This window comes from Orycteropus afer, unplaced genomic scaffold (genome assembly GCF_000298275.1).
Source record: "Orycteropus afer afer isolate SDZICR_OR568_19922 unplaced genomic scaffold, OryAfe1.0 scaffold00085, whole genome shotgun sequence".
NCBI lineage: Eukaryota > Metazoa > Chordata > Mammalia > Tubulidentata > Orycteropodidae > Orycteropus > Orycteropus afer.
The window spans coordinates 10,461,564-10,533,210 of NW_006921672.1; the positions used below are offsets into that span (position 1 = coordinate 10,461,564).

Genomic DNA, 71,647 nt, shown 5'->3' on the forward strand with positions numbered 1-71,647 from the left:
TGGGAAGGTTAAATGTGATGTTGTAGGGCACTTTAGAACAGTGCCTGACACAAGGCAGCTGCTCAGCAGCTGACAGATGCTGAGAAATTTTAAGTAAATTGCTTGGAGTGCTCTCTTCTCACCCCTAGTTAAGCAGGGGCAAATTTTTTTTGGGAAAAAAAAAAACCCCTCAAGATCATGTAACAGAAGTAAACATAGTTTGAATGAGTGCAAGACCTTTCTCTGTCCATTTTCATTCAACAAACCTCTTATACTCATCCCACCTTCTCCTTAAAGTAACTTTTTATTGTGATTTGGGTGAAAGTTTACAGAGCAAACTGGTTTTCCGTTCAGCAGTCCACACACAGTGTTGTTTTGTGACACTGACGCAGCCCCCACGATGGAGCAGCGCTCTCCCACCTCCTCCCTGCGTTTGCCATTTCCATTAGTCCTCCTTTCCTCGCCCTTTCTGCCTTCTGTGCTTCATCCTTGGCCAAACACTATCCTTTCGATCCATATGGTTGATTGTTCTAAAGATTACATGTCTCCCGGGTATTAGTGTTCACCTTATAGGCCTGCTTTTTATTTGGCTGAAAATTGAGCCACGGGGGGTGAGTTCAGTCTCTGGCTTGACTCACTATCCCTTCTAATGATGACCCTGCCTCATGCTTGAAAAAAGCATCAGGCAAAAACTTCATCTTTCCACCACCCTATCCGCTCCATCTCTGCCTTACCATTTATAACACGGATTCTAGCCCCTCTCTGGGTTTCAAGGATTTTGCTCCTGCCATTACCCCCTAACCATGTAGCATCAGAGTCAGTGTCTCTTCTTCCACTAATATTTCCATCAGCAAACGAGCATGCTCCAGTATCTCCTATCTCAGAGGGTGAGAAAAAGATATACCCCTGTTACTGACTATATCCTCCAAAATAGTGTGTTGTAAATCTTAACCTCTATGCTTGTGGTTAAAATCCCATCTGGGAAGCAGTAAATGCTGTAACATACATAATCCTGCAATGATAATAATAATAATTTGTGATATTTACACAGATAAATATGTATGCTAATAGGTAAGAGGTCAAATGGCCTGTGTAAGTAAAGGTATCGTATGTATTACTGCATACATATTGTAAACTCTGGCTGTATATGCTATATAAAATAGGATACATAGAAACTACTTAGACATTGGGACTGAACTACTGGACCTGAAGGCTTAGGACCACAGTTTCAGGGGACATCTAGGTCAACTGGCAAAACACAGTTCATAAAGATAATGGTCTACATCCTAGTTGGGTGAGTAGCATCTAGTGTCTTAAAAGCCTGAGAACAACCATCTAAGAAGAAGCAACTACTGTTCTCTTCCTGGCTGAAGCAAAGGAGAATGAAGAAAATCAGACTCAAGGATGCAATTAGTCCAAAGTACTAATGGCCCACACGAATCACAAAATCCTCTAACCTGAGACCAGAAGAAGCAGAGGATGCTCGGCTATCACTACCATCTACATGGACCAGACTGACTAAAAGAGAAGATCCCAGTTAGATTGGGTAAAAAATGCAGAACAAAATTCAAAAAAAAAGGACCAGACTTACTTGTCTTAAAGAGATGGGAGGAACCCGAGACGGTTGCCCTAAGATAACCATTTAACTTGAAACTGAAGATACTCCTGGATGTCACCTCTCAGCCAAATAACAGACAGGCCTATAAAATAAACATTAACACCTGTGAAGAATGTGCTCCTTTAGATGTGCTTCTTAGAACCACAGGAGACCAAAAGGGCAGCATGTGCCCCAAACCAAAGATGAGAAAGCTGGGAGGGACGGGAAACCAGATGAATGGGAGAACCCATGGAGGAACTGATGTGAACTTTCACCTAAAATTTAAAAAATAAAAGAATCATCCCCCCCACAAACCATTTGGGAGTGGGTTGTCTTTGTTATGGTAATAAGGCTTGATTACTACAGGGTGTGTTTTGATTCAATCTCTCACAAAATATAAAAGGAGCACATTAAGGAAGCAGAGATGGGGGAAGAGAGATGCCAAGGCACATGCAGATCGCCCAGGAGCAGAAGCTCAAGGGGACAAAGACCTTCCTCCAAAGCTGACAGAGACAAAGGCTTCCCTTAGGGCCGCACCCTGGATTTGGACTCTTAGCTTCCTAAACTGTGAGAAAATACATTTCTGTTGGTTAAAGCCATCCATTTGTGATATTTCTGTTATAGCACCACCAGAGAACTGACTACTCCCCTTGACTCTGCCCCAAACATTTCCAACTGTGTTCAATTGTTCTGATCCCCTAATAGGAAGATTTAATTTAAATGACTCTTGTCAAGACCAAGGACCTACATTATCGCCAAATTCAATGATTACTTATGGTTTGACAGGATTGAGCACCTTCTCCTTGACACCCTTCCTTTCTAGGCTTCCATGAGCTCAGTCTCCTCAACTGGCTCCTCTTCAACTGTATGACATTCTGGAGAACCCCAGGGTTGTCTTGCTCACCCCTTCCCCCCAGTACCTTCTCTTCCTTATCTACAATCTCTTCCAAAATAATTTCATCCAGACCCATGGCTTTAATTACCAACTGTATGCTAATTTTTTCCCAACCTGTATCTATAGCTTCCAGTGCTCTTACATTCAATTGTCTACTCAGACATCTTGATCAAAACCAAACTTCTGATCTTTACTGTCAAACCTCCTCTTATAGTCTCCCACATGTTAGTAATAACTCCATCTTTTCAAATGCTTAGGTCAAAAAACTAGCAGTCTTTTTTTCCCCATTAACATTCCACAGTGAATCCATCAGGAAATTTGACTCCTGCTACCTTCAATGGTTAAGTACTCAGCTGCTACCTGAAAGGTTGGCAGTTCAAACCCACCCAGCAGCTCCTAGGGAGAAAGATCTAGCAATCTGTCTCTGTTCTGGGGCAACTGCACTGACACATGGGGTCGTTATGAATCAGAAATGACTTGATGGCACCCAACAACAACAACAGTTTTAAAATATAGGAGTCCCTGGGTGACACAAACGGTTAAACACTCAACAATTAGCTGAGAGGTTGGCAGTTTAAACCCACCAAGAGATGCCTCAGAAGACAGTCCTGGTGAACAGCTTCCAAGGGGTCACAGCTTTGAAAATCCTACGAAGCATTTCTATTCTGCAACACACGGGGTGGGGTCACCATGAGTCAAAATCAACTCAATGACAACTAACAGCAACACCTTCAAAATACATCCAGAACTGGAGCACATCTCATTACCTTTACTTCTTCCTCCTCAATCCAAGCCACCACCGTCTCTCACCCATATCACTGCAAGAGCTTCCTAGACTTTCTGTTTCTGCCCTCGGAACATAGCAGAAGTTCTCAAATTAGATCATAGCATTCCCCTGCTCAAAACCTTCCCATCTCAGAGTGAAGACTCAAGTCTTTTCCTAGGCCAACAAGGTTCTATAGGATCTAGATCTATCCCTATTACCGCCCTGAAGTCTGTCCTGCTCCTCTCACCCTCCACCTCTTTGCTCCAGCCACACTGGTCCCCTGCTATTCTGACATCCAGACAAGCTCCAACCCCAGGGCCTTTGCACCTGCATTCTCTAGCTGAAACACTCCCGCCTCCTTCAGTTCTTTGTAAAATGTTTTTTCGAAGAGGCATTCCCTATCCACTCCTCCCCACCCAGCACTTTCTGTATGCCCCGACCATGCTTTATTTCTCATCATAGCTGTAACTATCATCCCACGTATTATATGTTTTACATATTTATTGTTTATTTGCCAATGTAAGTGCTATGAGCAAAGGGACTTTTGTCTGTTTTGCTCACCACTGATTCCCCAGCACCTTAGGACCTAACATCTGATGTGAGGACTACTATGTACTTTTTAAGTACAGTCATGTGTCACTTAATGCTCACCATATGTTCTGTGAAATAGGACATTACGTGATGTGGACATTGTGCAAACACCATATTGCAGTCTGGTCCTGCTTTTTCTTTAAGCATCTCAAACAAGCTTCATGCCTTAGCAGTGATCATCAATGCACTGAGAGGGATTTGCTTTTGTCGTTTGGTTCTAATTCCATGTCATTAGCAATTTCTGATACAAAGCTCTCTCTCATTTCATTAACCTTGTAGCTTTCAGTGGAGTTGATCCTTTAACAGCGTGGAGAATTTTTTCTGTTTTTGAGGATCGTGCTTGAGTGCGACATGCCTAAAAGCATAAGCAATAGCGTTCACCGACTTGCCAACTTTGTGTTGTTTAATAACTTTTTGTATCACTTCCGTATCAGTACTTCTTCTTTGCCTCTTACTGGTGCTATCATTAGCACTACCTTTGCTGCGTTTGGAAGCCAAGACACACTTCATAGTAATTATTTTTGAGAGAGATCCGTGATAGGCAAGATTGGAGGCCACTGCCTATGAGCTGAAGTCTACACTGTTATCCAATAAACTTTAGACAAAAAGTACAGTACATACATAAGCCAGTAACACAAGCATTTATTATAACCATCAAGACAAATGTCTTACAGGTTATATGTGTACTGTACCATTATATGCCTGGCAGCGCAATCATTACACATACAGGAGACACAAGACACACATGTTGAATGCTGGAAGCTGTTGCATTGGCGATGTCTCTTCTCTGACTGGGATTTCTGAACTCTCTCATAACTTTATGGGACCACAGAAGTATATGCCATTAGATGCTGGTAGAAGGATGTTGTTATGTGGTGCAAAGCTGTATTTATTAAGAAAAAAAAAAACTAACCAGTAATATACTACTGCCAAAACGGACTCCTCCTCATCTCTGTATGTAAATGTCATTCCCTAGGTTCCTAACCAGTCTCCAGCATCCATTTTCCTTCTAATCTTTTTTTCTTCAGTATCCATTCTTGTTCCCTACAATCTGTTTTCCACAGCAGTGGAATAACCTTTTAAAATCTTTAAATCCAACCTTTTTTTTTTTTTTTTTTCTTTTAACCCAATTTCCCACCAAACCAAAAAAAACAAACCCACTACCATCAAGTCGATTCCAACTCATAGTAACCCTCAATGGGTTTCCAATGCTGCAAATCTTTAGGGGAGTGGACTTTCTCATTTAGCAGCTGGTGGGTTTGAACCAATCTTCTGCTTAGCAGCCAAATGCCTTAGCCACTACACCATCAGAGCTCTTTCAGATTCCCATCACTCACCATAAAATCCAAACTCCTTATTCAGATACTTTTCATACCATTTACCCATCACCCACTAGATCCAACCTGACTTGCTTTCCCCACCTCCCTTCTCCAACCCAAACTAGATCAATGCATCCAGATTTGTGCTATCTGGCTGGAATGTTCTGTCCCCATCTCTGCACGGCCAGTTCTTTCTAGCCATTCAAAGGTCGGTTTAAATGTCACCTCCTCAGAGGGGTCTTGTCTCTACCCAATCACTATCCTGTCACCGTTTTTAATGTCAGCACAGTACGGTTACGTGTGGACTTTCTTTTTCATTGCCTTTGTTCATCTGCCTAGAATCTGAACTCCATCAGTGCAGGGCGCCTTGCCAGAGCCGGCCGCTACATTCTCAGTGCCCAGCAGAGTGGCTGACCCATACACAGTAGGCGCTCAATGAGTATTAAAGGAATGCATTTGCTCAGCGCCTGCTCGGCCCATCCACAGACACTGCCCTCCCCACCTTTTCCTGCCCCGTTCCAGATGCTGTACAATCCGATCCAACCAGCATTTTCACCTCCAGGCACCGCGCCCTCCGCAACCCGACCTCCCTCGCCTACCTGTCGGCTAACTCTAACACCTCGTGCACACTGCCGGTGCTGACGCGGATCCTCCCGGTGTACATGTACTCGATAACAGCTTCCACCGTGTCAGGCTCGGGCCCGGGCTCCGAGCTCCACTTGCGCATCTCCACTCGGCCCGAGCGGGACTCGGAAAACTGGCCCGAGAGTAAGGGCGTGAAGTACTCGGTGGCGGCGGCCAGCACCGAGCGGTGAGCCCGGAACTCGCGGCCTCCAGCACCGCCGAAGCACAAGGTAATGTCGCAGAAGAGGCCTTGGCGTCGCTGCTCATTCTGTCTCCAGGACAGCTCCGAGCAGTGAGAGCTGCACTCGAAGTCCTCGGCCTCCGGGCCGGGATCTCCCCCGCTCGCCTCCATTGCAGATATTCCAGGCCCAGGCCCGAAGTCCACCGTGCCGCTGCCTCTGACTTCGGCTGCCAGCCCTGCCGAGCCGGCGGCAGCCGTCTCCATGCTTTCCATCTCGAGCACCTGAAGAGATGCAGCCGCGGCCGCTGCAGCCGCAGCTGCTACCGCTGCCGCCGCCATCTTAACGCCGCCGCGCCCGACTCCGCAGTCTCAGAACGATCGGGCAGTTCTGATGCTACACAGAGGGATTCTGGGATTATAGTGGGCGCGGGGCGGAGCATGCGCGCCGCTCCCTTTCCCAAAATTCGATCCGCGTTTGATACCGTTTGAACTTAATCCTCTCCCAGTTATGATTACAGGCTGTCCCTGCGTTACTAACGTCCTATTTACGTATAGTTTACGTATGGTTTCTTAGTTACAAACCACCCTACGTAAAGCTTACTATATTAAGTATTTAGGGTATGTCCAATGCTTCCCAACAACAAACAGGACGCTACTTTGGGATCCCACCAGCCACTCCTCGGAAGGAAGGTTGGGCAATCCTACTTCCGTAGTGATACTGCCTCGGAAACCCAAAAAGGGGTCGCTATGAGTCGGGGTCGACTCGACGGCACATAACAACAACAACAACAACTTTGGGATACGCAACAAAACACTACACACTGCACTCCACTCCCCAAAATTTCCCTAGGTTCCCACCCCAGGTCTCAATGGGAGGATGGATTTTTTTTCCTCACTTTAGTAAACAGCATGCACTACAATCATTTTTTGGGGAGCTCTGGTAGCATAGTGCCTAAGGCACTTGACTGCTAACCAGAAGGTTGGTGCTTCAAACCCACCAGCCACTCCTGGGAAGGAAGATGGGGCAGTCTACTTCCGTAGTGATACTACCTCGGAAACCCAAGGAGGGGTCGCTATGAGTCGTCGGACTGGATGGCAGGTAACAACATCATTTTGTATGCAAAAGCCTTCTTAAACACATCAACCGTTGTTACCATCGTGGGTGGTAATATAGGATTTGATTCCAAATTATTTAAAATAGCTTTGCAGTAGTGCTAAAAGGACATTGGGGCAGCATCTTCTGACCTCCTCTGATCTCAAGAGGGGAAATGAGTCACCATCAATAGCCCAAGCCTTACTCCTAAGAGGCCCGTGGTATCATCCAGCAGCCTTTCCACTAATTCTGCACCAGCCTTCCCTCCCAGGGCACTCACTACCTCTGCTGCGTGGGATAATTTGTTGCAATGGCCATACAGAACTTACAGACAAAACTCACAATTACCGGGTTTATTAGGGAGGTTGTTGTTGTTGTTGCTATGTGCCGTCGAGTCGGCCCCGACTCATAGCGACCCCTCCTTGGGTTTCCGAGGCAGTATCACTACGGAAGTAGGATTGCCCAACCTTCCTTCCAAGGAGTGGCTGGTGGGTTTGAACCACCAGCCTTCTGGTTAGCAGTCAAGTGCTTTAGCCACTATGCTACCAGAGCTTCTATTAGGGAGGTAGCAGGTTATAATTCAGGTTCTAGAACCTGCTCAGCCACAATTCTTCCATCGGGACAGTCTTCTCTCAGCTATGCCCTCTGGCACACCTCTCTGGCCCTTGGCTTCTTGGCCTGACCTCTGCCCTGCTCCTTCAAGTGTTACAAAGCTCTTTTAGCTCTGCTGATAGGTAGACCTACGTGCACCCCACTCCGCTAGCAAGCCTCCTGTCCAAGAACACACAGCTTTTCTCACTCCATGGACCGGAAAGCCCACTACCCTGTCTCCTGCCTCTGGGCTCCACTGTTGCAGTCTCTCACCACCATCTCTCACCAGGGTGTCTCTCTCTCAGCCAAGGTCTAGCGGGTTTGCGAGTCCAAAGACACGCTCCACTTCATCTCCAACTCTTCTCTCTTGATGGCAGTGAGATCTCCCTTCTGCCTCTCAAAAAAACTCACTGCCATCAAGTCAATTCCAACTCATAGTGATCCCCTTTGGGTTTCCGAGACAGTAAATCTTTACCGAAGTAGACTGCCCAGTCTTCTTTCTGCAGAGTGGCTGGTGAGTTTGAAACGTCAACCTTCTGGTTACAAGTCAAATGCCTTAGGCACTAGACCACCAGAGTGCCTCATTCTGCCTCTAGGAAGGCTCATTTTAAGTCTGGCAGACTGACAAAACTAACCAATCCCAACATCAACATTCTACACGTCCCACTGGGCGTGGTCCCACCCAGTGACCTGGTGGGAGTAACCAAGACTATGGCAAGGAAAGCCATACCAAGTAATTGACTGCACAAGTAAACTACTGAAATAAAGTCTTTGGATTGAGCTCCAGCTAAGTGGATGTTACTGTCTCTGAACCAATTTATCTTTAAAAAATGGAGATCCTATCTACCTTGGAATATCTGTATGGGGATTAAATGAGATGATGCTCATGAAGTGTTTGGCACGCTAGATCAATAGCCACCAGAGCTTCCTAAAAGTTATTGTAAAACCTGCTAAAGCCAGAACTACTTAAGGTGGCAACCTGTCAGAACAAAAACTCAAATATTTTCCATTAATAGAAAGCAATTGAATAGTGGCGAGACTGCACCCTCTCAAACATGGAAAACTCCAAGACCCAGAAAAATAAGGCAGTCCCATTGGGTTCCGGCTCTCACAGTTTTCACCGTACTTGTTAAAAAGATGACTAAAGGCCACTTAAGAGTTTTAAGCACAAGAGAGACTCAATCAAATGTTTTAAAAAATGTCGCTAGTGGCTGTGTGGAGAATAGAATGCATGTAAGGGGAGAAAAGTGGAAACAGGGGCACCAGTTAGAAGACCAGATAGAACTAGATGACAGAGATTTAGTACAGGATTTAGCAACCAGATAGAGAAGTAAAGGATGACTCCTAAACTTCTAGCTTGAAGAGCTGGGTAAGCTTTGGTTCCAATTCACTGAAAAAGAGGGAGGTGCAGGTTTGGGGAAGATGATGTGTTTTGATCTTTTTTTTTTGAGGAAGTAGGATGAGCATTTTAAAACTACATATAGTGAACTATTAGAAGCTCTGGTAGTGTAGTCCCTAACTTGACTGTTAACCAGAAGGCTGGCGGTTCAAACCCACCAGCCACTCCTTGGAAGGAGGTTGGTTAATCTACTTCTATAGTGATACTGCCTCAGAAACCCAAGGGGGGTGTCTCTATGAATCGGGTCTGACTCAACGGCATGTAACAACAACACAGTGAACTATTAGGAGCTCTGGTGGCGTAGTGCCTAAGGCATTTGACTGGTAACTAGAAAGCTGATGGTCAAAATCCACCAGCCACTCCTTGGAAGAAGACTGGGCAATTTACTTCCATAGAGATACAGCCTCAGAAACCCAAGGAGGGGTCACTATGAGACAGAACCGACTTGATGGCAGTGAGTTTGGTGTTTTTTTTTTTTTTTTTTAATAGTGGACTATTAGGATGCACAGTTAAAAGACAGATAAAAGGGTATATATAGATGACACACAAGACATTAGCACACCTTCATTGTTACTATAGTTTATTCAACGAAACTATGATAATACAGAGAGGAGACTGAGTTGGCAGCTGTTCAGAATCTTTGTGAAATAACAGATGCAAACTGGCTAGAGAAGAGTCCTTGCACCCATACTTGAGTAACCAGATAGACAAGTCAGCTGCATAAATACAGAGAAGATAAGTCATTTCACAGCTTTCCATTTTAAACATATGTATGTTACAACTTTACATTTTAAATAGTACTCCACATATCTCAATGGCTAAGGATGCAAAGGTCTCCTTTGACATAAGCAGACTTGGGTCTGCAACATGGAATGTTTCAGTGGGATACTGAATAAACCTCTGACACATACATACAAAAAGATCCTAAAAAAAAAAAAAAAGTCAGATTAACACAATGCTCTTCATGTTAAAGGAGGAAGAAAAGGAAGTGGAAAAACAAGGTATTAGGGGTGCCTTACATGTAGTATCTTGAGGTCTTAAAAGTTTCAACTCCTTTCTCTAAGGGAAAAAAAAAAAATTTAACTAATAGAAAAAATGAAGCAAATATGCCCTACAACGAGGAAGAACACTATCCTGACAGTGCTTAGATGCTTCCACATAATAAATACAGCAGGTAGCAGAGCAAATGTCACAAGTATTGGCTTAATTCTTATTTCTATGCTTATAAAAAAAATATCAAGCTTCTCTGTGTGGCCTGAACGGAGCTGGCTGTGGGAGTTGTGTCTCCGGTGCTGTTTACATTCTGGGCCCACCCTCTAGCAGGCTCCAGTGCCAGCTGCCTGCAACTCTCTCCCGGAGGAGGAGGGCTTGCCTTCATTCTACTGCAGGAGTCCTGGCTCAGTTACATGCTCATGTGTTCCGGAAGAACATACGAAATATCATCCCATGGATGACGGTACAGCCCCTGCTTCAGCCTCTTCTGATCAAGGTAGTGTCCTAAAATGGACGAAATGTATCTTTTAGAGTTTGCAAAAGTCTGGCCAGGAGGAGAGGGTACAGAGGGGATATCGTTCGAATACAAAAAAGGTAGGTACAAAGAAAAAGGGAAGTAAAATCCAGACCAATTCAATAGGTAAATCAGACAGCCTGGGTAGTAGGGAACTGTTAGATTTAATTCCATTTTCCTGGGCTAGCAATTGAATTCATTTCTAAGAACAAAGATAAAGATAAGGGGAAGTTAAAGAAAGAAAGGGAAGATTAAGAACAAAGATGAAGCAGAGATGACTGAAACTCACTACGTGGACAAGCGGTGGACAAGCGGTGTAGCTGAAAACTGTGGGGCAAAAGCAATCCCTTACAGCAACAATGAACTCACCGATGAAGCCCATACTCCTTCCGAGCACAAAGATGCCATTGAGGGCTCCAATGTCAATATACTCATCAGCTTCCTCCCTGCAACACAGGCAACTGGTAGTGTTATGTTGGTCACATGACTGCCCTCTTCCTTCTGCCCAGGAATGAGAGCTCTCTGGTTTCAAAGTAGAAGGGAGAGGTGCTCTGGGTGGTGGGGTTAGAGGCAGTTTTTGTTTTCTTCTTTACACCTCTGTGTTTTCTAAATCCTCTATAATGAACATGCATAACACGCGGCACTTTTATAGTCAGAGGGGAACATCAACAACAAATCAATAATCGTTACAAAGGAGAAAAGGGCCATGAGGCTCACCGAGTGAAGGACCCACAGTTTCTGAGCATGTCTACAAATGCAACTCCAATAAAACCATCCACGTTCAGGATAAGATTTGGTTTCTGGGAAGGCAAAAAATTCAAAGCATTTATTATTATTTGTCATTTTGGTCTTTGTAGTTTTCCCCTAGTGCTACTATTAATATAGAAGCTGACTGCCATTTAAAACTTTAAAGCATCAAAACCTTCCAGTTCATTAAAAACCACTGTCTTCCTCAGTCCTGAATTCTCAGTGTCTAGCAAAGAGCCCAATACCTAGCTGACATTCAGTGTATGTCTACTGAATTTAGATATGAAACAGAAATAATATCTTCCAGAAAACTAGGCTTGATTTTCAGCTGCACAAACAAAATACAACCTGACTCTCATTCCCCACCAAAAAAATTCACTCAAAATTATAATCAGAGAATTTTTTTCTTTTTTACCTTCGAGGTGGTAATCTTCTCTACTTCAAGTGCGTAATCGAGCAGAGGGGTGGCGGGGAAGTGCTGTTTCACGTAATCTTTGAGGATCTGCACTCTCATGTCTGGGTTGTTTATCTACAAATTAACCCAAAGTTACACAAGGATCCAGCAGAACACTGCTGTTAAGGGACATGTTCATGCTTGTACCACAGGCTGACAGAACCGTACGCACTGCATACAGAGATGTTTCAGGAACTGGACCTGGCCTATGTGTATGGTTCCATGTGGCATACGTTATGACACTGCTGGGAATTAAGGGTTTTTAAGTTCTTGCGTATCTCACTTGGGCTTCAAAACAACCTTTGTAGAGTCTTTATTCTTTTACAAATAAGGAACTGAGACTTAGGGATGTGAAGTGACTGAACCTCAGATGTGTGGTGTTAGATGGTAGAGGCTGGGACTTGCCTAGCTCTGTAGCCTAGCCAAGCTATAACAAAATTCTACACTAAGCAAGTATATGTTAAGAGTGGGGTGGTAAAGTGCCCCTGAAATTTTAGGAAAAAATCAGGGCCTTCAAAGAATGGAGATTAGCCATCTGCCAAGAGACCCACACGAAGCAATGATATCAGTGGGGGAGTGGCATGACTTAGCTACACCTCAAATCCCAATACCACAGTGACTTCCTCACTCATCAAAGAGGCAGACTAGGTCTGTCCCCAAGAAAAGGAAGGAACCCCCGCCCCTCCAAAGACTGAGTGTGACAAAGAAGGTCTAACATGATCTTGGAAAGAGGCCTGCGCTATGGACTGGAGAGATGTTGTCTGCTCAGAAGCTAGGGATGGCAGAGCAAGGTCCAGCAAACCCCGGATGGAATGATCCACAGAACCAACCACCTTCATTGGCCCTGATCCAGTCCTTGCTCACCAGTGTCTAACTTGAACTGGACAAGTGTTTGGATTCCTGGAAGGCAGTGTCCTATACCAGATGCATGATGGGAACTCCTGCCATGGGGAAGGGATAACCCTTACCTGTCTGTTCATGCAGGATCCTCTTGTGTTAATTTGAGTCATACTCCCTGCCTATACCATCAAGGGGGCCGACTAGGTGAAGTTTCTGCAACTCCAGGGCCAAGGACCCTGGGGCAAAAGGACCTACCAAGAAGCTGCCCCATAAGGCCTTGAAGAGCTGCCAGCTACCTCTTCTCTTTCACTTCACTTTCTAAACTCAACCCACTACCATGGTACACAGAGGACTAACTGTCCTGTGTGAGACCGTATTGTTGTTGTTGTTGTTATGTGCCATCGAGTCGGACCCGACTCATAGCGACCCCTCCGAGGCAGTATCTTCCTTGCCCCATCTTCCTTCCGAGGAGTGGCTGGTGGGTTTGAACCACCAGCCTTCTGGTTAGCTGTCAAGTGCCTTAGGTACTATGCTACCAGAGCTCCCGAGACTGTATTAACTGTTTAAAATATTTACAGTCTTTCCCCACTGGTCTCTCCCAATCGGGCCTGCCCTGCATAATTAAACTTCCTACCCCAGTGATGTCAGATTTAACCATATGATTTGCTTTGGCTAATGAAATGTGAGTGTCAGTGCACTGGGAGACTTCCAAGCAGAAGCTGTAACAGCCCTTGCTGGGTTCTGCCACTGCAGTTTCCCTTCTGATATAAGACCAGTATATCCCAGATAGAGGCTGCTTCTTTAGTGGGGGTCCTTGAATAAAGATGACTAAACCTTTGCCTGGATTGAACTCACTCCCGTGGCTTTCAGCCAAACAACAGACAGGCATATAGGGTAAGGTAAACATCTACACCAGGCAGGTGTACCTTATAACAATTAACCATGGGAGATCAGAAGGGCAGCATTTGCACAGGGGGGTAGCTCAGAGGGCAGGAACATAGGAAAGAAGTACCCAGGGAAAGGGTAACCACAGGGTAGTGTGAAGAGGGCTGTTACATCATGGGGATTGTAATCAATGTCATGAATCAAAATGTGTATGAACTGTTATATAGAAAATGAATTTGTAACACAGGGTAACCTGTATTATGACGTGGAAAAAAAAAGCTACATCTGTTAACACATCCAAAGCTTCACACTCTGGAGTCAAGGGCATTAGGTGTTCCCAAACTAAACTGATGCTGTCTCATCATCACCCACCCAGTCTTCCAGGCTCACCCCTTAGAAAAAGCAATAGCTTACCGATTTCACTCGGTGACCAATGCCCATAATCAGTTTTCCTTCCTTCTTCATCTTGTTCACAAACTCCATGGGGATAATGCCACTGTCAAAGGCTTTACTGAACATCTTGGCTGCTGCGTCCAAGGCACCCCCAAACCGGTCCCCCTGTAGGAGAAACCACCCTGTGCTGCCCTGAGCTGCAACAGTCTCCTGTAGCCTCGCAGACCAATCTGGTTTGCTCTGAACAGCTCCTGGCCCAGGCTTTTGCACTCAGGGGCTCCTCCTAGGACTCGGCTGCAGCCAAGCGGCCTGATGCCAAAGCCCAATGTCACCGTTCACCTCCCAGGGTGACAGTACTTACGATGGTAAGCAGCCCTGAGGTGAGGCTGGAGACCAGGTCCTTCCCAGCCCGAGCACAGATGATGGTGTTGTGAGCCCCAGACACGGCTGGCCCATGATCAGCTGTCACCATCAGGCACATTTCAATGAACTGGCAAGAGTACTTGGGCAACCTAGAGGGGGTGAGTAAAGGCATAAGGAAAGAAGAATCGGAACAGAGGAGAGCTGTTGAACAGGATGTATGCTGATCAAAGACATGTCCTTGCTTTCCTCATTTCCCTGAACAAGTCCTTTGCAGTCAAGAACAGCAAGTCAAGTCTAACACCATCATGTAACTCCAGGGCAAAACATCCTGACACTTGGGCAGCTCTGGTGCTATCAAACACTTTAAACCTTAGTGCTAGCAATCAGGACTTGGAATCTCTTCTTTAGGCAATTTTAGCCTGAGGCTATGCTCGGTATGCTAGACAAAGAGGAAGTGATACCTCTATCACTGTCACAGTTGGGGGCCCAGGCCTGCTTATACAGTGGTCAACCTCCCAACTAACGACCAAGAAACCAAGAACAAAGTCTAAAGAAGTGGGAAGGAAAGAGCAGACGAGGGAAACCTGCTCAGGTGTTAAAACCCATGAACTTTCCCCAGAAAGGGCCCAAAGCAGGATAAAGACCTATCTCTCCTCAAGGGAGGGCATGACACGAACCAAAACCTGGCCTCCTGGCCTCCTGCCCAGTGCCACCTAAGCCATGGCCCCATGGAGCACGTACTCACTGCCCCCCTTGCCCAGTTGTCAGCTCCAGGCTCAGCTAGTTTTGGAAGTTGCAGAGAAAATCAATTTTCTCTAACATTCAGGCTGATAAGAGACACAAGTTTACAAAGAGAATACAATATGAGGTACCTCAACTATACCTAGGAGCTCTGGTGCCATAATACCTAAGGCATTTGACTGCTAACCAGAAGGCTGGCAGGTCAAACCCACCAGCCACTCCTCAGAAGGAAGACTGGGCAATCTACTTCTATAGAGATACCACCTCAGAAACCCAAGGAGGGGTCGCAATGAGTTGTACTGACTCAATGGCAGCTTGAGGTGAACTATGGCTGTTAAGCAACTCGGCCAGGCCTACTCTTTAAGTTACAAGATCTCCCTTACTTACCCTACCTTTTTCTCTAAAGGCCTACATTTACTGATGGTCCCTGAAAGTCCCCAAGGGAAAGGGGCTGCTCCAAGATCCCTGAGGAGGTCATTGCTTTCCACTCCTCCAAGAGAATAGCCTATGTGTTCCTCCTCTGACCTTTCAACTGATCTGTGGCCACAACAAGTGACTTTGGATATAATCCCCAAGCTTACCCAGCCCACCCTGTGGGGGAAAATCACTGAGTTGCAGGGCCCTATCATCTTCTGTTCTACATGCCTCACCTTCTCTGGAACCAGAGGAGGCCAAGGACCCCGCCAATGCCCATCTCTTCCTTGAAGACCTCAGTGATGGGCATGCCTGCATAGATGAGCTCCTGCCCTCTTTCATCGCAGATGCTGGTCATGAACGAGGCAGGTTTGCGGATCAAGCCCAGCTCCTGAGCAGAGATGGGGCAGAGGGAAGGAAGCAGGGCTCTGGTGACCACAGAGTTCTCCAGGACTATCCCACTGTCTGTTCTCAGAATCACGGTGTCCAGAATGTCTTCAATTCCAGAGGTCACACACAGAACAATCTCAGACAAACTCCTCCCAAGACAGAAGTACAAAAAGCCTTTTTATCAGATTATTTAGGGCACAGAAAACAGGGAGGCCATGCCCACGGCACCCACTCAGCACCAGCACTATTTCTGTCCTTACTGAGCATTTAGCATTTACTGTGCCAGGCAGTATGCTAAGCAATTAACATACACGGGTTCATTCGAGCCCCACAGGGAGGATCTCATTTTCATGTTATAGTCAATGAGGCTTGGAGAAGCCAAGTAACCAGCCCAAGGTCTTATGGCTAAGAAATCTAAGAGTCTGTTTCTGAATCTAAATAGAAATCTTTTAACTCTTTTAAACTGCCAACTGCCCAACAAATGTAATGAGGCACGTGGCTGTGGAAAAGTGGGAGTCCCTCGATGCGTCCTCCACCCAAGATGGAGTAAGGGAAACAGGTCGAGAAGGCGGCAGTGATCTGAGCTCCTGAACTTGCTGTTTCCTGGGCAGCATCAGCCAACTCTGTCCAGCCCCAATGGGTTCAACTACCCCAATGGGCTTTCAAAAAATGTTTGTAAGTGATATTTTAATGACAAAGTAGCCTAAATATGTCCTCTTCTTTCAAAATTTAAAGTATTACAGATACAGCTATGTCTTCTTTGACCTCCACACCAATCTTGAGCTGCTCCCTTAGTGTTAGTTTAGTGAACAACTTTCCGGGCCTTCCTTTCCCCACTGTGATCTGCATATGTACACAGATACACAGAGAGTACACAATGCTGTTTTTTTGTGTGCATTTCTCATAATCTTATGACAGACTGTCCCATGATGTGCTTTGTTCACTCAGTGAATCTGGCCTCTGTAAATGCTGGTGCCCGTAACTCTAGCAGGTACAGTATCCACCACAGGGATGCTGTCGTTAGGTGCCACCAGGTGGATTCTGACCCAGCAATCCCCTGTGGCAGGCTGGGACGGCTCTGTCGGGTCGCTGAGGCTGAAATCTTTAGAGGAGCAGGCTGCCGGGTCTCTCTCCCACGGAACTGCTGAGAGGGCTGAGTGCCAACTTTACAGTCAGCAGCCGAGTGCTTAACTGTTGTGCCATCGGGGCTTCTTATGCCACAGTTTAGCCTCTTTATATATAGCCAGTAACTAAAAAAAACATTCTTAGACATGTTTCTTTATTTACATGCACAAGCATTTCCCTGGTGAAGCTTTCCAGACATGGAATTACTGGGCCATAGGTATGAGAGGACTTTTTAATTTGATACAGTAACCAACTGCCTCTCCTCAAGGTCATGCCAACTGCCATGCCCACCAACAAAGAATGAACACACCTGCTTCCTCACACCCTAACAAACACAACACGTTACCAAAGAATTTTCTTTATCTTTGCTGACCTGTTAGGGGAAAATTGGTATCATAACTTTTACTGTGGTCCCTTTTATGAGTGGGATTGAGCATTTTTTCATGCTGGAAGACCATTTCCTACTCATTTTTCTAATGGTTACTGGTCTCTTTTTATTGATTGCTTAGAGTCCTTGTACATTAAGAAAATTCATTCATCACGTATCATGTGGCTTGTGGTCATTTAGGCAGAGTGCCTCTCTCCTTCACTCCTGAAGTCCCTCAACATGTGCTTAGCAACTCTAGGACACTTGCTTCCATTTCCAGGTCAGGTGACCCCACTGTGGAGGACTTATGGCTGCTGCCGATCCTCATGGGTGCTACGTTTGTTTTACCCACTGGTTAGAATGGGTCACCTCACAAGCTGACTCCAGCACCCAAGGAGGGGCTGGAATTCAAGAGTCAATGCCCAAGGCTTCTTCTGATGGCCCTGGAGAGGACTCTCTTGGCCCCGCCATCTCCCCTGCCCACACTGTTAGGAAAGAACAAGGCACCTACCCTGGCCCAGGAGTAGTCCATTGGCACCGTTGGGGGCGGCACCTCCTGAGCAGGTATAATGACTCCTTTGGCCACAAGATCCTCATACACAGACCTGGGAGGCAGGGGAGGGGCAGAAGACAAGATATCCACAGATTTGATTATTCTGGACTCTTCTAAGTATCCTAAGAACACTCCTCTGGTTCCCGATGTCCTAGCTGTCTTTACCTCTGCACTGTCCAGTCAGATTCCCAAGAATGCAATGAAAAGGGTAGTGGCCAATGTGTCCCCACCTGCCTTTTCTAAGGGGGCTATTTAGAAAACTGATCCTGGAAGCCAAAGAAGGATAAAAGGGATACAGCCCTGGCAGACTTAAAAGGCAGAAGCAGGGAGAAACAATAGGACAGCCAATAAACTCTGCCATCAACCGATTTGAGGGGATATCCTCTAAACATTTCTATGCTCATCTCTCTTTTGGGGCCACCAACTCTCAGCCATGTAGGCAGGCTTAGAAACTGGACACATTTTAACACAAGCCTGAATGGCTTGTAACTAGGCAAGAAAGAGCTGTTGTCTTTACAAAACAAATCAAAAGCCAAAGAGAAAAAATAAAAAAGGATCTGGGACCATCCATATAGCTGTGCTTGACACCTGAGAGGGACCAGGAATATCAGACGCCACTGGCTCAGAGAGGCTGCTGTCCTTGGGAGGAATTGCTAAGTGGAGGGAGAAGCTGGCATCTTCTGCAAGGTCCACTTACTGGATGATTTCTCCAAGTTCATCAAAGCTCCGGGGCACAAACACTCCTGCCTCCTTCAAAGCCTGGTTCTTGGCTACCGCAGTTTCAGAAGCCTGATTGGCACAAGCTCCAGCATGGCCAAACTGTACCTGGAAGGCAAAGGAGAGCAGCTTAATGGGGCCTGTTGATCCCAAGAGAGAGAAGAGAGAGAATGCAAATATCCTTGGAAACATCAACAAAGATTACAGGTCTGCATTGTGCTTTACATAAATCACTTTGTTGAAGCCTCAAGCAAGCTGACAAAATAGTGATTCCTATTGCACAGATGAGAGAAGACCAAGGCACAGAAGTTCGAGAGCTTACTCAAGGACACACAATAGTGGGTTGGAGCCAGCATACAAAGCCTGGCAGCCCAACCTCAGAACCACCTTAATACAGAGCCACAGTCAGCCTCCCCAGGGACAGTGGTCTGGGGTTGGGGAACAGAGGCTGGTTCTGAGCAATATGGGAGAAGTGAGGTTGCAAACTGGCAGCCTGAGGCGCAGGTAAACTCACAGACATGATCTGATAGTTCCACAGACTTTTTAGAAAACATTCACTCGTACTAAAAAAAAAACAAAAAACAAAAAACAAAAAAACCACTCTAGGGATGTATTCTTCAGATACTGCTCTCACAAGTATAAAGTGCTGTATTTTCAAAGATATTCACTGTAGTATCATTTTTAATATAAATACACTGAAAGTAAGTTTGTTGTTGTTGTTGCTGTTATGTGCTGTGGAGTAGGACCCGACTCATAGCAACCCCTCCATGGGTTTCAGAGGTGCTATCACTACGCAAGTAGGTTAACCAACCTTCCTTTTGAGGAGTGGCTGATGGGTCTGAACTGCCAGACTTCTGGTTAGCAGTCAAGAGCCTTAAGGCACTAAGCTAAAAGTAAGGTACTATAACTAAATCATAGCGTGATACTTCCATCAATGAAAGACTTGTGGTAAATAAAAAACAATAAGGCAAAAAGTAAATCAATAAAAGTAAAAGCAAAAGCAGACTTTCTGTAAAAATACAAATTCTTAGTTTTTAAAAAAGTCAGAAGATTTTGCACTGCTAGGCCTATAGTGAAGAAGCCCTGGTGGTGCAGTGCTTAAGTGCTCAGCAGCTAACCAAAAAGGTCAGTGGTTGGAACCCATCGGCTGCTCCAAGGGAGAAAAGATCTGGTGATCTTGTTCCTATAAAGATTACAGCCTGAGAAACCCTATGGGGCAGCTCTACTCTGTCCCATGGGGTCACTAAGAACCAGAATCGACATGAAGGCCCACAACAACAGGCCCACGTTCCCACATTGCAACAAATGCCTGGAGCCAAGCAGTGACTGCCCCTGCCACCTAAGCAGGAACTGAAGTAAGATATTTAATCTGATGGAACATTGGGATTGACTGGCTATAAAGAATGAGCCAGAGGGAAGAGCTAAATGGTAGCTATGTCTTTAACCACGAATGGAGAAAATAAAAAGACCTAATGAAACATCAAGGAGCTCTCGTGACATAGTATGTGGCTAGGGTAAGGGTAAGGCATGTGGCTGCTAACCAGAAGGTTAGCAGTTCAAACCCACCAGCTGCTCTCCACAGGGAGGAAGATGAGGCAATCTACTTATATAGAGATATACAGCCTTAGAAACCCCATGGTGGTTGTTATGAGTCAGAATCAACTTGATGGCAGTGGGTTTGGTTTTTCGGTTTGAATGAAACATCAGGTACAAAACTCTGAAAAACAGAGACTCACAGTGGGAGGTGAGTAATCATAACGATAACTAAGCCATTCACGAAAACCAAACCAAACCTATTGCTACTGAGTTGATTCCTACTCATGGTGACCCTATAGGACAAGGGAGAACTGCCCCATAGGTTTCCAAGGCTGTAAATCTTAACAGATAGAGACTGCCACCTCTTTTTACTGCAACAGTTGGCGGATTAGAACTGCCGACCTTTCTGTTTGTAGCCAAGCACTTTAATCCCTGTGCCACTGGAGGTCCTAAAATGCACCACTTTTCTAAGTACTTTATTCATTTAATCTTTCCAGTAACTATAGTTTTTTCCTATAAATAAGGAATTGGAAGCACAGAGCGGTAAAGTTACTTGCCCATGGTCACACAGCTAATATGTGGTAGGTAGCATTTGAAGCCACGCAATAAGGCTTCAGAGTCTGTGCCTCTGAGTGTTTCGTAGCCTTTGGTGGTGCTTTGGTTAACAAAACTTGGTAACACGTGCCTTCAAGTGCTGGTTCCCACTGGGCTCTTTGTAGGATTTAATATGAACAGTCAGATGGGATGGGGAGGAGAGATTCTATATGAAAATAAACTTAGAACTAACTCTGGGTTAAACGAAGTCCAACAAGTCTCACTGTAAGAGTTCTCAGAACTAAAACCAGAATTTCTAAGAGGGAGACAGATGTCACAGCAGCTTCCTAACTTACACAATCCCCCTTGTTTTTGTTTTTGTTTGTTTCATTGCTACAGGAGCAGTGTTTTGTGGAGCCTGTTTCTGAAAAAGGCCCTGGAACGTACCTCAGAGGAGAACATGGTGGCGCAGGTCCCGATGCACCAGCAGACCACGGGCTTCGTGAGGCGGCCCTCCTTGATGCCCCGGCAGATCTTATACTCCTCAGTGCCTCCTATCTGCCAAGGAACGGAACAAAGCCCTCAAGTTAGTAGAGCCCAATCAGCATCATGTCAGGAGCCACACTGACAACCACCAAGTTTACCAAGATCAGGAGAAGCTATTCCAAAGTGAGCAGGGACACAAAGCTACCAAGTATCCTGTAAGTTACAGTTTGGCTAGAGAACGAGGGGACATAGGTTTCAGGCTGGGAGGTTCAGGATGGATGCACAGAGGAGACTATAAAGGGACAGCAGTTCTCCCTGGGCCTTCCCTTTCCTGATTCGGGGGTAACAAGATGATTTAGCATCAGACCTGCTCAGAGGCACGAGCAGGGCATGAGGTTCTAGGTCTCTCCCAATTTTTAAAAAATATGCTTTTCACTCCAGCTATATGCTGCCTGCCAGGCAGAGGACACAGTCAGCCAGAACAAAGCTTCTCTGCTGGAATGGAAGAGTCTCATGCCGCCAGAGGGTAAGGACACCTTTTTGTAGAACATGCACAGCAGTGTTAAACAGTGACAATCTCTGGGCTCCAGAGTCTACAGCTGGGATTACTAGGGACTGTCACACTGTCACTTTAAGTGATATATAAATAAATGCCAGAAGTTTTTAAAAACAGATTGTGCATTACTCTCACAATCAGAAAACTTTTTTTTTTTTTTTAATAACTCACCTCTCCAAGAACTACAATCATTTTGACTCCTGGAGTGTCCTGATAACGTAAGACGTGATCCATAAATGTTGAGCCGGGGTACCTGTCAAGAGCAGAAAGGACACATGGGATCATGGGACAAGGTAGCTTGGGGAGATGTGTGAACAGGTGTGGGCAGCATGGTCGCACTGCGCAATCTGTCTTGAGTGTGGATGCAGTGAGGGTCCGGGTGCCTTAGGAATAATTTCAGGTGGGGAGAGGGTGGCAAATGGAGCACTAGGGAAGGAAGAGAAAAGGTTCACTCTGCAGTAAGGCAGGCCCTAAAGATCACACCAGTGTGGTTTTAAAATATGTCCACAAATTCTTTAAAAAAGGTGGAGCCTGATTTTCTTTCCTTTTGTGTGGGCAGGACTTAGTGATTAGCTTCTAATGAACAAAAGGTGGCAGAACTGCTTTCTGTGACATTGACTTCCGAGGCCAGATAGTAAAAAGAACAGCATCTGCCTGGCACCCTCTTTTGAATTGCTCTCTCTGGGGAAAGCTAGCTGCCACGTTCTGAAGACCCTCAAGCAGCCAGTGGAGACATCCACACCGAGAAGAAACAATGTGCCAGGCCTGTGAATGAGCAGCCTCGAGTCCCAGTCAAGCCTTCAGTTGACTAGAGCCTCAGGAGAGACCCTAAGCCAGAACTGCCCAACCATGCTCCTCCTAAACCCTGACCCACAGAAAACTGTGAGGAAAAGAAATCATTACTGGTGCTCGAAGCCACCAAGATTTGGGGTAGCGTTTTACAGTCCTAGAGAAAACAATGTCTAGGCTACGTCCCGCAGAACTCCAAGGAGGGCAGGTTGCTACTCAAAGTTCTGCGATTTTATTTGTTTTCTACTATCACATGGATTTGATCTGCAAAAGGGTTGCTTAAAGCCAAGCAGGCATCTCCACCGAGCGCCACGTGCCCGTGACACGCTCAAGAGCATTAAATCCAAGGGGACAGTATTCCATGCCAGACTTACGTGACCAGAGCCTTTTGTCATGGCCCTCTATAGGCTAGGGTTCCCTAGGCCATACCCCTAAAGACCTGAGGCAAGGGTCCTTCCTCACTCAGGCACTCCACCTGGAATGATATAGTGGAATCAAAACCCACTGCTATCAAGTCAATTCTGACTCACAGCAACCCCCGTTGGGTTCCCGAGGTAGTAAATCTTTATGGAAGTAGATTGCTCAGTCTTGCTTCCACAGAGCGGCTGGTGGGTTTGAACCACCAACCTTCTGTTAGAAGTCAGATGCCTTAGTCACTGTGCTACCAGAGCTCCTTATAGTGGAACCAGGAAGATTGAAAAGATGACTCACTGTCCTAGCAGCTTTTGGTTTCCAAGCCATACAGTGGTAGTGACCATTGCAAGTAATAAAAAGAACATTAATGATGGCTAACATTTATTAAGAACTTGCAAAATGTCAGGCAATTTATATCCATGATCTCATGTAATCCTCCTAACAACCTCATGAGGGGCGTGCTGTAATTTTACCCATTTGATGTATAGGGGTGATGGAAGTCTAGGGAGGTTAAATGGCCTACCAGGACTCCCACTTGTTAGACTGGGAAATGGGATTTGAACCACTGCTGTCCGTTTCCAGAACTGGCTCTCCTAACCATGCACTCTGCTGCCTCCCAAAGGTCACACCCCAGACACCACATAGAATGACTACAAAACCCAAACATGTTCTATAAACACCTTTTCCTTCATTTTTTGATATTCTGCTCATGTCAGTCCTACAATAAGACTATAGATGCCCAACCTGACAGTCTTAAGCAGCTTTCCAATGGACCCAATGGCAGCAAGCGGAGACTAAGTAGCCAGTACTTTGTCTTCCAGCCCCACTGCTTACCTGTCCCCGCCAATGGCCACACCCTCGTAGACGCCGTCCGTGGTCCGGGAAATGATATTATTGAGTTCATTGGACATGCCCCCAGACCGTGAGACGTAAGCCACGCTACCAGGACGGTACAGCTTGGAGGCCAGGATGTTGTCCAGCATCCCACCTGTGTTCCCAATCTTAAAGCATCCAGGCTTGATGCCGCCCACCTGCAGGGGCAGAAACAGCTGTCAGGGAGGGAGGGTAGAAAGACAGCTCCCTGACTGACCACAGAGCTCAGGGGAGTCACAGAGCCCTTATACTACCTGCCTGGAGCACTGTGGCCAGGCTGGGAAGAAAATGGGCAAGAGAACTCACACCTACCTATTGGGTTTTCTGCCTAGGAAGAATCGTTTCTCTCCCTCAAGAAACACAATACAGAAAAAGGAGAGTCGCGTTGGTAACACGGCTTACTGCAGAACCAGGCATACATACGAAGAGAACCTAAATTCACTGCTATCAAGCTGATTCTGACATATAGTGACCCTACAGGACAGAGCAGAACTGCCCCATAGGGTTTCCAAGGCTGTAAATCCTTACGGAAGTAGATTGCCTCATCTATTTCCCACAGAGCGGCTGGTGAGTTTAAACCGCCAACCTTTTGGTTAACAGCCAAATGCTTTAACCACTGAATTACCAGAGTGCCTGGGTTAAGTCACCTCTCCTGCTCCAAATGGGCTGCAGCACCCTGGAAGGGTCACTGGCCTGTAATACAGATGTGCTTCTCTGCTAAAAATCCCCCCTTCCTCTGAGATGGAAGGTCCCTGGTTTAGTTCAAAACTCTTAGCTTCCACAGATTTTTAATGAAACAACTAAGTGAAAACAAAATAAAACAAAAACAATTCACAATGCAATTTCTTCTTACTTGAAGATCTTTGTTAAAAATAAGGCCTCTAGGTAACTTGTTCTTTGGTGTGTAGTAAAAGGAATAATTAAAGTCTATGCTATCGTTGCAGGAGAGTAAACAAGCACTGGAAAAAATAAAAAAAATTAAAAAAAGCCTTCTTACTAACTAGCCCCTTGAAACTAGAAAGGTGATACGGACTGGAGAGAAAGCCTGTTAAGATGTTAATTGGAAATGGACGCCTGATTCCGCCTGGAACTCCCTAGGTCTTTTCAGCCTCGCAGGGAGACAGAGTCTATAAGTGAGCTTCCTGAGGGCCTCAAGCTTCATACAGTTGCCTCAGATTTAAAAGCAAGCCTGGGAGGGAGCTCACAGTGGCAGGTCCAATGATGGTCACTCCCTTCTGGTCGGCCTTCTTGATCAGCTTCCTCGTCAGGGCCTCTGGGATGCCCTCAGCTATGATGGCAATGGTCCGGATCTAGAGGATCAGAACAGTTCCTTCTGTTAACCTTTTGCCTCAGACAGGCCAAGGAGGCAGCAACTGCTCAAGGACCTACTCCCCAAGCCCCTGTACCACAGTCCAGGTTCTAAGAAAAATGGAATGTCACCAGTATGCACCTCCTTTTCACAGGGCTTCTCTCATCACTCCAACCCTCTCCGAAGAAGAGAAGCAGTGGACAACTGGTTAACAGCAGAGCAATCCAGTAACTGAGCAGAACAAATGCTTCTGAGTACCTGCTACAGCCAACATGGCTCTGTTGTCTACCCTCAAAATTCCTAACACTCAAATGCATGCTCCGTACCTTCCCTGGTGCTGTTCTTAAGGCAGCTGTCTCTAGTTGTCTACACTGTGCTCTCTCTGACTCTGACTCTGTCCCCAGAGGAAAGGGCCAGTACATGAGAGAAAAGAGTTGTTCCCACAGTCAAACCAGAAAGCAGGTTGGGGGAGAAAGCCAGGGGAAGGTGGGATCCAAGAACCATCTGTATTCAACTCTAGCCCAGAGGGCTGGCAAACTTTTTCTGTAAAGAGCCAGACAGTAAGTATCTTAGGCTTTGTGGGGCATGTGATCTCTGTGGTAACCACTCAACTCTGCCTTTGTAGCATGAAAGCAACCGTGGGCAGTATGTAATCGAATGACCATGGCTGCATTCTAATAAAACTTTATTTACAAAAACAGATGGTGGGCTAGATTTGGCTTCTAGGTTGTAGTTTGCCAACCTCTGCACTAGATTTGAAAGGTAGTTTGATTTTAGCAGGTATGCTACCTTCTTCACTTCATCTAGTTATTAAAACCAGCTTATGTTCTCTAGTCATACCTAGAAGTAAGACAACCTGGGACTAGACAGTAATTTTGAACAAAAGAATCAATATCCGAATCTATAAAAGGCTCCTGCAAATCAGTAACAAAAAAAAAAACAAAAAAAAACACCCCAATAGAAAAAGGAGAAGGCAAATCACGGAAAACGAACGCCTAATCAATGCTTTAAGCAGCGTGTCTTAGTTAATAATCAAAGATATGCAAATCGAATAGATGACCTATCAAGTTGACAAATAGGTGTGTGTTTTAAATCCAAACATTCAGCGCTGGCAAGGGCACAGGGCATAGGCACTCTCAAACTACCAGTGAGAGTTCAATCAGTACAACTTTTCTGGAGGGCAGGATGGATCAAAGCCTTTCAAATCTGTACATGCTGATGCTGTAGTTCAAGTCTGAGCAATTTACACTAGCGGAATGATTAAGAATCTGTGCAAATGGTAATCCAAGGACACTCATCACAAGACCTGAAACAGCAACAGTGACGTTTCTAATATTTATTGATATGGACAGAATAAGGGAAGAAGAATGGGATACTATTATCCCATTTGCTCAAATCCAGAAAATGTTGTGGATTAAGGATACACAAATGTCAGCAAATATCTTTCTAAAAGGACAAAGGACTTGAGGTATTTATTGTCTTCTTATTATTTATTGGTATTTTAAAATTTGTTTATAGTAAGTATGCGATACTTTTGTAGTGAGAAGATGCTTTTGATTCTGTTTTTAAAGCCAGTCTTGGGTAACACAGAGGAGCTAGAAGGGGCAGATGATGCTGAATTGCCTATAAAACCATTCAAGCTGTCACTGCCCAGTCCTGTCTGCCCTCCATTACTACCCTACCTTCTTAAGATTAGGTGTCTCCAAGCACTTTCACCCAAACAACAGGCCACTCCCAAATCCCAAGTCCTTTGTCCAAGATGGTGGACCTCACTCTCTGCCCTCAGAGCCCATCAACCTACCTGTGCGTAGTTCATGGTCTCGATGGTACTGTCATAAGCTGAGCGGAGTGAGGCAAAGTTGATCAGCACATCTACTTCCGGGTGTTTCTTCATGGCGTCAGCCATGTTCTTGAAGACAGGGATCAGGATCTCCTTGTGACCCCAGTAAAATTTCTGCTTGTGGTCCCCACTGTAAGAGCAGAAAGGATTAGGACACCCCCAACTTGTCAGGGCTGGGAGGTTTCCCCTCTGTCTCTGCAGAGCTGGGGAGGGAGAAGCTAAGAGGAGAAACTTCACCCAGAAGGTGGAAGAGGCAGCTTGCCCCATAAGAGCTTTCATCTGATGGAAAAAGACCCCCCAGGACAGACCCTTCCCCAGCAAAGTGGATAAGGCAGCTAGGTCCCCAATCTTTGTCTTAGCAGATGGAGGGGATAAGGTAAAGGGATCCTGCTTGGTGGCTCAAGTCCTCCAGCTGCAGTGAGACTCACGTGAACGGGTAGACCATGGCGGCCACTGAGGGCTCATCTCGGGAGCACACATAGTCAAAGTCCAGCATGCCTTGCACGGCCCGTGTCTGCATACCCCACACGATGGCTTTGGTGTGGCAGCTGAAGAGTGTGGCACTCTTTCCTGGTGGGGAAAGACACAGAGAGTGCACCCAGAATACACCCTCTGGGAAACTCGCAGGGTAACTACAGGGACCGTGGCTCATCAAAACTGCAAAGGAATGTCAAGGGGGTGGAAGTCTGAGAACTTAGGGGAGAGCTACCTCAAATGTCTTCTAGAAGGAGCTGGGAGAGACAGCAGAAAGACCTAAGATCTGCCTGGCCAATAAACAGCTTTGAATGAACAGAGAAAGGACTCCCCATTCAAGAACAGGCCCCATCAGGGCAGACCCCAAGGAGGAAAATTCCTATAGGACTTGACTAATTTTGCAGGAAAGAGGTCATCAGCCTACTGCTAATATGCAAATGGAGTCTTGCCAGAATTATTTTTAAAGCCAGCAAGCGGGGGGGTGCTAAGCTTCTCCCACTTTTGGTGGCCTCAGAACTTTTAGCAACTCTCCAACAGTCCTTATTGTCTTGTAAATCTGGACATAAGGTTAGGGTGTGACTCCTCAAACTCTCAAATTCTAGGTCCATGTAGGTTTAAGTAAGAGGTCCACTGCTGCCAGAGCTGCAGACAACAGGGCACCCTTCGCTCTTGCCAAGGTTCCTCCCAAGCTCTGGCACCGGGCAAGAGTAGCAGGCTGACAGTACAGTGTCTTCCTCCTCCCCTCTCCCAGGGTTCTTTCCTGCTCAGACTGGACGGACTTGCCAGCGGGCAAGAAAAGGATGAAGGGCAAAAGAAGCAAAGCAGCTGGCACACTCCTTAGCCTGAAGGGACCCATCATCATCTGCTGACAGGTGACCCAGCAAATGCAAGAGGAGGCAGGCTGCCCACAAGGAAGGTGCTCAGCTCCCCCACAGTGATGCATCTAGCTCAGTGGCATCTGGTATTAATTAACCCACTGTCACCATGGCACACTTGGCTAACCAAGGTGTGATTAGATAAATATAAGAGATCATTTCCAAGGCATGTAGGATTCTCATCCCTACAGGCTGGCCTCTTCCAACACAGCCCTAAGCTCCTGAGAAAAAGTTCCCAATTCTGCAAACACCTGGGATTTACTGCCACCGGCATCCATCTCTGGATTCATGATTTATGAGATCACAGAACCAGGGAAGTCACCTAACCCAGTCCCCTTCCCCAGGCCCAGGAAATTGAAGCCCAGAGTTGCCAAATGACAGATCCCACCTCATCAAGCATCAGAGACAGGACTATGGAAGAATTTAAGACTCAGATCAAGTGTGCAACGGAGGACGGAGGAGAAGCCAGTGCTACCCGGCCCTGCTCTCCCAATGGGGCCTCATACCACTTCAGTGTGAGTATCCACACATCTGTACACGCACACACACACCTGTCTACAAAAGCTGGAGGAGGAGCAAGCCGGCCATCTCTACAAGCCCACCCTCACCCAAGCATGAAGGGACTTAGGAAAGGCAGGACCCAAGAGTGCTCCCTTCTTCAAGTGCAGAGAAATCAAAGCTGAAGGGGAGCGCTCCTCAGCCCAGCAGCAGCAGAGAGACCCTCTAGAACCAGGCTTCCTTCAAGCCCCAGGCTCTTCCTGGACTTCGCTGAGGGGGGGCCTGGCATAAAATCCCTCCCTCCCTGACCCATCCTGTCTTTTCTGCCTTTTCAGCACAGCTCACTGACTAACAAGGACAAGACTAGAACCCTTTCCTCACAGCACTCTGCCCCTTGGGTGGGGAAGCTCTCTGAGAACTACTCTGCCCATTTTTCCTTTACAGGGCTTTGGACTCCAATGTTGTCTTTTAGGGAATAATGGATCTTGCCAGAGACAGAAAACATAGGGATAAAAGGCAGTTGGGGAAAAGGGCTGCACTCCTGGCCTTTCCAGGATGAACTTTCCCAACCACTCCTATTCCTCTTATACCTACGAGTCAAGAGTCATCTTGAGAGACCCCCAACTCTACAAAATCTCCCAGTGCCGTGAACGTCTGAAAGTTAAACGGAAGCCCCATGCTTTGAACAGACTGATGGATTCACCTGGGCCAACAGGTGACTGTGTGGTGTGTTCATGCTGCTGTTAGTGCCCTCAGGTTGATCCTGACTCATGGCCACCCCACATGTGCAGAGTAGAACCGTTCCACAGGGTTTTTAAGGCTGTGACCTTTCAGAAGCAAGATCAGCAGGCACCTCTGGGTAGGTTTGAACCTCCAACTTTAGGGCTAGTAGTCAAGCACTTAACCGTATGCACCACCCAGGGATTTCACATGCATGTGGGCATAGGCACAGAAAATGCCCACTGTAAACCATGTCCACTTTCACTAAACAAAGCCCAGGCTCCTAGTTCCCCAGTCCACAGATACACTGCACACCCTTCCAAGCACCAATCTCCCTCATTGCCTATTCAGCTATCTTCTTCCACCAAAACATGTGTCCTGCTATTAGGAGCTCTGGGATGAAGTCAGTGGTGCTGGGGCCGAGCAGGAAAAGCAAGAACCAGATGATGTAATGAGAAGTGGTGACCTGCAGCCCTCCTCGTGCGCACCCACAGCAGCACCCACTGCTCTTGGCCACTCCCTCTTCAGCTCTGATGGCCCCCTCCTTTCCAGGAGGCTGCCCGCCTTGCTGCTCCACTCCACTCTCCAAAGCTGTGGCCTGGCTCTTGCTCCTTCCGTAGCCTCTACCCCCTCCCCAGCTCAGAGCCAGAGGGGGCTGCATGGTGAGGGGGGCACACACTAAGCAGGTGGTGGGAAGGGAGGAAGACCAGGGTTTGGGGGCAGGCCACACCCAGGCAGGGAGAGAAAATATATTAGACAACACTGCAGTTCGCCAGGGGAGGGGAAACAAAGCACACGGTAAGATGAGAACCAAAAACAAAGTCACACAAGGAGCCGGGTTGGGGTCGGGCATCCTACCTTGCAGGGATCTTGGACTTGGGACTGAATCTGTCAAAGAAAATGACCAAGGCAACTGAGTGACTGCCGACAGCAGAAGGCTTTGGAGAGAGAGGGTGGGAGCAGGGATGGGTCCTTTAGACAAGCCTCCTCTTAGGGTGGCACCATGACCATCTCCTGTCTGCTCCACAATAGACCGGAAGAGAAGGTCAACAGAAGAGGGGAAAGCATTGTTTGCAGAACCAAAGCCAGGGAAGGGGGTGGGGGGTGGGGGCAATGCAAGGAGCCAGGAAGAGAATGAAGGCTTGAAGGTGTATAGAACACCAAGCCTCCTCAGGCCAGAGTGCCCTCTGGAGGGACAGCTGGTCTTGCCCCACCCTCTTAGTGCCGATCACTTTTTGTCCCCATGAAGCACAATGACTAGACCAGTGTGGGGATTAGACCTGTCACCCCAGTCTGTGTACAAAGCTGCTGCTCTGGGGATCTCAGGACAGTGGCATCTGATTGTGAAGCCCTGGAGCTGGTGTCAATAGCTCACAAAACTCCTGAAGCAAACTATGCAGCAGGAAGAGACTACCCAGGAGACCTAGCTAACTAACACCAGTCATCTGGTTAATGCTGGTCACACAAAATGATTGGCAGGGATCGTGTCTTTAATGGATCCGATGGAGAAACAAATCAGGCAAAGTCCAGGTGGGCTGGTAAATGACCTGTTTCCTTAACGTGGGCTCACAGGGAGGGAGTGTTTTGGTACGAGTACCAAGATGACAGGGCTGAGGGCAGAACCACTGCCACAGGAGCTCGCTCTGCTGTCCTGAGCCCCGGGTTCTGGCTGTCCACGCAGGAGGAGAGTCTAGGAGACTTTTCCACGGCCCCATCTCCCCCCAGCTTTCCTGCCCAGCTCACACCCACAGCAGGAAAACGGGTGGCAGATGAGAGGGTGGGGAGTGAGGGGACCCCGGCATGGGTGGGTCCTCGGAATCAGGAGACCCATGGGGCAGGCTTGAGTCACCTCGTTCTCACATCCCCTTCCCATTCCACGCCTGAAGCCCACTCCCACAGCGAAGCCCACACTTCTTTCCAACACCTTTGCCTGACCAGGTGAACCCAGAAAGGGACAGGGGACAGAGAGGGTGCCAAAGAACCATTCCCTACAATGTGCCTGAGACCTGTGAGAGTTACCTTGTGGCATGGCAGGCTTGGCCTTCTTTGCAGGGGCCACCTCATCAGCCCTGGACTCAGAAAATGATGCCGTCCTGCTGGGGGCTGGGGTCTGAGGTGGGACAAGAAGAGAGAGTGGGAATCACAGGTAGTACCAGGAGAAAAGCCACTGGTCCTTAAGACCCCAAAGAAATCAGACAGCAAGAATTATGAACAGCACTATTCTTTACAATCAGCTTCCCAAACTGTTATTCTAATACTCTTCTGAGGTAGGAATTAGTATTGTCCCCACATTACAGATGAGCCAACTGAGGGCTCAAGTGGGTGAAATACCTGTCAAGGTCCCTCCCACAGCAAGAAGTAATAGAGTCAGGATTTCAACTCAGATCTGATTAAAACCCTTGTTCTCTCCATTATGCAACTTTGACTGCAGAGGTAAAAAACTGGCAGAGATCCAGAAACCAATTATGTACTAACTGCCCCCATATCTTCCCTCAGATGGAATGCCCCCAAATGCCCTCAGATGGAATGCTCTGGAAGGGTGTGTGGCAGATAAGATGGTCCCAGATGAATGGAAACAATTAGTCCAAGGGACTGGTAGACCATGTGATCCTCAGCTTGTATGATTGTGAGACCAGAAGAACTAGATGGTGCCTGGCTGCCACTGTCAACCACTTAGAAGGGGATCTCTGTAGGAGACCCTGGATAGAATAGGAGAACAATGAACAAAACTCAAAATAATAATAATAATTAAAAAAAAAAGACCAAGTTTACTGGTCTGATGGAGCCTGGTGAGACCACTGAGACCATGGCCCCTAGTTACACTTCAGGTCTGGAACTGAACTCACTCCTGTGGCAACACAGGCATATGGGGTGAACGCTTATATCTGGTAGATGCACTTCTTAGTGCCATCAGTTGTGGGAGAACAGAAGGGCAGTGTTTGCACAGAGAGACAGCTCGGGGGTGGGAATGCATGGAAGGGAAGAACACAGGGAAGAGGTTAACTACAGGGAAGAAAGCTGTTACATTGTGGGGAATTGAGACAAAATGTGTATGAACTGCTGCATGGAAAATGAATTTGCTCTGTAAACTTTCACCCAAATCACAATAAAAAAAAAATAATAAGAAAAAAAAGATTGGATGGTCCCTTTAAGGAGGGAGGAAGGCTGGTGCCTACCGATGTGCTCCCGCTGGCATTGAGGAGAAAGTTTGCAGTATGGGCCGCTGTGGGTGGCTGATTGGGGATGGGTCGGTGGCCCAGGGCCATGCCCACAATGGCTGTCATGTGCGTCTCAGTGCCAAAAACGTGGATGGGGATCCCAGTGGTCTTCCCTGTGGGGGAAGAAAAGAATTGTCATTCAGATTTCATGATCATTCAGATCAGTGCCAAAGTCCATGTGACTCAGCAAAGGTCCCTCTATGGCCATGCTTTCTATGCAACACCAATCACCTAGAACAGATTAGTTTCATATTTTCATCATCAACCAAATCTCTGTAAAGACTACCTGCTGATAAGGAGCACAAAAAAGCTCTACTGGCAAGTTCCGAGTGACCTAAAGCATTCTTAGAGCTCACACCCCTCCATGCACAGCCTGGTCCCCACCCCTCTGCCCTTGACAGCCAAGTTCTCTGTGCTCCAGCCCCACTGGCCTCCATTCCTGAATACCCTGACTCATTTCCCCTGGGTCCTGGCCTGGCCCTGCTCCTTCCTCTGCCTGGAGTGCTCCTGCCCCAGATCTTCACCTGGCTACTCTCTCATCAGCTCTGTTCTACCTTCCGAGAAAGGCCTTCCATGACCTCTGCCAGCCACTCTTTCTCATCTGTCATTACTGTCATACTGACAGTAATAGATCCCTGTTTGATGGCATCTTGTTCATATAATTGTTTACGAACAGGACTGAGAGCACGACTTATTGACACTCACCTTGCTGTCCCCAGGGCCTGGCCCTCAGCAGGTACTCAGTTTTAGGTGAATGAAATGAAAACTAGGACTTGGCGCCATGTCAGGTGATGTAGGGGGATTTAATGTTTGCCACAGATATCAAACTAGAAAAATGAGAGGATGGAAAGGTTTTGTCTCTCCAATCAGAGGACAAGCTCACTGAGCAAGAGTGTCTTAGCTGTGTGACCCTACTGACTCTACGTAAATCCCTGCTTCACATATAACTGCTCTTAGCGATGGGGGCTGCACATCCTGAAAGTTTGGGACAGGTGCTCTATGTCATGGAGGACAGAAAATGGAAGTACAAAGAGTCAGAGCGCAATGGTCCAAAGCTGCACATTCAGAAAGTTAAGTGGATGCACGGAAGAGTCCTAACGCTGAGTCTCTTTCAGGAATCCCATGGAGGGAGCCACCTGACACTCAGGGTGGGAGAGAGAAGAGGTTGCCCAGCTTACCGACTTCTCCCATCACCCGTAAGCCCTCCTGATAGTTGGGGCCACCTCTTCGGACAAAGATAGTGACCTCATGATCCTTTAGAGGGCCCTGGTAATCCCGAATTGCTCTCACGATGCCCTGGAAGCATAAAGAGATGACACAGACCCATGACCAAAAACAAGGCAGCCACAAATCAGTGACCTACAACCATGATGAACAAACCAGGACGTAGATAACAAGCGTGGCTTCTCATGAAGGACAGCGAGCCCGGCCATGGGTTCTGCATGTGTGGACTGGATTACGCACGAGCCATACAAAGGCCTAGGACATGTGACCACCCGTAATGCTGCTGAGGTGAGAATGTGAAGAGTGCCACCATGTGCTGGGCCCCAATGTCAGCATGTGCCCCCTCCCTGATCTCTTGTCATGTCTGTAGTTATTCCTGTTACCTTACTGCAATCGGAGAGGGGAACTGTGTAGGGTCCTACACAGGGACCGGCAGCAATATCAGAATACAGTTTTCTTAAGTGTCAATGTCCAGCGAAAGCATCAAGTGATGTAGAGGAACAGCCCCTGCAATGGATACCAGCTCCAGAAAATGAGAGCGTGGAAAGGCATGGAGCAGTTTTGTCTCTCCGGGTGGAGGGCTGGTTTGCTGAGGTTTGTCAGCCAGGCAGTCCTCCTGAGGCTCCACACAGATCCTGTTCCAGACCTACCCGCCCTTATCAACAGCACTGCCTCTGACTACAAGGTTGCTAACAAGTTAAAACAAAGCCACAGTGATTCACTTGTTTCCAATTTGTCTGTTGAATCAGGAATTTATGGAGAAATTACAGAGACCCTGTTTTAGGCTGGACTGATGAGGCCCAATCCCCTTTTCTTGAGAGCAGAGTTTCGAGGCTGACACTTACCTATGATACTTGAAACATATGGAGCTACCACACTCTGGTGCACTCTCAAGCACTGGTGCCTCCCCGAGCCTCTGACAGTTTGGAAAATAAACAGCCTCCTGAAGAGGCTACCACGAAGGGAGGGCTCTTGAGACATGCTCGCTCTGCTACCCTTGCCAACTGACAGTCCTGTTTTCTATAAGCCATGTGCCACACCTGTGATCCACGCTGACGACACCCTGCCTGGATGAGCAGGGACCCCAGAGCATCAAAACACTCTCCTCATCCCACCTTTTGGAGAAGGAACTGACAGTTGAGAGAGGACAAAGACTGGGAATTGCAGAGAACCACGGAGTCTTAGAACAAGGTGTTAAAAGAGAGGACCAAAAGAGCCAATTCTCCAAGAACTGGTCTTGAAAAGGAAGACAGCAGAAATTCGCCCACCCATGCCTCCAGTGGGAGAGTCACAGTCCAGTGAGTTTCAGCTGCTTGTCCAGACACACACAGCTTCAGATCCCAATCTCCTGTCCCAGTGTCTTCCACACTTCCTGATAGGGGACCCTGGGCCTTCCTGGACCGGGAACTCATGGGGATTTGCTCATCTTAAGCATTACTAATAAGATTCCCTTCCCCACTTCCCCTGAAACCGCATCATCCACTGTGGCTATTACCTTGAACGTGGCAGCAACATTGGTGAAGTTTGCGATGCTGCCTCCAATGATGAGGATCTTACCTGAGTTTGGAATAAAAGACATGTAAATAAAGCGTCAGGAAGGTAGCTCTATGCATCTCATCAGAAATCCAACTGAAGGAGTTGGTTTACTCTCCCCTACATAAGGGTACCCCGCCCCAGCTCTTCAGAGGTTTCAATACAGAGGCAGGGGGTAAGCAGGATGGTCTTTCCTGAGGCTCATTCAGCCTTATCCACTCAACTCTCTATTACCTATGTCACTGAGTAGGCAGTGAATCCAAATCCTCAAACCTTTCCATCATTCCTAGTTGTATCCAGAATTCCAGCTGGGTTTCTGGATAACTCTGGTTGGATTCTCTAGCTGTCACGAGGGAATAGGAATTGGTGTGTGATCCCAAAACACTGGACAGGTGGCAAAGGGAGGCTGCGGATCACACAGCCCAGGTAATAAACATGTATGTAAGTGGGTTACTGAGAACTGAGCTTCTGTGATCAGAGGGAGCGCTCACCGCCGCCTCCTCCACCCTGCACTATGCACACATCTTCCCCTTGCCCTTTCATCTCCCTTGCCCTTTCAGAGTCCCCATCTTCAGAGAGATGCTGTCATTGCCCCTTGTGCAGTCAATGAAGCCGAGCTCCAGCAGTTAAGTGACTAGCCCAAGGCTGCAAAGGACCAGGACCACAACCTCAGTGGCTCCCAGTACAAAGCTCTTCCCACTGCACTATGCTGGGGAGTGGTGTGTGTGTCTCACCATCTGGGTGCTTCTCACGGGTCATGAGCGACAGGATCGTCTTGGCATAGTCGTAGGTCTGCTGCTCGCTGGGGGCACCCGAGTACTCCCCATAGTTCGCCAACTCGTTGACACCCCCCAGATCACAGATGGTGTCACTGCCAGGGAGACACCAAAGTCAGTGCTGGCTCTGACTCTTGGGACAGAGAGTGGCAGCCTGGTGCCTGGAAGACTTGAAGATTCCCTGAAGCACTGAAGTCAGCCTGTGGCACTGGCCTCACAGAGCTCTGACTCTCAACTCCTGCAAGTCACACTTGGAAGGCTAAGCTGCTCCATCAGACTCCTTTGGACAGTGCACCATCTATGCCACCACAGGGCCCCAAACCAGGCAAAGAAAACCAAAGCAGTTGCTGTCAATTCAAGTCTGCCTCATGGTGACCCTATGTGTGCAGAGCACAACTGAGCTCCACAGGGATTTCAAGGCTGTGACCTCCCAGAAGCAGACTGCCAGGCCTTTCTTCCAAGGCCCCTCTGGGCAAGTTTAAACCACCACCTTTCAGTCAGTGGTCAGGTGCTTAACTGTTTGCACCACCATGGGGCTCTGGACCAGACCACGGCAGGTAAAGTGCCCAGTGAACACCCCCTCAACACAAAGACAAGAAAAACGGCACAGTCCAGAAGTCCCTGACAGGGCACCCAACAAAGCAGTAAAACTGCAGTTCAGCAGGAGGGAAGAGCTCACCCTACCCTGGAAGGAAATGTGGTGGATTATGTCTAGAAAGGATTCATCATCTACTGTGCTTTAAGTAAAATAAAAATGCTAACTATTACAAAGTGTGCAGAGTATGACCTCATTATTTCTATAATGAGAAAATATATTAATCACAGACATCGAAACATCTAGAAGGATGTGCATGTTCACCATGGTGACCTGGTTGGGGGAAGGGGTGGGGAAAGGGCCAGGGAACTTCCATTTTGTAGTTCATTTCCCCTATTTGTTGTATCTTCGCTTTGAGCATGCATCACTAATTCTGAGAACTGCAGAAATCAGAAACATTGCAGAAGCTAGTGGGTGCAGGGCAGGCCCTCAGCAGAGCTCCTCTGCTGAGATGCCACTGCTCTCATCTGCCTCACTACTTCCTGCTCCTCTCCAAGATAAGACCCCAGAGATGAAGCCACTCGGTCCAGGCTACACAGACAATGAGTGGGTCCCAGCACATGTGGACCCTGGGTAGACCTGGTTGGCGTCCCATCAGCAGCCCCCTCCAGTCACCTGTACACAACAGAAGCACCACCTCCGGCCACCATGGTCCAGATCCTTCCCTTGGGGTTCAGCAAGGTCAGCTTCAAGCTCGCCCCACTTTTGGCATCCAGATCTGCAATGTAGGCTTCCTAGGGATGAGACAGTGACAGATGGGCCCCTGGTTGGCCCCCTTTACAGATCCCAGGGCCCCACCCCTTTCCCTGGAGGCACACAAAGAGGCCACTCCATCCCCTTAAGGGAGAAGGCGAGCAAGGACTGTGCAGGGCCCACATGCCAGAGGCGAAACATGATAGTGTCTTCAAGTACCACAACCACCTACAGCCAGTCATGTCTGGGGACAAACTTTCCCACTCCTTTCCCTCCTTCCCTCTTCCCATGGCCTCACTATGTCACTTCTTTGCTTCTACCCTGTCCCCCTTTCCCCTCCCCCCAGCCCATGGGGGGTATCCCCTCCTCACTTCTCTTCCCCTCCCTGGGCTCTACCCTTCCTGCCCAGCCTCCTCCCTTGGCCTGGGTGGCTTCACAGAAGGCCTGGTCCTGCTGTGAGGACTCCTCAGAGGAAGAGGTGGGAAGGACCAATTAAAATTCTCAGCGAGTGGCCAGAGAGCCACCTTCCCGACAGGATTAGGGGAACCGATGGAATCATCGAGAAGCAACAAATCAAGCTGAGAGCCTAGGGAGGTTGATTGAACACTGAGTCTAAAAGGGTTTCTGGCCAGGATTCAGAGGCTCAGTGGACTTCCACCCCCACCCCACTGGGGTTTTAAGAAAATTAAATGGTTCTTGTCCTTCCTTTCTCTGCCAAATATACAGCCCACAGGGGGTGCCAAACACTCATCAGTGATTACTCACCCTCCCCCAGGCCCCCCTCACTCCCAACTCCTCCCCTAACCAGCCCTACCTCTGGATAAGCCTCCCGCCCAAAGGGGGGAGGGAACTCAATGTCGCCCCATTTCACTTTGCAGATGTAGTCAGCCGTGGCGTCCACCTTGGCAGCCAAGTCAAGGATGTAGACACCATCTTTGGTTACAACTGGAAGAAAAGCAGAGGCAATCAGACATAGGCTCCAGACAGAGGTGGGACCATCAACACCCAAGCTCCCTTCACCAGACTTCCCACCAAATACTATTCCCATGGGATCCTGTGCAGGCCTCGTGACTCCCTGAGCTCTAGGAAAAACAAGAATGGCCCTTATGGAATAGCTTTCCCACTACTGAAGGAAAAAAAAGATTCTGCATGACGGTTCCCCCTCCCCAATCTACAGGCGATGTGACTGTGACTGGGAGGTCTGTATTGGGTGCTATGGCCATGTTGAAACATCTTTATAAAACGCTCCTTTATAAAGCACATTCCTTGTTTTAAATATCTGACCATTCACCCATCCATGGCCTTGCCATTAAAAAAAAAAAAAGCACTTTCAGTACTGCCAGAAGCCCCCTAGGTGTGTGCATCTGGGTTTTTTGGGGCCCAGCTGGGGAAGCTTCAATGTCAGGTGGAGTGGGATGCATGGGACACACTGGGCCCCAAGCCAGCAGCATTCATTGACTGCGCCTCACTGGGCATTCATTTTCTTTTTTCCCCAGGGCCATTTAGCTAATTAAGTTAGCACAGAGCCATCTGGTCCATTGGGGGGGGGGGGTGCTACATCCTCAGCTGGAAACCTATTTGATTTCTCAGCTCTCTGGACTTTGCCCTGAGAAGTCCTGGCCAGTGTCAGCCGACACCACATTCCCCACACACACACACCAGGGCTTGAGCAGCCTTGGACTAAGCTTTTCTTAGGATGGACCAGCATCTCCAGCACTCACAGTGTGCCTGGAGCATGAGACCCTCCCAGGGTACTGAGAGCAAAGAAGGGTCTGAACGGGCACACCAACACAGAGGCAGCCCAACTCCCCAACCCAGTAGGATAGCCTAAACCACTGGCAGGAGCAGCAAGGGAGTACACAGACAGGTCAAAACCAGAATTTCCTAATGAGAGCAATTCAAGACCAAAGAAAAATGTTGTGTTTAAAAAGAGAAATAATTGTTGTCTTCTGAGAGCTCAGAAATAGAAGCCTGCAGGACATGAGCAGATCCCTCCATATACACCACTGTCTGACCAGTGTGGAGCCCAGGGGTCCAGTTCTCAGGTCAAGGCCCGGGGTACCACCGCTACTACTGGTTACAACTGACCCTTGTCCCATCCCCTTTCCAACAGAGCCAGTTACCAAGGGGGTTGATCTCGAGGTAGGTGAAGTACAGGTCCTCATAGAAATTGAAGAGGCCAGAGATGAAGCTGGCCAGAACTCTGGAAGGGGGAGAAAGGGAGGGAGCACACAGTCAATCCATCAGGGAGCAGCTCAGTAGCACAGTGCCTCCCCCCCCCCCCCACAGCCATCTCTCACTGTCACTGACAGCTCCACTTGCCCCCCTGCCCCATCTGCCCCTCATGTCTCCCTTTCTGCTGCAAACCCTGCTACCCGGCTGTTCTTCAGCCACTGAGGCGGAAAGGAGCTGTCAAGCAGAGCTGGCACCAGACAGACTGGGGCAGGAGGTGAAGGAGGCTGAGGCGTATTTCAGTCTGATTCAGAGCCAGCCTCCTTTCTGCCCCAGGGACAGGGAGGAGTTGTGCCTGCTGTCTGCTGCCCCTCCCACCCAGATGACCAGACAGGGCAGACCACTCCACTTCCTCTGGTCCATGCCCAATGCCTTGTTCGCCTTCCCCATTCCCTGGTGCCATCTCCCTACTGTCCCTCTCACTCAACTCTTTCTTGTCCTCAGGGGCGTGCACCAACAGGCGCTTCTTGATGTCCTCAGGATTCAGCTTCTCATCCACGCCAACATGGAGTTTCTGGGCTTTGGTGTCCACATCGCCCACATCCACACCCCCCTCGTGGTGGAACAGGACATAGTCCCCATCTCGGGTGGCACAGATGCAGACGTAGAACTCCTCAGCCTTGGAGGTGAAGGCAGCATTGAGTGGGTGAAGGGCACTGAACTGGGGGAGATGAGGCCACCTCACACCAGCCCAGGAGCCCACCCACTGTGGTCTCATCTCTAAAACCCAGTAGAAAACATTCACCCAGGGGAGACTCGTTCAACATCTTCCCCTTGGGGACAAGGAGGAGAAGAGCAACCACTATTCATGGGCTGATGGTCCAGACTATGATCTGACCCTGGGGGAAGGGTCCTGACTTCAAGTCTTTCTCATCCTGGCACTGGGAAGTCCCCTCTGTTACCAGCTCTAATTCCTCCCTGCTGCAAACTAAGCCTTTTCCTTCATTCATCTCTGGACTCCCTGCTCCATAGCACCATTAGACCATCAGCACAGCTTCAGAGACCTGAGTCCCTTTGACTGGAATTTTTTCTTTCATCGTTTTAGGGTCAACAGATACAAAGCTCCAGGCAGGAAAAGACCAAGCTTGGAGCTGCCACACACATACCTGACTGTGGGGGACGAAGGGCTCGATCAGAAAGTTCTTGAGGAAGCCTCTGGCCTTGCCGACCTATGGAGATATTGAGGGAGATGAGGCTGAGAGACAGGACATCTTACAGCCCAGGGCAGAAGGAGAGGACATTCTGTGTCCCTCCACCTGCCGTGCCCTTCCATCACAGGCAGGGCCCAAGCACTACCACCAGAACACCAGCCAAGAGAGATTTTTCCAGAAAGCAAGGCACTGGGGTCAAGGACCCCTAAGCTCACAAAGTCCTCATGGGGTATCCTCTTCCATCCCCTTGCCTTTGAGCCAGCCACACTCTGACACTTACTGACCTTGCACATTTTTTTCCACCTCCTTTGGGAGGAGCTCTATGAGCTGTAATGTCGCCCCCCCCCCCATAAGCACAGAGATCAGGAGTTGTCCCTTTCCTGCCAGTGCACAGATTAAAAGAGCTCAGACAGGCCAAGGCCACCCAAAGCTCAGACAGGGAGACAGGACTAAGACCTTGGGGGGGGAAGCGACCACTGTGCCTTGTCTGTCCTGCAGCGGGCACGGTGACGCAGCCTGAGGCGAGGAGAGGCAGAACTTGATGAGGAAAACATTCTTACTCAGGCTTTCCTGGCTGAGGACAACAGGCCTGCCGAGCTAATCAGTTTGAGTGGGTCCCTGACGGCAGCTGAGATGCAACAGCCCCCATCCTCATCTGCCCCGGACCCCCCGCCCAGCCCAGGCGTCACTGCTGAGTCAGAGACCAGACAGTGATCCATCAGACGTAATGAGCCACCCCTGCCAGCTTAACACTGCGGATAGTTCAGACGTCCCAACATCCCCTCCCAACAGCCTGCTGTGGGGGAAGCGAGGAGGATGACCTCCCTGGGGACACTGCTCAGCCTCATAACCCACCTGTCCTCTCCTCAAACGCTTGGTGGGAGCTTGAAGGTTGGCTGGGAGCTTCTGCCCCCAGACTCATGGGCAACTTCAAGCACCCTTCTTTACCCAGGAGGGCTCAGAAACAAGGCAATTAACTTTAGGGGCCTGCTATGGATTGAACTGTGTCCCCACTAAAATATATGTTGAAATCCTAACCGCTATACCTTTGCGTAGGTATCCTTGGATGGTATAAATGGTTAAGGACTCAACTACAAGGAGAAAGGTTGGTGGATCAAACCCAAACACAGGCATCTTGGAAGACAGATCTGGCAATATGCTTCTGAAAGGTCACAGCCTTGAAAACCCTATGAAGGGTTCTACTTTGCACACATGCGGTCGCCATGAATTGTAATGAACTTGACAATAACAACAACATATGTCTGGGTACATTCCAATCTAACATAATGTAATCACTGTCCACACATAATCTAGTTAATGTAATGTCATCAGTCAGGTGAGGTCATAGGGGTGTAGAGTGGATCTGAAATCTAATCACTTCTGGGTTACAGCAAGAACAAGTAGGCACAAATTGGGGAAGATGGATACCATATGAGGACCAAGAAACCAAGGAACACCAGGGCTATCGTCAAGAAAGGAAAGAACGCAGCTGAGAACCTAATGGACCTGAGTCCAGAACTCTGAGAAAATAAATTTTTGTTTTTTAATGCCACTTACTTTTGGTATTGATGTTACAGCAGCCTTAGGAAACTAAAGCTGCTTTGGGGAAGCCCAGTAGGGAGAAAGATATCCCCATTGCCACCTTCATTCCTCTTTCTAAGCAGCCAGGGGGGAGAGCAGCACCAGTCCCTTCAGAGCCAGGAGTGAATGGCATGTCCTACCCAAGCTAAGCCAAGCCCCAGCCACCACACCCTGCCCCCAGTTCTGCAGCACATTTTGGGGGAAAGAGAAGGAGAAGAAATGCAATTTTATTTCCGAGCAGCTCTCAGCCTTCTTAAACCATATTTCATTTTAGCTCTCTCATTTACATAGTTGAAATTAATCACCGAGCTGGGAGAAGCCAAGAGATTTACTCTTCAGTCTTACCAACTGCCTCACCCCAGGTTTTTGGTTCAATAACGTCCCTTTGCCTAATTGATGCCATATCTCCTTTCTTCATCTATTTCTTTTCTTTTCTTTTAACCCACTCTCTTAAGTATACTTATCATCACAAGCTATGACAACCCTTTTTGGAAACTGAAAATAAAGGAGCTCCTGGAATGACCAGAAAGGGCTCAGAGTCAAATCTACACAATTGGTAAATAAGCAGACCACTTCGACCTGGCTCTCCAATTGTACTGGGGTTACTTTTGCAGCACATCTTGCCCAAGTGGATAACAAAGGGAGTTTGGATTCCCTATGTGGCAGCTGGGAATGAGCACAAGACTGGCCCTGCTGCCCAAGGCCGTTTGGGTGGGTCTTCAAAGGACTTCTGCCCTTCCCAGGCTGAAACTCGTCTGCTTTGTGGGGCTGATATACAGGGTTGCTGATCTGTGAGTGACCAATTTGCTTTTGTTACTATGGCAACGTCAACTCCAACCCTCTACCCCGACTCACCATGGCCTCCTGTCCCAGCCGTGGCTTCAGCCAGGTCTTGACCCCATCCAGAGTAAGATTGATCCCAATCAGGCCCAGTTTTCCACGCCGTTTGATCAGCTGGTCTGGCTTGACCACCAAGCTCTGGAAGAAGGGTTTGTGTTTATGCAGGGAAGGAAAGGACAAAGTAAAAGTGGTAGTTTAGGTACCCAAAGCACACAGGACAGCCTGGTGGTTTCCAATCCACCCTGTTTCCAAACCCAAACCCTATCCTTCAGGAGTGGCTCTCTCAACTTCCCTCATCTATCCTAGCCCAAGTCTCTTTTGACTCCTCATGATCTAGAGCCATCCATATCTATGACGGAGCCTGGCAGAGCAGGTGCTCCGTGAATACCTGCTCAGTAAGGAAGTTGACTCCCTAACTTTCCCTATGTGGTGTACCAGTTTCTTCATTAAACTATAAACTCCTCAGAATATGGGCTCATGCCTATGCTCCAAAAAGGCAGAACAGAGAGACAAAGCCCAGGGATTACAAAGGATCTTGGAGACCATCTGGTCAACCCCACTCTGTGCTTGAACCCTGCCCAACAAGCAGCCATGGCTCATATACCCCTGGTGCAAGGAGATCCACTACCTTCCCAAGGTAGCTCCATTTGTGCTTGGGCTGCCTCACAGTGGCTGGGAATCTATGTCCCTGAAACCACCACCATTGGTTCTAGTCCTTCTTAATGCCAAAGAAGTCTAATAGCGTCCCAACAATGGCCCTCAAAGGATCTGATGACCGGAGCCTCTATTCTAGGCAGAGCCTGCAGGGGTCAGCCATTCTTCACAAAGTCTCATCCTTGATGAGACTGACACCCCTTGCTGGGCAGGGGATGTTTATACTTTTTATTGACTGTCCATCAGGGGCCGCAGCGCACTACTTCCCTGACATTACTGCTCATCTTTACAGCTCACAGGGTGAGTGTTATCCCCATTTGACAGATGAGGAATCAAATACCAGCAAGGTGAAATGGGGCACCCCAGGCTATGAGGTTAATTAATGGAAAGCTAGGATTTGGACTCTAGCTGGTCCTGTTCCAAGCCTGTGCTCTGCACACCATGCCAGGGTATCTCAACATGCAAGGCCCGGAGCTGAACACACAACCCTGCTCAGTCCACTGCATGATGCCCACTAATGCAGGCAGTATGTCATCATGTAACCCATTCAGACACCTCCAACAAACCAATGCCCCAAACCCGGGCCTGGAAGAAGGGCCCAAGGTAGAGGTAGGGCTCACCTGGCTGAGCAGCCAGGGGTGGTCCTGCAGCAGGCGGGCCCAGTCTGTGTCAGGGGTGACCCGGGCATACTTGAACCGGTTCTGGATAGCCGAGGTGGTGCAGATGTACTTGTAAAGGAGCTCTTTGCCTGTTTGCTCCGATATTGCCTTGGCTGACATGGCTGCAGAGGGACCTGCTCTGCCTGCTGGGGTGAGAAGAGCTGGTCAGACGGAGGCAGGAAAGTGGAAGCACCATTTTCTCCAGCACCACCCACTCCCAGTTGCCCCCTGATGACCAGATCTCAGCTCTTCTCAAGTGGGAGGCAAAGGGCAGCCCCAGCAGGAAGGACGGAAGGGAGAACTCAAACAGCACTTTTACAAGCACAAACGGATCCGGACATGATGGGTGGAGATGGTGGAGAAAAACAAAGGTGGCATTTTCCCTGAGACTCTTGGCCTCAACCTTGCCTCTATTCCCTCTAGGTAAACCAGCTCACTCATGACCACATTAGTCCTGAAGCTGAAGGCAGTTGCTGGCTGAGAGATCAGGAATACTACTGATGTGACCCCAAATTTGAGTGGTGGCTCCACAAAGACACCGACACATACCCTCTGACCTGTGGGGTCCACAGCCAGAACTGCACAATGCTGACCTTACTCCTCCCTACAAGCTCCTTCTCTGCCATACCCTGACTCACCCATACACACACACTGACACACTCCACCAGGCCCAGGGCCAGACCAGCCAAGTTTACTTAATCTCAGGCAAGAGCAAGCCCCCACACCCTGGTGAGATGGTGAGGAGCAAAAAGGGGAAGAATCATCTCAAAGCTCATTTCTCCCAAGACACTAAAGTTCCACCCTGGAATACAGAGAAGACACAGCGCAGGACACTGTGACCTCCAGAACATCCCACCCGCCTGCTGAGTCATCTAGCTGCTAATTTAGAGCAAGATCCAGTAAGCAAAACAGAGGTCTCTCTGGGGACCACCTTGTGCTGATAACTTCTAACTGAGTCAGAGCTGGGGAAGGAGGCAGACCCCATCCTCAATCACATGTATACAAAAACTTGTCTGTATATATATATACTTTACATATATACAGCCCTGTGAAGTGTGTGGAGATTCATACCCCCGCTTCTAAGATGAGGAATAAAAGCTCAAGGAAGATTAGATGATTTTCCCAAGGAGTCCAACAAATAAGCAGATGACCCAAGAGTGGAACCCAAACCTCCTAACTCCTGATACCCAAAGAGAAAACATCGTTTCTCCAAGAACCAGGCCCAAGTCCTTCCTTCACTTCAGAGAAGGATCTCTGATACTTTCTTCACTTCCCTGCTCCACCACGTGGCCCTGACACATCCATTCTTCCCTAAGGTGACCCAGAAGCCAGTTGGGGAGAGTAAGAGGGATAGGGAAGATGAGAGGAGAAACCAAGACATTTATACCAAAAGCTTGGTTGGATCAGGAAAGACCAGAATTGGAGCTATTGACTTTGCTGGGGAGAAAATTTCAAATGTAAATAAAGGCAGGTGGAGATAAGAGGGTGGCTGGTTCACATACAAAGGAAGGTGAGGCTCCATTCCCAGCTCAGGAAGAGCCCATGTTCAAGCGCCCCTTTGCGCCTCCTCCTGCCCAGCTGGCCAGGCAGGGCCTTCAGGTACTAATCCTGACTTGGCGGCTCCCTCAGCCTCCCAGCTCAGCACAATGGGCACATTCAAGGCCCGTTTCTGGCCCAAAGAGCTAGAAAGGGGCTCAGAGGAGCCGTTCCCTTTTCTGGCCTTCCCTGGGATGACTTCTGGTTCCTTTTCAACGATAGTTTCTAAAGGAGACACCCCAACTAACCTCACTGTCCCACAGTCCTCCAGCCCCCACCCACTCTAGTTCCATTTCCCAATCTTCTTGACTCAGACTAGAAAAACTGGTCTTGAAATCAAACGGGTGCACTCCCCCCTTCCAAATAGAGTGCTGCTCAGGGTAGCCAGAGAAGGAGAGGAGAAGGATGGGCCAGTCAATGACTACTCTCAGCAGTGCAAACATTCCAGCCCAGGGGATGGCAAACTCCAAGAGAAAGGAAGCCCCTCAGCTGAGCCTCCCCAGAAGAGAGAAGTCTGACACTCCCGACCTGCCACATCCCAAAACAGTCACAAAGCCTCAGCTTTGGAAAGGCCAACAGAAAGAAAAGGGACCTTCTGCAGCTGGAAAAAAAAAAAAAAAGAAAAAAATCAATTTCCTTGAGCCCCACATTAAATCTCAGATCCAAGAGACCATCTTCACTGAGTTCTTCCAAAGAAGGGGGCTGGGGGAGAAGATATAACAGAGAGATGATACAGGACAGACAAAAAGATTTGCTAGTTTACCAAAACAACAGATTTTTGACCATGGCACTTAGGCTTAGGCCCTCTCCAAACCAATCCAAACTCACTGCCATCAAGTTGATTCTGACTTATAGCAACCCCCAATGGGTTTCCGAGGTGGCAAATCTTTACAGAAGTAAACTGCCCCATCTTCCCTTCGCTGACCCGCTGGTGGGTTTGAACCGCCAACCTTCTAGTTAGCAGTCAAATGCCTTCGGCACCAGGGCACCAGAGCTCCTAGGCTGTCTCTAGGTAGATATAATGAACGTACGTGATGGGATAAAGGGGAAAAAGAGCCCAGCCTCTCTGCATATTCACAAAAGCAGGCTGAGAAAGAACTGGCTCACAAATCCAGAGAGCAGACTGGCTGGAGAGAAATCACAACTTAATCTTTCAGAGGAGTCCTGAAATCTCTCTAAGGACAATGGCTTCAGACTCTTTTGAGCATATGAAGAAAGCTCAGGCCCAGAAAAATGAGCACAAACCTGCTCTTGCATATAATTTCAAGATGTTCCTCCATGACTATGATCATCTGATGGCCCACAGACCACCAGTTAAGAACATCTGCTCTAGTGACAGCAGGACCCAAGTAAGTGTACACCAACCTGGGGTTGGGGGCCTGCCTCCCCAGGAGCTGAACGTGCTGACAAGCCAGTAATAGATGGCTTTAGGGCAGAGCGAAGACAGTGGGGGGTCCACTTTTGATGCCCAGGAGCTGTTACCTGGTATCAGATAAATCTGTAGACTATTTAGAGGAAATGATGCCAAGGAAACATACACACACACACACACACACACACACACACTATCTCTCTCTCTCTCTCTCTCTCTCTAAGGAAAAGAGACCTTAAAAAATGAATGGGGTCTTTTCTGCAGACAGGGTGATTGACCTAGGGCTGAGTTCAGCCACAGCAACCACAGGGAGCAGAAGCAGCCTGCAGGGAAGGCTGAATAAAAGGAATCTGTTGGCCAGGGAGGTACCCCTGGGACACAGTCAGTAGAGAGGACTCACTGGGGATGCTACTCAGGGTCTCTCTCTGGGAGGACCAAAAATTACTCTCTAAGGTTAGAATCTGTAGATTTTTTTTTTCTTTTCCCAGAGGACAGGCAATCCTGAAGTAAGGGTGAGGGGTTGAACTCTGTGAGTGACCTCTATTGCAGCAAGCATACTACCAGAACCAGAGCGGAGACACCAGCCGCTCAGCATCAGAGGCTCTTCCCAATACCGCCCCCTCCCCTCTCCCAGTTGTTTAAGAAGCTCCCTACTGAAACCAAACCCACTGCCACCTAGTGGAATCCAACTCATAGTGACCCTATAGGGCAGAGTAGAACTGCCCCCAAAGGGTTTCCAAGGCAGTAAATCTTTACAGGAGACTGCTTCATCTTTTTCCTAAGGAATGGCTGGTGGGTCAGAACCACCAACATTCTGGTTAGCAGCCAATGGGTGCTTTAATCTCTATGCCACCAGAGCTCCTTAGGAAGCTCTCTAAGAGATGGAAACCATCCCACCGAGCAGCTAGGGTCTACCACCTGTCCCCTACCCAACATTTCAGAAATCCAAGGAGTTTGAGCGGGCTGAAACAACAAATTTAAAGAGTGGGAGGGAGGTGGGCTGGTTGAGACCAGTCTGGGCTGGTCACTCCTCCCTGCCACCCTCTCCAAAACCTCTTCCCAAGCAGAACTCCTTGGTACTATTGCACGTAGTCTTCCAAGGCTGGAGACGGCGGCAGGCGCCGGGAATGGCTTTCTGCCAGGTGTTACTGGAGGGCGGTGGCAGCATCCTCCGACCCCTTGAAGACCTTGCCTGGGCCCGGCTTGGCATCAGCGCCAGAAATGCGGAGGGAGACGGGCACTCTGGCCATCTGCCGCTTAGGGGCTGGGCCCGACGGCACCTACAGCGCGAGGAGGGTCCTTCCTGCGCTGCCGTTCCATTGCCAAGTCCTCGCTGCGAGGCAAGGCCTCGGGTACCCAGTGGCGGTCCGGCCCGCGTGGCTCGCCCGGCCAGCACGCCCGGCTAGCTTCCTCTACTTCAGCGTGTAGAGCAAACGATCCCCCTACTAAACTAAGAGCGAGGGCCTAAGCCTGGCTTGTGAGGGGTCGGAGTGGAGCGAGTCGCCACCGCTTTCTCTACTTCCCGTCCCCAGCATCCGGTGGGGAGGACCCGGATGGGCAAAAGGTGGCTCGATATGCCCCAAGAAGCGTGGCAACTGCCCCCGGGTAGGGAGAGCGGCTCCAGCACCCAAGAAATGCAATTGAGCGGAAGGAAGAGAAGCAAGGACTGCGGCAAGCCCTGTGCAAACTCCCAGGAACGGGAATGTGGGGGAGCGAAAGATGGTCGACCTGCGGCCACAGGCCGGGGTCCAGGGCGATAACCCCCCAAAACTTCCAATCAGGTGCAGGCAGGGCGCGTGAGCACTCAGCCCGCGTCGGGGGAGGCAGTTCCGGCTTTAGGGAGAGAGGCAAGAAGCTCCTGGGCTGGTGTGTATGGGGGGAGTCCCTTTTGAGAAAACAGCAGCTCGCCACTCACCTCTCTCTGAAAGTCTGTGCGCGGCGCTCCCTCCACAGGGCCCAGTCAACCCCACTAATCAGAGCGCTCTAGACTCCGGCAGTCGCCCGGGATCCGGCTTTTGTCCCGGCAGAAGCGCCCTTCTCCCCGCCCCCATCGGCTCACGGAGGGAGCTGTCCCGCAATTGGTCACACGCGTTTCCTAGCCTGAGCACCAGAGCTCCTCCCAATTCGCTGCCCGGCCTGGCCCCGCCCTCGGGGGCGGGCACCAGGATCTGCTGGGACTTGTAGTCCGGCTGACCAGTCCGCCCCGAACTGCGGGCTGCCGCCGTTTCTCCCGAACAGCTGGGCCGGGGCGGGGCCAGGGGCCGGGTCTCGGGTGGGGAGATGGGCCGGGCTCCGCTGGGAGGAGAACGTACTGAGCTGGGGGCCATGGCCTGATCGCTTAGGGGCTGGGCCGGCAGCCACTCTGTTGGCAGTAAGGGGAGGGGTGGGGAGGCGCGACATTGTTGGCCAAAAGGGCTGTAGAGCAGCTTTTGGAACCTGGAGTCCCCTGCCTTTCTCCCCATGGGAAAAACTGACGTCTGCATCCTGGCCGCCCGAGACGGCCACACCAAACCCAGTGGCTTAGACTCACTTTAAGCAGCCGTGGCAGTTTCCTATTTGCATATGCCGCCTGTGTCCTCTCCAGACCCTTTCTATTGAGCCTGTGGAGCGAGTCGGAAAGCCGCGGCTAATTGATAAGACCAGCAATGGCATGGGGCGGATGACCAGGTGCAGTTGGGGCTAAGAGAGTGCCAATCACCACCACCACCACCCCATCTTCCGGCATGCTCACCTGCTCACCCCTGCGCAGACCAGGGCCAGAGATTCTAGCGTCTGGCAAGGGTCTTCCTGGGGTAATCTCTGCCAGTCTTCTGCCTCCAACCCAACCCCAGGCTTCAACACTGGAATGAATGAACTGTGGCCTCCCTTCCCTGCATCACCTGTGTGGGTCATATTTTCCAAACCAAAAACTGGGACATGGAGTCTGATAGGTGCTGGTGAACTAATGGGGCACAGTATTTGAAATTAGAAAGTCCTGGAAATCCAGGACATATAGTGCTTGCAGTTCTGACATTCTGGAGCTACCCCACCTCCACCCCCTCCACCCCAGTCTTGTAAGTTCCACCAGCTGGAGCTGCCCCTGACCCTAACCACTGCCTAGCTCCAAGAAGGAGGCCAAAATCATAGGATGACCAGCTCAGGTGAAGGGATCAGCCTAGTGGGCAGGGAATTCACATGTCTGTGCCCCTCCCAAGTACCCAGGTCATACACTACAACAAAGTTGTGATAATCTTGTGGACAAGAACTTCCCTAAGCCATCCACAACACACACACATACCCAGCCAGCTGCAGCCAGAAGTAGGGTGGCTGAACAGTTAGTTCAGCTGCCCCTGCTTGAACCAAATGACCCCTGATGACATTTTTTTCCTGGTCCCTTCCGTTACTTGCATCCTTTTAAAATTACAACTCCTTACACCTTTTGTCTTCTTGGTCCTAAAGTGGGGGAGGGACCCTACATAGTCTTCCACCCCTAAATAGATGGGGCTCCAGCATTGCCAAGAACCTCCCCTAGGAAGGTTGCCTCTTCCTAGGTAAAGACAACGTCTCATATGATGTTCTGGTTACCTAGTGCCGCTCTGACAAGGATATACCGCAAAGGGGATGGCCTTAAGAAAAAGGAGTTTATTCTTATAATTTGGAGGCTTTAAGTCCATGTTCGAAGTGCCAGGCTCTAGGGGCTGGGTGAAAGCCCCTCAACCTTGGGGTCCACCTCTGCCTCCTGCTCCCGGCCCACTGAAGCTAGAGGTGTTTCTTCACTCAGACACCTGCTGGTTGCTAAGGCTGAGAAGCCCCAAGATTGACAAGTAAAAAGGCACAGTCCTGATGTCACCAAACCACACGGCAGGCCATTAACCTAAGTCCATTGTAAGTCCCAAGGTCGTCAGACCATAGCTAGCTGCTGAGCAACGACATGATAACATGCAGGGTCCAAGCGTGCCATAGGCTACAGACCATTCCCAAACCTGCTGCTTATATACAGGAAGCATCCCAGAGGCAGCTACTCAGCTGCTTGTGGTAGATCCCACCATGGAGTTGATTGCCAGTCTCATCATAGGGAATAACTACCACCAGCTGCCCAGCCACTCAACCAGGCCCAGCCAAGTTGACACACAAACATAACTACCACATATGAAGACCCCATTTTGGATCTTAGGAGCTTTATGGGCTAGTGGGAAGACTGTAGTCAGGAGAGATGAATTGTGTGACATTTATTCCTCTGGTTAGAAAGATAGCATCCCAGGGAACCAGGCACCTGATAATAAATTCTTTGTATGCCAATTTGACAATAAAAACAAACAAACAAACAAACAAACAAACAAAACCTCACTGCTGTGGAGTCGATCCCGACTCATAGCAACCCCTCCTTGGGTTTCCGAGGTGGTATCCCTACAAATGTAGATTGCCCAACCTTCCTTGTGAGGAGTGGCTGGTGGGTTTGAACCACCAGCCTTCTGGTTAGCAGTCAAATGCCTTAGGCACTATGCCACCAGAGCTCCCAATATTGATCAAAATATAAAATGCACATGCCTGTTGATCCAAAAATTCCATCTCTAACAATTTAGCTTTCATATAGGCATGAAGATAGGGATATGTGTCTGTTTCCTTCATTGTTGTTACCCACCATTTGAATAGGGTCTGGTACATACTAACCAAACTCAAAACTCATTGCCACCAAGTTGATTCCAATTCATAGCAACCCTTTATAGCAGAGTAGAACAGCCTCATAGGTTTTCCAAGGTTATAATTGCCACATCTTTCTCCCACAGAGCAGCTGGTGGGTTTGAACTGCTGACCTTTCAGTTAGTAGGTAAGTGCTTAATCACTGTGCTCCCAGGGCTCCTGGTACACAGTATCAAACCAAAAAACAAACCCACTGCTAGCGAGTCAATTCCAATGCATAGCAACCCTTTAGGACAGAGCAGAACTGCCCCATAGGTTTCTAAGGCTGTAAATCTTTGTAGAAGCAGACTACCTCATCTTTCTCCCACAGAGTGGCTGGTGTATTTGAACCACCAACCTTCTGGCTAGCAGCTTTGTTGTTGTTGTTGTGTGCCGTCGAGTCGGCCCCGACTCATAGCGACCCCTCCTTGGTTGCTGACGCAGTATCACTACGGAAGTAGATTGCCCAACTTTCCTTCCGAGGAGTGGCTGACGGGTTTGAACCTCCAGCCTTCTGGTTAGCAGTCAAGTGCCTTAGGCACTATGCTACCAGAGCTCCCTCATAGTAAGTTCTCCATAAATATTTGCTGAGTGATAAAGATCCCCCTCTAGGTATTGCAGGAGCTTAGGCCTAAGTAGTGCCCAAGGCATTTGACTGCTAACCAGAAGGCTGCCGGTTCAAACCCACCAGTCACTTGGCAGGAAGGGTGGGCAATCTACTATCCGTAGTGATAACACCTTGGAAAACCAAGGAGGGGCAGCTATGAGTTGGATCCAGCTTGATGGCAGTGAGTTTGGTTTGGTTTTGGTTCTAGGTGGTGCTGGAGTCCCTCAGGGGTGTAAACAGTTAATGTGAGAGGCTGCTAACTGAAGGAAGGTTGGAGACTTGAGTCAACCCAGAGGTGCCTTGGAAGAAAGACCTGGTGATCTACCTCCAAAAAATCAGCCATTGAAAACCCTATGGTGCACAGTTCTACTCTGGGGTCATGATGAGTCAGAATTGATTCATGGCAACTGGCTAGGTGTTGCTGGGCCCAAATTTGACTAGTTCTGGGGAGAGACAGCAGGCAAGTGACTGTCCAGGGAGTGAGGGAGGAGCAGTTTTGGCCAGGTTCTGGTTCAGTTACCTCAATGGTCCCATTCTAGGCCCTTTCCTAAGGAGGGCTCTTGATTCCCCACCACGCCCACACAGAAAAGTCTGTTTCAGTTTACTCACTTTGGGCTGCATCTTCTTATCTTTCTGTTCTTTGAATTAAAAGCTCTATGCCCCTCTGCTCTTCCCATTTGAATCACTTCCCACCTCTTCTGTGCTGGGCTGGTAGACATGCCCAGGCTTTGGGAATTCCAACTCAGTTCTAGAAACCTTAGGTTGGCTAATGACTTGCTCTTAGATTTTAATTCATTTTAGCTAATTCTGCAAAAGACATGAGTTCTAGCATATAATCCTCACAGCAACCACTTGAACTAAGTGCTATCATTCTTTTGCAGGTGAGCAGCTGACTTTTTTTTTTTTTTTTAATTGTGATTTGGGTAAAAATTTACAGAGCAAATTCACTTTCCATACAGCAGTTGACATACACTTTGTCTCATGATATTAACCACAATTCACCACAATGCAACAGCTTCCCTCCTTTTTCCTCCCGACAGTCACCTCTTCCCTGTGTCCATCCCTCCATGTACTCCTGCCCCCTGAGCTATCTCCCTGTGCATAAACAGCCCTTCTTTCTCCCATGATTGTTCTCTCCAAGAAGTGTATTTACCTCAGGTAAATGTTCAACTCCTATGCCTGTCTTTTGCTTGGCTGGAAACCACAGGAATGGGTTCAGTTCCAGACCTGAAGGGCAGGTAGGCGCCATAGTCTCAGGGGTTCCACCAGACTCTATCAGACCAGCAAACATGGTCCCCTCCGTTTTTTGTTTTTTTTTTTTCCCAAATGCTTTTGAGTTTTGTTACACATTGTTCTCCCTCTCTATCCAGGATCTCCTACATAGATCCCCTTCTGAGTGGTTGATAGTGGTAGCTGAGCACCATCTAGTTCTTCTGGTTTCATAGCCGTATAGGCTACAGATCACATGGTGTAACAGTTGCTAGGACTAATTCTTTCCATGAATCTTTGGTTTTCATCATTCTTCTTTGCTCTGGACGAGGGGAGACCCACTGTTGAGCAACTGACTCTTGTAAGGATGCTCTGAGTCCAGGTCACTTGCCCTGTCCATTACAACCTGCTGCAGTGAGGAAGAGGGAAACAAAATCAAAAGAGGCCAGTCTCCTTCATTTGATTGTGAGCTCCTCAAGGCCCAGGAATGTGTCTTGTTCATTTTGGCCTCCCCAGTACCTAGCATGGTGCTAAGCACCTGTTAGGCAATCGTTGTATACATGTCTGGATGAACGCTGACATGAATGTGTGAAAGAATAAAAGTAGGGGATAGGGAGGGGATAGGAGGAGATGCAGCCAAGATGAGAGTCTACCTGAATGTCCAATTCTAAAATTGCCTTTCTCCCCATAACAGCCAGAGATAGGGACCCATTCTGCCGTGATAACTAGGTGATCCACCCTGTGAGAACCCAGAGGTTCTCACTCCTGCACCACTCAATTTTGCCCAGCACTGTCAGCCTCTGATTGGAGTCCAGGACCCTAATGCCCCTTGGAGGCTACCCATGGAGGTGTGGCCAGAGCTCCTCCCTCCCTCCAGCTCACAGAGGCTGCCTGCCCCCAGGGGAAGCAGGAAGGCTGGCCCATTCCACTCCCTGAGTAGCCAAAATGCCTCTAGGGAGGCAGCAGCCTTGCTCAGGGAATAAAGATTCAATAGTTAGACCAACCGATTCCTACCTGGCCCCTTCCCAGAGTTACCCAGTGGTAGTTAAATTTGTATGTCAACTTGGCTGGGCCCCGTTGAGTGGTTGGGCAGCTGGTGGTAATTATTCCCCATGATGAGACTGGCAGTCAACTCCATGGTGGGATCTACCACAAGCAGCTGAGTAGCTGCCTTTGGGATGGGGTCTGCTTCCCGTATATAAGGAACAGCTTTGGGAACGGTCTCTAGCTTATGACGCGCTTGGACCCTGCATGTAGCTGTGTTGTTGTTCAGCAGCCTGCCATGCTCTGCCGACCTCGGGACTTATAATGGACTTGAATTAATGCTACCATACCGTGTGGTATGGTGACGGGACTGTGCCATTTTATTTGTCCACCTTGGGCTTGTTACCCTCAGCAGCCAGTAGCTGCCTGAGTGAAGAGATGCCTCTAGCGCTTCAGTGGGCTGGGAGCAAGAGGCAGAGCTGAAGCCCAAGGTCGAGGGGCTTTCACCCAGCCCCTAGAGCCTGGCTCTTTGAACTCAGACTTAAAGCCTCCAAACTGTAAGAGAATCAGCTCCTATTTGTTAAGGCCATCCCATTTGTGGTGTACTCCTGTCAGAGTGGCATCACCCCCCAATCTATTCCTGTCCTCTCTTAAATACAGCCAGCCTGATGCTTCCTTTGTACCAAGTATGTGCCTGTGAAATTCCCTCCTCTTTCAGAAGGCTTCCCAGAAGAAAAGGGCTGACAACTTCTTGCCCAGACAGAACCTGCCCTGCTCCTCCTTAACACAAATCGCTTACCATTGGTTTTTATGCGACAGGTTTAACTTTGTCTCTGAATGGTTGTTATTTATTTATTTATTTTTTACCTCTTGTCTCTTTGCTGTGGTCTATGTTTGGAAATTCTTCAAGGGCAGGCAGGAGCAGAAGTCATGGTCGATAAGTAAGAGTTGCCAGGCTCTGTCAGGGCCAAAGTCCTTACCTGGATAGCAATCTTTAACTTTAGGACCGTTGCATCCCCAAACATAGGTTGTGTTCATCTCTCTCCTTTATGACTTTTTCTTAAGGATGCTCAGCTCCCAGTGCTGCTTATTTGGGGCTCCTTGACCACAGATTCAAAGAATGTCAGAACTGAGAGGCCTCAGAAATCACCTATCCAACTCTCTTATCTTCCGAAGGAAACACAGGGGAAACCAAGGCCCAAAGAGTTGTCCTTACTACAGATAAGAAATAGACTGATTGTGTTAGACTGGGTTCTCTAGAGAAACAAAACCAGTAAAGCTTATATATATGTATATAGAGAGAAATTTATCTTAGGAAAATGGCTCACACACATAGAAGCTGGCAAGTCCAAAGTTCCTGGATCAAACGTCAAGCTGGAGGCTTTTCCCGACTCTTGAAGCTGCAGGAGCTGAGGAGCTCAAGGCTGGCAGGCAGTATACTGACTATTGACTTCAACAAATGATGAATCCAAGATCTCCAGGCCGAATGGTGGATTGTTCACTCACGGACAGTTATAGGCAGCACAACAGAATCCCGATCCACAGAAGAATGTCTCCTCTCCCAGAATGTCCACAGGTATACTGGAAGCAGGCCACACCCCTAGGGAAACTCACTTTCAACGAATTGGCTGCTTAAAACATAATCATCTGATCCCATCATGGGAATAACCACACCACAACAGCTCAAACCACAAGAATTGTGGTCCAGCCAAGTTGACACACAGCTCCAACTATCACACTGATCAAGCCACTTTGGGAAATAGCATAACATTTTCTAGTAAAGTCACACACACTAAGACCCTGTACAAGTATTTGTGGGCATATATACTTTTTCTAGGGTAAATCCTAGGAATGGAATGGCTGTGGCATACGTTAGGTGAATATTATATGTTACGTGTATATTATGTTAGGTATTAGGTGTGTAAGACTTTTTAAGAAGTTGCCAAATTGTTTCCAAGTGGTTAGACCATTTTACATTCCCACTGTAACTATATGAGCGTTTCAGTTGCTCCACATCCTTTCCCATGCCAGATAAGGTCAGTGTTTCCAATTTTAACTGTTCTAGTGGATGTGTGAGGAGTCCTGGTGGTTAAGCAATTAAAGCATTTGGCAGCTAACCACAAGATTGGCAGTTCAAACCAACCAGGTGCTCTACAGAGAAAGATGTGGCAATCTGCTTCCATAAAGATTACAGCTTTAGAAACACCCTGGGGCTGTTCTACTCTGTCCAACAGGGTCACTATAAGTCAGAATTGACTCCACAGCAATAGGTTTGATTTTGTTTGTTTTCTAGTGGTTATACAGTGGTATCTCATAGTGGTTCTTAATTTGTATTTTCCTAGTGGCTAATGATGTTGAGCATTTATTTATTTGCTAATTGGCCATCTCTATATCACCTTTGGCAAAATATTTATTCAAATGGGCTATTTGTATTCTTTTTGTATAGTTGTTCCTATTATTATAGTTGTGAGAGCTCTTTATGTTTTGTAGGTGCAAGACCTTTGTCAGATATGTTTTACAAATATTTTTTCCCAGCCTGAGATTTGCTTTTTAATGTTCTTAACAGTATGTTTTAAAGCCACAACTCGTCTATCAGTTTGCTGTACTATGGTGGCTTGTGTGTTTCTGTGACGCTGGAAACTATGCTACTAATATTTCAAATACCAGCTAGGTCAACCATGGTAGACAGGTTTCAGTGGCACTTCCAGACTAAGATTACAAGGAAGGACCTAGCAATCTACTTCTAAAAAACTTGGGCAGCATAAAACTTCTGAAATAGCAGGGGAATCTTGTCTGATGTAGTGCTGGAAGATGAGCCCGTCAGGTTGGAAGGCACTCCAAATGTGACTGGGGAAGACTGCCTCCTCCAAGTAGAACTTAATGATGTGAGTGGTGTAAAGCTTTGGGGACCTTCAATTGCTGATGGGGCACAACTCAAAATGAAAAGAAACAGCTGTATATATCCATTAACAGTAAGAACATAGAATGTACACAGTATGAGTCTAGGAAAACTGGAAGCCATCAAAAATCAAATGGAACACATGAAGATGGATATCCCAGGTATTGTTGTTAGGTGCTGTCGAGTTGGCTTCGATTCATAGCAACCCTATGGACAATAGAGCGAAATACTGCCTGGTCGTGCACCATCCTCACGATCTTTGCTATACCAGAGTCCATCATTGCAGCCACTGTGTCAATCCATCTCCTTGAGGGTCTTCACCTTCTTTGCTGACCCTCCACCTTACCAAGCATGATATCCTTCTCCAAGGCATGGTCCCTTCTGACGACATGACCAAAGTAGGTGAGACGAAATCTGGCCATTCTCACTTCCAAGGAGCATTCTGGCTGCACTTCCTCTAGGACAGATGTGTTCATTCTTCTGGCAGTCCATGGTACTTTGAGTATTCTTCACCAGTAGCACAACTTAAAAGCATCAACTCTTTTTTGGTCTTCCTTATTCATTGTCCAGCTTTCACATGCATATGAGGCAATCGAAAACACCATGGCTTGGGTTAGGTGCACCTTAGTCTTCAAAGAGACATCTTTGCTCTTCAGCAGATTTGCCCAGTGCAGTACATTGTCTGCTTTCTTGACTGATTCTGCTTCCACTGGTGTTGGTTGTGGAACAAGTAATATGAAATATTTGACAACTTCAATCTTCTCTCCATTATCGTGATGCTGCTTATTGGTCCAGTTGTGAGGAATTTTGTTTTCTTTATGTTGAGATGTAATCCATACTGCAGAGTGTAGTCTTTAATCTTCATCAGTAAGTGCTTCAAGTTATCTTCACTTTCAGCAAGCAAGGTTGTGTCATCTGTGTATTGCAGGTTGTTAATGAGTCTTCCTCCAATCCTGTTGCTGCATTCTTCATATAGTCCAGCTCCTTGGATCATTTGCTCAGCATACAGATTGAATAAGTTTGGTGAAAGGATACAACCCTGATGCACATCCTTCTGATTTTAAACCATGTAGTATCCCCTTGTTCTGTTCAAATGACAGCCTCCTGGTCTATGCACAGGTTCCTTGTAAGCACAACTAAGTGCTCTGGAATTCCTGTTCTTCTCAACGTTATCTATAGTTTGTTATGATCCACACAGTCAAATGCTTTTGCATAGTCAGTGAAACACAAGTAAACATCTTTCTGGTATTCTTTGCTTTCAGCCAAGATCCATCTGACATAAGCAATGATATCCTTCATCCCATGTCCTCTTCTGAATCCAGCTTTCACCTCTGGAAGTAGCCTGTCAATTACTGGTGCAACCATCTTTGAATTATCTTCAGCAAAATTTTACTTGTGTGTGATATGATATTAATGATATTGTTCTGTAATTTTCATATTCTGTTGAATCACTTTTGTATGGAATGGGTACAAATATGGATCTCTTCCAGCCAATTGGCCAGGTAGCTGTCTCCCAAATTCCTTGGCATAGACGAGTAAGTGCCTCCAGTGCAGCATCCGTTTGTTGAAACATCTCAATGGGTATTCTGTCAATGCCACTAATCCTAGGCATTAGTGAGCTGAAGTAGCCTGGAATTGGCCATTTTGAATCAGACAGTCAATATGGTCTACTACGCTAGGAATGACAAATCAAAGAGGAATGGCATTGCACACATTGTCAAAAAGAACATTTCCAGATCTATCCTCAAGTTCAATGCTGTCAGTGATAGGATAATATCCAAATGCCTACAAGGAAGACCTACCAGTTAATACGAGTATTATTCAAATTTACACACCAACCACTAATGCCAAAGATGAAGAAATTGAAGATTTTTATCAAGTCTACAGTCTCAAATTGATCAAACATGCAATCAACATGTATTGACTATGAAAGTTGGAAACAAAGAAGAATGAGTAGTTAGAAAATATGGTCTTGGTGAAAGAAACTATGCTGGAGATCCCATGATAGAATTTTGCAGGACCAAAGACTTATTCATTGCAAATACCTTTTTTTCAACAACATAAATGGCACCTATACACACAGACTATGCCAGATGGAATACACAGGAATCAAACAGACTACATCTGTGGAAAGAGATGATGGGGATGCTTACTATAAGCCAGAACAAGGCCAGGGGCCAACTATGGAACAGACCATTATTTGCTCTCATGCAAGCTCAAGTTAAAGCTGAGGAAAGTTAAAACAAGTCCACAAGACCCAAAATACGGCCTTAAATATATCCTATACAAATTTAGAGATCATCTCAAAAACAGATTTGCTGCATTGCACACTAGTGACCAAAGACCAGACAAATTGTAGGATGACATCATTGACATCATACATAAAGAAAGTAAAAGGTCATTGAAAAGATAAGAAGGGAAGAAAAGACCAAAATGGATGTCAGAGGAGATTCTGAAACTTGATCTTGAATGGAAAGTAATTAAAGCAAATGGAAGAAATGATTTAAAAGAGCTGACCAGAAGATTCCAAAGGGTGGCTTGAGAAGAGAACTCACTGCTGTTGAGTCAGATCCAACTCATAGCCACCCCTCTTGGGTTTCCAAGGCAGTATCACTACAGAAGTAGATTGCCCAATCTTCCTTCCAAGGAGTGGCTGGTGGGTTTGAACCGCTAGCCTTCTGGTTAACAGTCAAATGCCTTAGGCACTATGCTACCTGAGCTCCCTGAGAAGACAAAGTAAAGTATTATAATGAAATGGCATTAGAAAGCCAAAAGGGAAGGACATGTTCACTATTCCTCAAGCTGAAAGAGCTGAAGAAGAAATTCAAGCCTTGAGTTGCAATATTGAAGGATCTATGGGCAAAATACTGAATGATACAGGAAGCACCTAAGAAACATGGAAGGAACACACAGAGTCACTGTACCAAAAAAGAATTGGCCAACAATCAACCATTTTAGGAGGTAGCTTATGAACAAAAACCAATGATATTAAAGGAAAAAATCCAAGCTGCATTGAAAGCAGTGGTGAAAAATGATGATCCAGGCATTGATGGAATACCAACTGAGATATTTCAACAAATGGAAGTGCTCAGTCATCTGTGCCAAGAAATTTGGAAGACAGGTACCTGGCCAAATGACTAGAAGAGATCCATATTTGTGCCCATTCCAAAGAAAGATGATCTAACAGAATGCATAAATTATCAAACAATATCATTAATATCACACACAAGTAGAATGCTACTGAAGATAATTAAAAAATGATTGTAGCAGTATATCAACAGAGAACTGCCAGAAATTCAAGCTGGATTTGGAATGAGGATATCATTGCTGATGTTAGATGGGTCTTCACTGAAAGCATAGAATAACAGAAAGATGTTTAATGAGTATGAAAAGACATTCAATTGTGTGGATCATAACAAATTATGGGTAACATTGCAAATAATGGAATTCTGTATTACTTAATTGTGTTCATGAGGAATTTGTATATAGACCAAGAGGCCGTTGTTCAAACAGAACAAGGAGATATGCGTGATTTAAAATCAAAAAAGGTGTACATCAGGGTTGTATTCTTTCACCATACATATTCAATCTGTATGCTGACCAGATATGCCAAGAAGTTGGACTGTGTGAAGAAGAACGTAGCATCAGGATTGTAAGAAGAGTCATTAACAACGTGCAATATGCAGATGAGATATCTTGCTTGCTGAAAGCAAAGAAGACTTGAAGCACTTACTGATGAAGTTCAAAGACTAGTATGAATTATACCTCAACATAAAGAAAACTAAGATCCTCACAATTGGATTGATAAGCAACATCAGGATAAATGGAAAAAATACTAAAGTTGTCAGGGGTTTCATTTTACTTGGATCCACAATCAACGTCCATGGAAGCAGCAGTCAAGAAATCAAATGACTTACTGCATTAGGCAAATCTGCTGCAAAAGACCTCTTCAAAGTGTTAAAAGGCAAAGATGGCACTTTGAGGACTAAGGTACACCTGACCTAGCCCATGGTATTTTCAATCACCTTAGATGTGAGCAGGAGATCTTGTGACGTAGTGGTTAAAGAATTAGGCAGTTCACCAGAAGGCTGGCAGTAAAGATTACAGTCTTGGAAACCCTGTAGGGTTGCTATGAGTCAGAATCAACTTGAGAATCAACTTGATGCAGTGTTTTGTTTTGTTTTGTTTTGTTTAATTTGGTTAAATGCAAGCAAAAGTGTGACAATGAATAAGGAAGATCAAGGAAGAATTGATGACTTTAAATTATGATGTTGTCAAAGAATATTAAATAGGCCATGTACTGCCATAAGAATGAATAAATCTGTCTTGGAAGAAGTATAGCTCCTTAGAAATGAGGTGAGACTTCACCTTGCAGATGAAGTCTCACTTACTCGGGGCATGTTATCAGGAGGGACCAGTTCCCGGAGAAGGACATCATACTTCGTAAAGTAGAAGGTCAGTGAAAAAGAGGAAGACCCTCAAGGAGATAGATTGACACAGTGGCTGAAGCAATGGCAGACGTACCAATGATTGTGAGGCAGGTGCAGGACTGGGCAGTGTCTCACTCTGTCGTATACAGTGTTGCTATGAGTCAGAACAGGCTCAAAGGCACCTAACAACAACACCTTTGGAAAAACAACAACCAAAAATTTTGATGAAATCAAATTAATTTTTTTCACTCAGAGACCAATTTAAGTGACACAAGTTAACAAAGATTTTCCCCCTAGTTTTATCATTTTAGCTCTTACATGTATGTCTATGATTCATTTCAAGTTAATTTTTATATATGTTGTGAGATAAGGGTCAAGGTTCTTTTTGTTTTGTTTTGTTATGGTATATGACTACCCAGAATTTCCAGCACCACTGTTGAAAAGATTATCCTTTCACCATTGAATTCCTTTGGCACCTCTATTAAACATCTACTGCCCATATCTGTGTGGATCTATTTCTGGATTCTCTATTGTTTCATTGATTAATATGTCTATCTTTAGGCTAATACCATACAGTCTTTATTTATTTATGTATTCATTGTGATTTGGGTGTAAATTTACAAAGCACGTTTGTTTTACTCTCAATAGTTCATGCACACTTGATTTCATGGCCCCAAGTGCAATCCCCAACCATAAAAAACTTTCCTCCCTTCTCCTCCCTGTGACTACCCCCTCCATGTGTCCTTCTTATCTATGTATTCCTGTCTGTCCAGCTTTCCCTCTATGTGAATGCTGCCCCTCTGATGTCTCATGCCTGATTGATCTAAGGGGTGCATCTCCCAAGGGTAGGTGAATGCATCTCCCTGGAGTAGGTGTGCTACTTGGAGGTCTTTCTACTATTGGGTTGAGAGCCAATCCTTGGAAGTGAGTTCATTTCCAGGCCTGAAGGATAACCTGGGGCCATAGTCTCAGAGGTTCCACCAGTCTCTAACCAACCAGTAATTCTGGTCATTTTTGTGTTTTTTAATTTTTTTCCATATTTTTCCTCCCACTCTATCCAGGATCTCCAATTTAGAGCCCTTTCCAAGTGGTTGGCATTGGTAGCCGTGCAGTATCTAGTTTTTCTGGTCTCAGAGTCATGAAAGCTGAGGTCTTTGTGCTCCATCATATCTTTGGACTAACTGTTTCCAAATGAGTTTGCTTTTCTTCACTCTTCTTTGCTCCAGATGAGAGGAGAACACTAGTAGCATCTTAGACGGCTGCTCAAAAGCTTTTAAGACCCCCAGTAACTTCTCACCAAAGTAGGATGTAATACCATACAGTCTTTATTATTGTCACTTTAAAATAAGCCTTGAAATCAGAGAGCACAAGTCCTTTAACTATGTTTTTCTTTTCAAAACTTGTTTTGGCTATTTTTGGTTCTTTATAGTTCTACATCAATTTTAGTATCAGGTTGTCTATTTCTGCAAAAAGCTCTGTTAGAATTTTGATTGGGATTATATTGAATCTATTGACCTCTGCAGAAGGTTTTTTCTGATTAACATCAGGTAACTTGAGCAGTGACGGTCAACTCACCTAAGACCCCTGATGATTTACCTAGAAAAGGAAAACTTTTACTCCAATGCACTCAGTTGCTGCTTCTTAAATACTCTGTGAGTCAAAAAGGATGCCCTCTATCACCACTTCTATTCAACATTGTATTGGAAGTCCTAGCCAGTGCAATAAGGCAAGAAAGGGATATTAAAAGCATCCAGATTGGTAAGGAAGAAGTCAAACTATCCCTATTTGCTGATGATATGATCCTATACCTAGAAAACCCAAGAGACTCAGTCAAAAATCTACTGGAACTAATTGAGAGGTTTAGTATCACAGCAGGATACAAGATCAACATTCAAAAATCAGTTTGATTCCTCTATACTGGCAAAGAGATTGTTGAAAAAGAAATCAGGAAATCAATACACTTTACAATAATAATAATAATAAATAACAAAAAAAAACCCTGCCATCGAGTTGGATCCGACTCATAGCGACCCCTCCTTGGGTTTCTGAGGTGGTATCACTATGGAAGTAGATTGCCCAATCTTCCTTCCAAACCCTTTACAATAGTTACTAAAAAAATAAAATATCTGAGAATAACTCTTACCAGGAACACAAAAAACTTGTACAAAGAAAACTATAAAAGACTACTTCAAGAAACCATAAGAGATCTACATAAACGGAAGCACATCCCATGCTCGTGGATAGGAAGATTGAACACTGTGAAAATGTCAGTTCTACCCAAAGCAATCTATACATTCAATGAAATCCCAATCCAGATCCTATCAACATTTTTTAAGGATATGGAAAAACCAATCACTAACTTTATACGGAAAGGAAAGAGACCTCAGATAAGCAAAGCACTACTGAAGAAGAAGAACAAAGTAGGAGGTCTCACACTGCTGGATCTCAAAACCTAGTATATAGCCACAGTAATCAAAACTGCCTGGTATTGGTTTAATAACAGACACATAGACCAATGGAATAGAATTGAGAACCTAGAAATAGATCCATTGACCTATGGTCAGCTGATCTTTGACAAAGGGCTAAAATCCATTAAATGGGGAAGAGAATGTCTGTTTAATAAATGGTGCTGGAAAACTGGATATCCATTTTCAGAAAAATGAAACAAGATCTGTATGTCATACCATACACAAAAACTAACTCCAGATAGATCAAAGACTTAAATGTGAAACCTAAAACTATAAAGTGCCTCAAGGAAAACTAGGGGCAAATTTAGGGGCCCTAATATATGGCATAAATAGACTATCAAGCATACCTCAAAGTTCACAAATAGCAGAAGATAAACTAGATGGATGGGACCTTCTAAAAATTAAATTTTATGTGCTTCCAAAGACTTCTCCAAAAGGGTCAAGAGAGAACCTACAGATTGGGAAAAAATACTCAGCAATGACATAGCTGACAAGGGACTTATCTCTAGATAAGTTGGAGTTTTCTATAAACACCTCAACAACAAAAAGACAAATAATACAATTAAAAAATGGGTAGAAGACCTGAATAGACTCTTCACCAAGGAGGATATTGAGGCGGCCAACAAACATAAGAAGAAATGCCATTAAATGATCATTAGCCATCAGAGAGATGCAAAACAAAACAACAATGAGATACCATCTTGCCCAGAACTAGTAGCAAAGGTCAACAAGACAGAAAATAACAAATGCTGGCGAGGATGTGGGGAGATTGGGACTCTCATACACTGCTGGCGGGACTGTAAAATGGTACAACCACTGTGGAAAGCAGTATGGCGATTCCTTAAAAAGTTGGAAATAGAAATACCATTTGACCTAGCCATGCCATTGCTAGGTATATATCCTAAAGAAATGAGAGCCAGGACAAGAACAGATATATGCCCACCCATGTTCGCTGCAGCACTATTTACAATAGACAAAAGATGGAAACAACCTAGGTGTCCATCAACTGAGGAATGGATAACCAAACTATGGTACATAGACACAATGGAATACTATGCAATCCTACAGAATAATATAGAATTTGCAAAACACCACATAATGTGGATGAACTTGGAGGACATTATGCTGAGTGAAATAAGTCAACTACAGGAGGACAAATATTGTATTAGTCTGTTATTGTAAAAAGTCAAGGAAAGGTTTATATATGGAAGGAAATTTTCTTTGTTGGTTACCAGGGATGGGAGTGGAGGGTAAGGAACACTGTTAGATAGGTAGAGACAAGTTTTGATTTGGGTGAAGAGAAGGGCAATGTACCAAATGTGAGTGTTCAACATGGTGGCATTGAGGAAAAAGAAGACATAGAGAGGTACATGGGAGGTACAGACAACAAAGATGAACCCTTTTGCACATACAGTACTGCGTTGTCAGTGAAGGCAAACACAGGTACATGGGTAGATAGATGGGTGGACAGGCTGAACTATTAGGTAGGTCTATGTAACAGGGATTGTACCCAAGACCATGTATAGAGTTGGCAAGCAATGGTTCTATAAGTATATTTGTATGATATGTAAGAATTCCCAGGTGGGACAAGGTTGTAGTCACTTCTTGGTCACAGCCAACTACCCAGAGGGACCAAGTAGTTGAACCTGTGGGCTCGGGACCATAGTTGCAGGGGACATCAAGCTAAATTAGCATAACATACTACACAAAACATTGTTCCACCTCCTACTTTGGTGAGTAGCGACTGGGATCTTAAAAGCTTGCAAGCAGCCATCTAGATGCAGCAATGGGTCTCTCCTTGTCCAGAGCAAAGAAGAATGAAGAAAATCAAAGACTCATGGAAACAATTAGTCCTAGTGACTGGTACACCATGCAATCCACAGCCTATACAACTACGAGACCAAAAGAACTAGATGGTGCCTGGCTACCAATGTCAACCACTTAGAAGGGGATCTATGTAGGAGATCCTGTATAGAGAGGGAGAACAATGTGGAACAAAACTCAAAATCATTTGGAGAAAAAAAGAAAAGGGGGGACCAGGTTTGCTGGTCTGACAGAGCCTGGTAGAACCACTGAGACTACGGACGCTAGCTGCCCTTCAGGTTTGGAATTGAACCCACACCTGTGGCTTCTAGCCAAACAAAAGACAGGCATATGAGTTGAACATTTACCTGAGGTAGATCACTCCTTGGATAGAACAATCATGGGAGAAAGAAGGGCTGCTTATGCACAGGGAGACAGCTCAGTGGGCAGGAACGCATGGAGGGATGGACACAGGGAACTATTGGGAGGAAGTGGGAGGGGATCTATTGCATTGGGGTAAATTGTAGTAAATGTCATGTGACAAAGTATATGTGAGCTGCTGTATGGAAAGAGAATTTGCTCTGTAAATTTTCACCCAAATCACAATTAAAAAAAAAAAATGAACCATTTTGTACATACAGTACTGCGTTGTCAATGAAGGCAAACATGGATATATGGGTAGATAGATGGGTGGACAGGCTGAGCTATTAGGTATGTCTATGCAGGGGTGTGTGTGTCCAAGACCATGTATAGGGTTGGCAGACAATGTTTCTACAAGTGTATTTATATGTTCTGTAAGAATTCCCAGGTATATAGTAAAGCTAACAAGGGACAAGGTTCTGGTCACTTCTTGGCCACAGCCAGCTACCCAGAGGGAGCAAGAAGTTGCACCTGTGGGCTCGGGATTATAGTCGCAGAAGACATCAAGCTCAATTGGCATAGCATACTGCACATCCTGCTTTTGCAGTAGCGACTGTGTGGTGGTAAAGTTTGTGTGTCAACTTGGCTGGGCCTGGTTGAGTGGCTGGGTAGCTGGTGGTAGTTATTCCCCATGATGAGACTGGCAATCAACTCTATCCATGGTGGGACTTACCACAAGCAGCTGAGTAGCTGCTTTAGGAATGTGGTCTGCTTCCCGTATATAAGAAACAGCTTTGGGAATGGTCTCTAGCTTACAGCACACTTGAACCCTGCATGTAGCCATGTCATTGTTCAGTAGCCTGCCATGCTCTGCTGACCTTGGGACTTTCAATGGATTTGAATTAATGGCCTGTCTCATGGTTTGGTGGCACAGTGCCTAATACACTTGACTGCTAACCAGAAGGCTGGTGGTTCAAATTCACCAGCCACTCCCTGGAAGGAAGGATGGGCAATCTACTTCCGTAATGATATCACCTTGGAAACCCAAGGAGGGGTTGCTATGAGTTGGGCCCGACTTGACAGCAATGTGTTTGGTTTGGTTTTGGTGTGATTTGGTAACATCAGGACTGTGCCTTTTTACTTGTCAGCCTTGGGCTTGTCAGTCTCAGCAGCCACTAGCTGTCTGAATGAAGAAAAGCCTCTAGCTCCCATGGGCCGGGAGCAGGAAGCAGAGCTGAAGCCCAAGGTTGAGGGGCTTTATCCCAGCCCCTAGAGCCTGGCACTTTGAACTGGGATTTAATGCCTCCAAACTGTAAGAGAATAAACTCCTGTTTGTTCAGCCATCCCATTTGTGGTATATTCCTGTCAGAGCAGCACAGAGGTAACCAAAATAGACTGGGATCTTAAAAGCTGCAAGCAGCTGTCTAGATGTAACGATGAGTCTCTCCTCGTCCAGAGTAAAGAAGAATGAAGAAAATCAAAGATGCATGGAAACAATTAGTCCAAGTGACTGGTACACCATGTGATCCTCAACCTATCTGAGTACGACACCAGAAGAACTAGATAGTGCCCAGTTACCACTGTCAACCACTCGGAGGGGGATTTACATAGGAGATCCTGGATAGAGTGGGAGAACAATGTGGAACAAACTCAAAATCATTAAAAAAAAAAAAAAAAAAGGGGGACCAGATTTGCTGGTCTGATAGAGACTGATAGAACCCCTGAGGCTATGGCCCCTAGCTGCCCCTTTAGGTCTAGAAATCAACCCACTCCTGTGGCTTCCAGCCAAACAAAAGACAGGCATATGAGGTGAACATTTACATTAGGTAGATACATTCCTTTGAGAGAACAATCATGGGAGAATAGAAGGGCTGTGTATGCACAGGGACATAGCTCAGAGGGCAGGAGTGCATGGAGGGAAAGACACAGGGAAGAGGTAACTTTCGGGCAGAAGTGGGAGAGGAGCTGTTGCATTGTGGGAAATTGTAGTCAACGTCATGAGACAAAGTGTATGTGAACTGCTGTATGGAAAGGGAATTTGCTCTGTTAACTTTCACCCAAATCACAATAATAATAATAAATTAAAAAATACCCTGTAAGCCTACACACCTCTTGCCTTTGTTCTCCCCTGCCTACGCCTCCTGGGCACGACTCTACTAGTCTACAGAGCAAATATTATCTCTTCTATGAAGCTGTCTCTACTCACCTAAACCCTGGCTGAATCATTCATTTGTCTGGGCGTCTTGGCACTTTGTACTCATCTCTCTCACAGGCACACAGAGCTCTGAATAACTTAACGTCACATTGGATAGTCATTACTACTTTTTGTCTCTGTTTCCCTGATTAGACGGAAGTCTTACAGGGAAGGGACCATGGCTATGTTATTATTTATCTTGGTAGTAAGGGTGTCTTTTCCTTTCATTGGGCTTCGTATTTTGAGATAATCGTAGATTTACATGTGGTTATAAGAAATAATAAAAAGAGATTCTTTGTGCCATTTACCCAGTTTCCCCTAATGGTAACAAACATCTTGAAAAATAATAAAACAATCAGAAATTGATGCTGACACAACCAATTGACCTTATTCAGATTTCTACAGTTTTACATGTACTTATTTGTGTGTGTGTATGTGGTTAAGGACATTATTTTACTATTTATATTTTAACAAAGATTCTTTAGCTCCTACTGTGTGCCACACAATGACTTGTGGTGGTGCAATGGTTAAGTGCTCAGCTGCTAAATGCAAAGAAGACAGTTTGAACTCACCCAGGGGTTCTGCGAGGATCTACTTCTATAAAGATTACAGCCTAGAAAGCCCTATGAAGCACTTCTACTCTGCTCCATGGGTTCACTATAAGTCAGAATCACCTTAGCTTCCAGCCAAACAATATTGTTGTTGTTATGTGCTGTCAAGTCGGACCCGACTCATAGCGACCCCTCCTTGGGTTTCTGAGGCAGTATCACTACGGAAGTAGATTGCCCTGTCTTCCTTCCAAGGAGTGGCCGGTGGGTTTGAACCACCAGCCTTCTGGTTAGCAGTCAGATGCCTTAGGCATTATGCCACCAGAGCTCCTACACTAAGCATGTTGTTGTTGTTATGTGCCCTCGAGTCAGACCCGACTCATAGTGACCCCTCCTTCGGTTTCTGAGGCAGTATCACTACGGAAGTAGATTGCCCTGTCTTCCTTCCAAGGAGTGGCCTGTAGGTTTGAACCGCCAGCCTTCCGGTTAGCAGTCAAGTGCCTTAGGCACTACGCTACCAGAGCCAAACAATACACAGGCCTAAAAGGTGAACAGTCGCACCAGAGAGGTCCAGACTTCTTAGAACAATCAACCATTCCAGATCAAAAGGGTAGCATCTGTCCAGCATGAAAGCTCAGAAGTCAGAAAGGGATAGGAAAGAAGGACGAATGGAAAAGGTAAACACAAGGAGAAAGTGGGAAGAGTCTTGTTCCGTTGTGGGGATTGTCATCATTGTCAAAAACAAAATGTGTGTGAGTCCTTGAATGAAAAACCAATTTGCTCTGTAAACTTTCACCCAAACCACAACAAAAAGTTTTTTCTTTAAAAAAAAGAACCGACTCCATGGCACATGAGCCAGACAGCATGAAAATCACAGTCTTGCTGGTGGTATTCAGAACAGAAGTTTTGAAAGTAATGTGCTAAAAGGAGTTAAAGAACTACTCAGGGTGCTGGGGGAACCACCTAGTCTACCTTTAGGGGGAGGCGTTGAGAGAGTCGAGAGGGCTGTTAGGTCCTCAATAAATGTATTAAATTATTGTTAAATGAAAGGGTATTTTCCATGCTGTTGTTAGTTGCTGACAAGTAGATTCCAATGCATGGCTACCCCATGTGTGCAGAGCAGAACTGCTCCATAGAGTTTTTAAGGCTGTGACCTTTTGGAAGCAGATCCACAGGGCTGTCTTCCAAGATTCCTCTGACCAAAACCAAACCCACTGCCACAGAGCTGCTTCTGACTCAGAGCCACCCTACAGAACAGAGTAGAACTGCCCCATAGAGTTTCTAAGGCTATCAATCTTTATCGAAGTGGATTGCCTCATCTTTCTCCCACAGGGCAGCTGGCATGTTTGAACTGCCTACCTTTTGGTTAGTAGCCAAATTCTTTAACCACTAACCCACCTGTCCTTCAAGACGCCTTTGGGTGGGTTCAAAATGCCAACCTTTCAGCCAGAAGTCAGTGCTTAACAGTTTGTGCCACCCAGGGACTCCTAGTTTCCTTGCAAAACCAAACCAAACTCACTGCTGTCAGTCGGATCCGACTCATTGCGATTCTTCCTTGGGTTTTCCAGGCAGTATCACTAGGGAAGTAGATTGCTCAATTTTCCTTCCCAGGAGTGCCTGGTGGGTTTGAACCGCTAGCCTTCAGGTTAGCAGACAAATGCCTAAGGCACTAGGCCACCACAGTTGCCTTGCAATCTTATTTAAATCTTCACATCCCTGAAGGTTTTTTTATTTGCTCATTTGGCAGATGGAAAATTTAAGACTCAGAGTTGTTACTCTAGCAGGGTCACGCAATTAGGAAATGGTATTCCTCTGACTCCAAACCCAGTGCTCCCTCCCCCTGAAGGCGACACGTGGTACTTACACCTTTGCCAAGTATGCCTTATCGCTATTTGGAATTTTGCCCCTAAGCCCTTTCTTGCTTTCTTGGCTGCATACATGCGAGCCTTCTCGGTAAATTCGGGACACTTTGCAATTCCGGGGAGAA

At 46.9% G+C, this 71,647-nt stretch overlaps 2 protein-coding genes across 2 annotated transcripts in view; both read right to left on the reverse strand.

Moving 5' to 3' along the window:
* KLHL11 (kelch like family member 11) overlaps positions 1 to 6,291 on the reverse strand; it is a 14,318-nt gene extending 8,027 nt beyond the window's left edge. The window contains exon 1 of the mRNA XM_007942135.2: positions 5,747 to 6,291. Coding sequence (XP_007940326.1) covers positions 5,747 to 6,291 — 545 coding nt within the window. The remainder of the gene's footprint in view (positions 1 to 5,746) is intronic.
* A 4,146-nt stretch (positions 6,292 to 10,437) lies between these two features.
* Positions 10,438 to 49,550, reverse strand: ACLY (ATP citrate lyase). The gene is made up of 30 exons (XM_042781117.1): positions 49,489 to 49,550; positions 48,780 to 48,949; positions 44,553 to 44,734; positions 43,294 to 43,416; positions 40,813 to 40,875; positions 40,135 to 40,325; positions 39,598 to 39,677; positions 38,289 to 38,419; positions 37,397 to 37,515; positions 36,145 to 36,281; positions 35,373 to 35,434; positions 33,832 to 33,949; positions 32,612 to 32,766; positions 31,455 to 31,545; positions 30,294 to 30,323; positions 27,297 to 27,438; positions 26,830 to 26,998; positions 24,925 to 25,029; positions 23,681 to 23,877; positions 21,815 to 21,896; positions 21,049 to 21,159; positions 18,512 to 18,639; positions 17,773 to 17,866; positions 15,616 to 15,770; positions 14,223 to 14,373; positions 13,883 to 14,026; positions 11,705 to 11,818; positions 11,260 to 11,342; positions 10,912 to 10,988; positions 10,438 to 10,532 (listed from the first exon to the last, which is right to left on the reverse strand). Exons 1-30 carry the CDS (start codon positions 49,548 to 49,550, stop codon positions 10,438 to 10,440), a joined length of 3,561 nt encoding a protein of 1,186 aa, XP_042637051.1.
* Between the last annotated feature and the right edge of the window lie 22,097 nt (positions 49,551 to 71,647).

Coding starts and splice junctions, on each gene's coding strand:
- ACLY (XM_042781117.1), bottom strand. CDS start 49,550: ATGGGGGCGGGGAGAAGGGCGCTTCTGCCGGGACAAAAGCCGGATCCC. Junction 15,771..17,772: donor TGGACTACTCCTGGGCCAGG/GTAGGTGCCTTG, acceptor ATCTCTGCTCAG/GAGCTGGGCTTGATCCGCAA. Junction 10,533..10,911: donor AAGGAGTATGGGCTTCATCG/GTGAGTTCATTG, acceptor CGTCCATTTTAG/GACACTACCTTGATCAGAAG.